Source organism: Muscardinus avellanarius (genome assembly GCF_963383645.1).
Source record: "Muscardinus avellanarius genome assembly, chromosome: 19".
Lineage (NCBI taxonomy): Eukaryota > Metazoa > Chordata > Mammalia > Rodentia > Gliridae > Muscardinus > Muscardinus avellanarius.
Window position 1 is genome coordinate 45,924,195 of NC_137805.1, and position 71,823 is coordinate 45,996,017.

The 71,823-nt window shown below is 43.2% G+C and overlaps 2 protein-coding genes across 4 annotated transcripts in view; one reads left to right on the forward strand and one right to left on the reverse strand.

Annotated features, from left to right (window-relative positions):
- Positions 1 to 20,246: 20,246 nt before the first annotated feature.
- Positions 20,247 to 47,269, forward strand: EIF2S2 (eukaryotic translation initiation factor 2 subunit beta; the record flags this gene model as incomplete). Of its 3 annotated transcripts, none has more annotated exons than XM_080716648.1 (9): positions 20,247 to 20,345; positions 27,485 to 27,662; positions 28,744 to 28,847; positions 34,220 to 34,355; positions 35,728 to 35,828; positions 36,586 to 36,734; positions 39,349 to 39,405; positions 46,464 to 46,549; positions 47,094 to 47,269. In XM_080716648.1, the coding sequence occupies exons 1-9, from the start codon at positions 20,331 to 20,333 to the stop codon at positions 47,267 to 47,269; spliced, it is 1,002 nt and encodes a 333-aa protein (XP_080572774.1). In that variant the 5' UTR covers positions 20,247 to 20,330. The 3 variants fall into 3 exon arrangements, with proteins under 3 accessions (XP_080572774.1, XP_080572775.1, XP_080572776.1); XM_080716649.1 differs by having other exon boundaries at positions 34,229 to 34,355; XM_080716650.1 differs by lacking the exon at positions 39,349 to 39,405.
- Positions 47,270 to 66,043: 18,774 nt separating this feature from the next.
- Positions 66,044 to 71,823, reverse strand: part of RALY (RALY heterogeneous nuclear ribonucleoprotein) — a gene marked incomplete at both ends in the record, with an annotated part of 8,284 nt that continues 2,504 nt past the window's right edge. The window contains 8 exon segments of the mRNA XM_080716062.1: positions 66,044 to 66,088; positions 67,487 to 67,619; positions 67,780 to 67,781; positions 67,784 to 67,878; positions 68,067 to 68,180; positions 68,846 to 69,012; positions 70,938 to 70,985; positions 71,159 to 71,231. Coding sequence (XP_080572188.1) covers positions 66,044 to 66,088; positions 67,487 to 67,619; positions 67,780 to 67,781; positions 67,784 to 67,878; positions 68,067 to 68,180; positions 68,846 to 69,012; positions 70,938 to 70,985; positions 71,159 to 71,231 — 677 coding nt within the window.

The window sequence follows — 71,823 nt, forward strand, 5'->3', positions numbered from 1 at the left end:
GCATGCACCACCATGCCCGAAAATTTCCTTAATTTTTAAGGTTGACTGATATTCCATTGTGTGTGTGTGTGTGTGTGTGTGTGTGTGTGCACTCACTTATATGTATACACACACATACATATTGCTAAGCTATTTGTTGTCTGGCAAATAAACACTTGGGTTGTTTCCATCTCTTGGCTATTTCAAATAATGTTGCTATGAACTTGGCAACAAATATCTTTAAGATCCTGCTTTCAAGCCAGGCGTGGTGGTGCATACCTGTAGTCACAATACTTGGGAGGCTAAAACAAGAGGATTGCAGGTTCGAGACTGCTTCAGTAATGTAGTGAGACTCTCAGCAACCTAAAAAGGCCCTGTTTCAAAATAAAAAAGGGCTGAGGGTATAGCTCAGAAGTAGAATGCCTCTGGGTTTAATCACTAGTACCACAAACAAAACCCTACTTTCTGCCTGGTGTGGTGGAATACACCTGTAATCCCAGTATTTGAGAGGCTGAGACATGAGGATGGCAGGTTACCAGCCAGTACACAATAATTTAACAAGGCCCTCAACAATTTGGTGAGACTCTGTTTCAAAATTAAAAAATAAAACAGAGCTGGGGGTATAGCACAGCAGTGAAAAACTCCCATGTTCAATCCCTAGTACTACAAACAAAACCAAACAAAACCCTGCTTTGTAGAATTGCTATAAATCTATTTAAAAATCTTCGAAGGACTGCCATGGTGTTTTTCATAGTGCCTGTAGCAATTTACATTCCTACCAACAGTGCACAAGGTTCCAGTTTCTCCTTAGCTTGTCATTTTCAGGTCTATGTCTTGTTGTTGTTGTTGTTGTTGTTGTTGTTGTTGTTGTTGTTGTTGTTTGCAGTCCCAGGGATTGAATCCAGGGGCATTCTACCTCAGAGCTACATCCCCAGCCCTATTTTTTATTCTTTATTTTTAAACAGGGTCTCACTAAGTTGCAAAGGCTTTGTAGTAGCCATTATAGAGAATATAAAGAGCTGGGCGTGGTGATATATGCTTGTAATCTCAGCATTTGCGAGGCTGAGACAGAAGGATCACGGTTTGAGGACAGCCTCAGCTACTTAGTGAGGAGGCCCTTTGCAACTCAAACCCCCAGCCCTTTTTATTTTTTATTTTGAAACAGGGTTTCACTGTGCTGTCCTTCAACCTGTGATCCTCCTGTCTCAGCCTCTCAAGTATGGACACTACGATATTCACCACTGTGCCAGGCCTCTGCCTCGACCTCCTCCTCCTTTACTTCTTCTCATCTCCTCCTCTTCATCCTCCCATTTCTTCCTTCTTGGGATGCTGAGGATTAAACCCAGGGGCATTCTACCTTCAAACTATACCTCTAGCACTATTTTGTTGTTTTTGTTATTTATTTTTTTATTTTATTTTGTGTGTGTGGAACTAGGGATTGAACCCAGGGGCATTCTACTTCAAAGCCCCAACCTCAGCCCTATTTTTTAGTCTTTATTTATTTATTTATTTATTTATTTACTGTGGTGTGGGGGTAGAATCCAGGGGCTTTTATACCTCCAGGCTATACTCTCAGACCTATTTTATACTTTATTTGGAAACAGGGTCTCACTAAGTTGCTGAGAGCCTCACTCAGTAGCTGAGGCTGGCTTCAAACCTGTGCGATCCTCCTGTCTCAACCTCCCAAGCGTGGGAATCACAGGCATGTGACACCACGCCCAGGTTTTTTTTTTTTTAAACAAGGTCTCGTTACAGCCAGGCGTGGTGGCGCACGCTTGTTATCCCAACACTTGGGAGGCTGAGACAGGAGGATCACACAGGTTCGAAGCCAGCCTCAGCTACTTAGTGAAGCTCTCAGCAACTTAGTGAGACCCTGTTTCCAAATAAAAATATAAAATAGGTCTGGGAGTATAGCCCAGACATAGAAGGCCTCTGGGTTCCACCCCCAGCACCACCAAAAAAAGAAAGAAAGAAAGAAAAGAAAAGAAAAGAAAGAAAAAACAAGGTCTTGTTAATTTGTTGAGGCTGGCCTCAACCCTGTGATCCTTCTGTCTCAGCCACCTAGGCCCTGGGATTACGGGAATGTGCCACCACACCTGGCTCCAGCTTCTTAAGAGTTTTAATCTTCTATTGAGATGCCAAAACACATAAGTGACCCTGGGTAACACTGCCAACAATTTACAGTATTAAGATTGTACTAGATTTAAGACACTGTATGAGGCACAGTTTTAACACATATTCTTTACTTTCAAAACTTTTATAATCTGCTGTGCATGGTGGCACATGCTTGTAATCCCAGTGCTTGGGAGGCTGAACAGGAGGATTGCACAGGTTCAAAGCCAGCTTCGACTTCTTAGTGAGGTTCTCAGCAACTTAGTGAGACCCTGTTTCCACATAAAATATAAAATAGGTCTGGGAGGCCGGGTGTGGTGGTGCACACTTGTAATCCCAGCATTTGGGAGGCTAAGACTGGGGGATCGTGGTTCACAGACAGCCTCAGCTACTTAGTGAAGCCCTCTGCAACTTAGTAAGACCCTGTTTCAAAATAAAGAATAAAAAACAGGGCAGGGGGTATAGCTTGGAGGTCGAATGCCCCAGGGTTCCATCCCCAGATCTTCAAAAAAAAAAAAAAAAAACAACAACAAAAAAAAAAACAGGTCTGGGAGTATAGCTCTGAGGTAAAAAAAAAAAAAAAAAGCCCCTGGCTTCCACCCCTAGTACAAAAAATAAATAAATAATATATATATATATATATATATATATATATATATATATATATATATATATATATATGTTCTGTCTTGGAAGAAAGGAAATACACACTTAAACACACAATAGCATAGTCTAGATGCTTATTCAATGATACTAATAAGTATTATTTGATAACAGAGTAGGATAAAATTATAGTAGGTTGGTTGATTACAGAAGACTGTAAAACCATAAAGAAGAATGAAATTATGTCATTTTCAGGAAAATGGATGGAACTAGAGAGCATCATGTTAAGTGAAAGAAGCCAAACTCAAAGTAAATGGTGAGGCGGGCGTGGTGGCGCACACTTGTAATCCCAGTACTTGGGAGGCTGAGACAGGAGGATCGCAGGTTCGCTGCCAGCCTCAGCTAGTTTGTGAGGCCCTCTGCAACTTAGTGAGACCCTCTTCCAAAATAAAGAATAAAAATAGGGCTGGGAGTGTAGCTCAGAAGTAGAATGCCCCTGAGTTCAATTCCCAGTAACACACACACACACACACACACACACACACACACACGAATCAGAAAGTCGGGGTCATATGTTTTATATGTAGCAAGGAGACCAGAATGAACAGGAAGAGGAGGAGATAGTGAGGGGGAGGTGCTGGGGAATGAAACAGACCAAATTATTTTATGTGCATATACAAATCTGTCGCAATGAAACCTACTATTCTGTATAATTATAATGTGGCAGTAATTTAAAAAAAAGAGAAAATGCAGCCAGGCATGGTAGACATGCCTGTAATTCCAGTACTTTGGAGGCTGAGGCAGAAAGATTGCAGGTTTGAAGCCAGCCCCAGCAACTTAGTGAGACTAAGCAACCTAGCAAGACCCTGTTTCAAAAGAAAAAATAAAAAGGGCTGGAGGTATAGCTCAGAGGTGGAATGACCCTGGGCTCAATCCCTAATACACATTCCCTCCAAAACGCCATAAAGAATAGCTGAGGCTGGCCGTGAACTGTGATCTTCCTGTCTCAGCCTACCAAGTAGTGGGATTAGAAGCGTGTGCCACCACACCTAGCCCTAAAAACATGCAAATGAGTTGGGCATGGTGGCGCATGCTTGTAATCCTAGTAGTTGGGAGACTGAGGCAGGAGGATACCAGGTTCATGGCCAACCTTCATAATTTAGTGAGGCCATTTCAAAATAAAAGAATAAAATAGAGCCGGATAGCTCAGAGGTAGAATGCTCCTGGGTTCCATCCCCAGAACCAACCAACCACACACACACACACACACACACACACACACACACACAATTAAATCATTAAATGGAGGGCTGAAATGACCTAATAGGAGAGAGAGGTAATTTTTTTTTATTTTACTACATTCCCCATCCTATTTTTAAATTTTTATTTGGAAACAGGATCTCACTAAGTTACAGAGGGCCTCACTAAGTTACTGGGCTGGCTGAGAACCTCTGATCCTCCTGTATCAGCCTCCCAAATACTGGGATTCAAAGTGTGTGCCACCACATCTGGCTTGTGTATTCTTTCTACAAGCATTTATCGAGCTCCTAGTAGGTACTAGGCATGGGATCGTAACATTACAGAGTTCTTTGAAGATAATGTTATGTGCATATGTGAATGTATCTCCATGAACCTCACTATTATGGACACATTGACAGAAACTGTTTAAAAGAGCAAAGGAGAATGTGGACCACGAATAGTGACAATCCAAGGTCCTGCAGAGATACAAGGTACACTGACTCATTCCTTTGAAATCCTGCTGATCTGTCGAGAATGTTATCGCCTTCTTTTGCAGTGAATCATAAAGGGAGTATGTGAAACACATTTCTTTCCCAACTATGTTCACACTCAATTATTCTGAACAGAATACAGCTGGGAAAGTTTCCTACCCTCCCTCGGGAAGGAGGCCATGGCAGGCCTGGTTCCCTGTGTGGGGCTCAAGGCATAGCAACAGAAGGCAGAGGGAGGATGAGAACAGGGGCTCTACTCTCACATCATGGAGGCCAGAAGCAAGCCAGCAAGCCAGCAAGCAAGGGGATTCAAAGACAAAAGCAGTGTCCAAGGCCACGCCCTCCTGTACCGCCCAGTAAGCCATCGCAATGGATGCACACTGATGAGATTACCACCCTCATGACTTAATTACACCAACTCTGAATCAACACATGGGCTCTTCAGGGGACTGTCTATATCTAAGCACAGCATAGTTGTTGGCATCTGTCACTGGGACTCCTTCTATGAGACTCCTCATCCTCCTGGACACTCAGCCATCCTGAGATGGTCTCTCCTATCCCTCCCACTGCCCTCTGAGTAGCCACATTCATTTGTCCCCTAACAGATCCCTCCTCTCCCATGTCTCTGGCTATCATCAGCATATGAGAGCTGGGTATTTCCTGCAAACAACTCAGTAGAATGGCAAACCTTATCCCTTTATTTTTCAGAAATTTCGTCCACACCCAGTTTTTATTTAGTATGGGGAATTGAACACAGAGATGTTCTACCACTGAGATACACCTCCAGCCCATTTTATTTTGAAACAAGGTCTCACTAAGTTGCTGAAGCTAGCCTCAAACCTGTGATCCTCCCTCAGCCTCCCAAGTACTAGTATTACAGGTGTGCACCATCATACCTGGCTCAACCTCCATTTTTGTTCAATGACTGTCCTCTCTACCCCTGGTTTGAAATCAACAGCTTCGACATTCCTTAAGTGCTGCCAATAACTCGTTATGAATTGTTCTACTAAAAATTTACTCCATTATCTGAAACTTACATTAAAGAATATGTTGTAGCGAGCATAATTGTCCACAGCCAATTATTAGTCTGTCAAGCCACACTTTATTACAGGTTTGAACCTGGACCCAAGCACCTCTGGCACAGCAGAAATGGCATGGACCCCGATTACCATTTGGGGGGGGATTTTTATACACTTGTACAACATCTTGCAAGTCATTCTATTACACCATTGATGACGCTTTTTGAATTTACAGCTTCCATCCAATAAGGTAACTTGTATAGACCGTTTTTTAAGATAGCAGGGTAGGGGTAGGGGGTATCTTATCTACTATTGTGTTGCAAAGTCATTCTTATTACATCAGCCCTGACTTTTAACATTTACAACTCTACATTAAAGCAGCTACACGAAGCACACAGATGTTCCCGAAGATAACAGGATCACATGAGAGAAGGTCACTTGAGAGAGAGTCACCTCAGATCACATGAGAGTCTCTTATCTAAGGTTGACTCGGGCAGATGCTCTCAGCTAGGTCGGATGACCTTAACTAGGGTGAATGTCCTTAGCTAGGGCAGATGCTCTTAGCTAGGGCGGATGACCTTAACTACCTTAACTAATAGGTAGACTTAAAGTTTTAAACTTATTTAGGACTATTTAACTTAAAAAATACTCTTGTAACTTTTTATTATTAATTACCATAAACTCATTATTTAAGATTTTAACTATTATTGACTTATAATTATTACACACAATATTACTGATCAACATTATTAGTTTAAGCAATTTCTTAGCAACTACACCACACTGCACTCTCATAGCACACTTGGTTATAAAACTTTTTTGTGTGTGTGGTACTGGGGTTCCTGTTTTCATATAAGATATAAAATAGGTCTGGGAGTGCACCCGGGGGTAGAAGTCCCTGGGTTCCATCCCCAGTACCACCACACACACAAAAAAAAAATCAATTTTCAATTTGGGGAAAAGGGTTGTTTCCTGGGGAAAGTCTGGTTTCTCCTAGGCGGGGCCTCTCGTTCAGAGAAGCCCAGGCAGTTGGCAGTTGGAGCGCGTCATCCTGCAGCTAAGTCTTCTCTGGGCAAAGTCCGGATCCTGGGTGCTGGTTCATCCACCTGGTGTTTATGGAACAACTTTATTCCTGAAGAGTCTGTTGCTCCCTTCAAAGCGACTCTGTTTTTGAAGTCTGGGCCACCTCTGGCCCCCTATCTCTGGAGCCACTCTGTTGGCTCTGGGGGCCAGGACACAGCAGCAGCAGGCTTGGATGAAGTGGATCACAGTCCTGGGATTACACGTGTTCACCATCTTGCCCAGCCCCATGCCTAGTGTTCTGAGGAACCTCCCTGTGGATTGTGGTTATCTCATTTACAATCCCACCCACAGTGTATAAGACTTTCCTACACTTTCCTACCTCCTTGCCAGCATCAATTGCCGTTTGTATTGATGATTGCCATTCTAACTGGTTTTATTTTTTTTAAATTGGTGCACTGTATTCATACATCATAATGGGATACAAATTTTAGTAGACATACATGCACACATCGCCCAGTCAGCCCCCACCCGATCCCCACCCCATTCTCTCCCCATCCCTCCCTCCCATGTTTGGCTTAGTGGTTGACATCTAGTATTATAGCAATTTATCCAAAATTAAAAATGATAATCTCACATAAGTTTCATTTGTCTGATACCAAGCTTTTGATGACTTAAAGATAACATTTCAATATTTCTTTTTACTTTCTTTCTTACCAGAGAATATTTTTTTCTATTTTTTTTAGGTGAAACTATCATATATTTATATATTTATTTTTCAGAAAAAAAACTCTATCCTAATATGGAATATGGACTCTAGATACCAAAAACGATCTTGAAAAAGAACAAAGCTAGAAGATATATATTTTCTGATTTCAAACCATATAAAGCTACAATAATTGAAACAGTGTAGTACTATTCTAAAGGCAGATATATAAACCATTGGAGTTAAATAAAAGCCTAGAGCTAAATTCTTCCCTATATTGTCAAGTTATTTTTGACAAGGTTTCCACGAACATTTGGTGGTAGAAATAATATTTTAACTAAATATTGCTGAAACATAATAATTACATGGAAAAGAATAAAGTTGGACCCTTACCTAATCCCATATACAAATATTAACTCAAAATAGATAAAAGACCTAAATATAAATCTTAAGACTATAAACTTTTAGGAGAAAATCTGGGTCATTAAACCTCACAACACTGAAATTGGCAGTGATTTCTTGGGTATGATTTCAATGGCACAGGCAACAGAAGAGTATACAAACTCCCTAAAAAATAAAAAAAAAATACTGTATATCCAAAGACAATGTTAACAGAGTTAACAGTTACTAATAGAATGGGATAAAATATTTCCAAATGCTATATCTGAAGGTATATTAATATTCCAACTAGAAATCCTAAAAATTAACAATAAAGGCAAACAATACCATTTAGAGATAGGTAAAAGACTAACATAAGTAATGAATCTCCACAGATAACCAATCTTAGTTGACTGTTGGATGGAAAATCTTGTTTCTCTGGTTCTGGTGTGTGTTACCTATTTCTTCTTTGTAGTTAATCTCTTTGAGTATTTTCTCTAGTGCTGGTTTTGAAGACAAAAATTCCTTCAGTTTCTGTTTGTCATGGAAGCTTCTTATTTCTCCATCTAATTTGATAGAAAGTTTTGCTGGGTAGGAAATTTTTGGCTGGAAGTTGTTTTCTTTCAGAGTTTGGAATATGTTACTCCAAGCCCTTCTGGCTCTCATGACTTGGTTTGGGAAGTCTGGAGTGATTCTAATTGGCTTGCCTCTGAATGTCACTTGGCCCTTTGTTTTTGTTGCCTTTAAGATTCTCTGCTTGGCTTCCACATTGGTCATTTTGACAATTATGTGGCGTGGGGATCCTCTTCTCTGATCCTGTCTAAAGGAAGTTCTATAAGTTTCCTGGACCTGTGTATCAACCTCTTGCTCTATGTTTGGAAATTTTTCTGCTATTACTTCCTTGAAGAGATTGTTGATCCCTTTGGTTTCACTTTCTTTTCCCTCCTCTATTCCAATTATTCTTAGGTTAGCTCTCTTAAAATGGGCCCATATTTCTTCAATATCAGATTCCTGCTGTCGGATATTTTTTCCTAGATTAGAAACTATGCGTTCATTTTTGGAATAATCATCTTCTAAGAGCGAGATTCTGTTCTCCATGTGTTCTAATCGGTTGTTTGTGCTTTGAATTGAGGCCTTTACTTCATTAATTGCATCCTTTATCTCTTTTTGGCTCTCTCTGAGTTCTTTTTGAAGCACCTCTATTATTTCTACAGTTATTTTCCTGATTTGATCTTCTAGAAATCTCTGATTTTCTGTTTTATCAGGTTCTGATGTTGTGGGGTTGTGGGCATTCATTGCTCCAGTATTATTCCTCTTTCCCATGATTTCGGAAGTTTGTGCCTTCTCTGGGTTCTTCCCTTGGGTCACTATGACTTCACTTAAGGTGTTCTGGATCTCGAGTCAGTAGTATCTCAGACCCCACTACTCCTTTACTGGGTTGTATCACAGAGTCTCCGACCCAGAGAGTCGATAGAGGCTGCTTTAGACTGTGGGGGGTGCCAGGTTGCACGTTCTCCTATGGTGTGATATCTCTGCCACCGCCCCTCCCCTACTGGGTCAAGTCCCAGGGAGTACAGTACTGGGATTTCTCCTCTGTGGCCCGCAATTTGACTCACTGTTCTTGAGTACGCAGATGTAGCTGTAATGGCCTCGCTGAATTCAGTGCTGCTGCCGCTGGTGGCAATATGGCACCGCTGCCACGCCCTCGGCCGTGAGGCTGGCATATTTCTTCTTGGTTTTGATTTCCACTCTGAATCCCTACGGCGTGTGCTGAGCTCAGCCACTGGTAGCTTTAGATTTTACCTGCAGCGAGAAATCCCGCCTGGCTGTTCCACAGCGGCTCACCTCGGCTTGCTGTAGCCGTCCAGTGAATTTGCCGCTACCGCCGGCAGTATGGCGCTGCTGCTACGTCCTCGGGTGTGAGGCCAGTTATCTCCTCTGTGGCTCTGAGCTCTGTTCTCAGTCCGCTTTCTCTCTGGAGCCTGGTGATTTTTTTGTTTCTCTGGTGATGGTGTTTTCTGGCTATGAAAGGCACTGATTTTGTGGTAATGGAGATTGGTTGTTAACGGGGCTCTTAAGCCCCACTTTTCTCGGTCGCCATCTTCCCAGAAGTTCTAACTGGTTTTAAATGAAATCTCAGTGTCATTTTGATGGACACTTTCCTAAATGTTAATGAGGTTAGACCTTTTTGTCATATATTTTTAGCCATTTGCTTTTCTTTTCAGAAGTGTCTGTTCAGTTCAGTTGCCCATTTGTTGATTGGGTCATTTGGATGTTAGTGTGTTTTGAGTTCTTTGTATATTCTAGACATCACTCCTCTGACAAGTAACTTGCAAAGATTTTCTAACATTCTGTAGATTGTCTTTTCAGACTCCTGTTTTCTTTGCTGCACAGAAGGTTTTTCATCCGACACCATCCTATTCATTGGTTCTTGGTTTTATTTCCTGAGCTCTGGGTCTACCTGAGGAAGTCTCTACCAGTGCCTATATACTGGAGATTGCTCCTATGTTTTCTTCTAGTAATCACAAAGCTTCTGGTGCAATTTCTTCATCTTTGTCCCATCTTGGCTTCTGTGCAGGGGGAGAGACAGGGCTCTAATTTTATTCCTCAGTACATGGAGATCCAGCTTTCCTAGCACTATGTCTTGAGAAGGTTGCCTGTTTCTCCAGTGTGTGGTTTTGGCACCTTTGTCAAAACCATCTGGCTAATAAAGAACAAAAACATGCCATTTGCAGGAAAATGAATGGAATAGGAGAACATTATGTTGGATGAGATTAGCCAGTCACAGAAAGTGAAGGGTCATGTTTTCTCTCATTTGTGAAAGCTAGGGAGAAATTGAGATATAAGAGGGAATCCAGATAGAGGAGAAACCCCAGTGGAGTGAGGGAGTAGGTTTACAGAGGGGGACAAGGGGAAGGAGACTCTATGAAGACCGCTTGTAATCCCCGCGCTTGGGAGGCTGAGACAGGAGGATTGCACGGGTTCAAAGCCAGCCACAGCTACTTAGTGAGGCTTTCAGCAACTTAGTGAGACCCTGTTTCCAAATAAAAATTATAAAAAAGGTCTGGGAGTATAGCCCAGAGGTAGAAAGCCTCTGGGTTCCACCCCCAGTACCACCAAAAAAAAAAAAAAAAAAAAAAACCTTCACTGATGCTATGTGCATATTTGAAATTATCCATGTCAATCTCAATATCATGTGCCGGGATGGGGAGGTAATAGGGCGGGACCCAGGGAAGAAACTCACAAAGCGCTGTGTGTATGTATGACTCCATCACTCAACTTTATTATGATGTGTGATTGCATTGCACCAAGAAATATTTATCAATCAACTGGCTATAAGTGTGAGGAAGTGTCTCTATATCTTCTATTCTACTCCATTGATCTATGTGTCTTTTTTATGCCAATACTGTGCTGTCTTTGTTATGGTAGCTCTGTAGTATACTTCATAATCCAGTATTGTGATGCCTCCTCCATGGTTCTTATTTCTCAAAGTTGCTTTGGTATTCTGAGTCTTTGTTTTTCTACTTGAATGTTAAGACCTTTTAGTAGCTCTGTGAAGAATGATATTGGTAATTTGGTAGGAGTTGTATTTAATCTGTAGACTGCTTTTGGTAGTATGGCCATTTTGACAATATTTATTCTACCTATTTAAGAATATGGGATGTTATCCCATCCTCTAAGGTCATCTGCAATTTCTGTCTTTGATGTTCTATAGTTTTTACTGTAGAGGATTTTTTTCCCCTCCTTGGTTAGACTTATTTTTCTCTTTGAGGCTATTGTGAACACAGTTGTTTTCTAAGTTTCTTTTTCAGTGAATTGGTAGTTGGTGTCTAGAAAAACTATCGATAGTAGAGAGGTGTAAAGGGAAATACACCAAGCACTCATGCATGTATATTTGCATTAACTTTGAATCTCATTGTGATGTATAATGACACTGCACTAATACAATTCAAAAGTAAAAGCAAAAGAGAAAAGAGAAACTTGTTGTTTTGAGTTGATTTTGTATCCAGCTCTGTACTGAATTTGCTCCTCAGTTCTAGGAGTCTTCTGGTGTTTCTTTGTTTGTGTTAATCCTCTAAGCACAGGATCAGGGAGTGGGCACTGTCAGTACTGCATGGTAGGCTCCAGAAGGTGCATGAGACCACCTTGAGCAGCCTATTGGTCCGGCCATTCCTTACAAGACGCCCTTTCATCACCAGGTGTGCTGTGGATGGCCTGGTCGGGGCCTGTGGGTGAACAGCTTTCCTTCTTTTTTGCAGTATGAAGAGCCTCCCCACCTTCCCCCTCACACCCAGACTGCAATGTCTGTAAGGAAGGCATGGTGGTCCTCATGTGGTCGTTGGGGTTGTCAGCACCAGCTCTGCATTGGTGGGAGTTCAGCCATCTTCATTGGTAAGAAGTATTATTCCATCCTTCCCTTCCTGCTGGGAGTAGGCCATGACTATGACCCAAAGCTCAGTCCTGGCAGAAGCAGCCAGGGCAGTGGCAAAGGCTATACCTTTTCACTATTACCTCTCTGTCCTTAGTATTAATTTAGTTTTGAGGGGTTGGGGTACTGGAGATTGAACCCAGGAGCATTCTACCTCTGAGCTCCACTCTAAACCCTTTTTATTTTTTAATTTTTAAAATTTTGAAACAGTCTTATTAAAGTGCAGAATGTCTCACTAAGCTGCTGAGGCTCGCCTGGGACTTGTGATTTTCCATCTCAATCTCCAAAGTGCTAGGATCACAGGTGTGTACCGCTATGCCCTACTAATATTAAGCTAATTTTTTAGAACTTCATATTCTTGACCCTGGTTGATTGTCTTCCTTTGTTCTTTGATCATAACTACAATGGTTTGGACTGTCTTGTGCTCCACAAGAAGGGTAACTTCCAAGAATAAGACGACAACCCTGTCAGCAGTGTTGTTTCCCTTAAAGAACAACTGTGCTAGGCTGGTGTATTCACCTCCAGTTTCTTTGTTCCTTAGGCTACAAATGCGTCTCAGGCTCATCCCTCAGGATTCACTGGAGCCTTTTATTTATCTTTTATTTTTATTTATCAGGGGCATTCTACCTCTGAGCTACACCCTAGGCCTATGTTATTTTTTACTTTGAAACAGGGTTTCACTAAGTTTCAGAAGATCTCAGTTAGTTATTGAGGCTGGCCATGACCCTGCTATCCTCAGTCTCAGCCTACCAAGTACTGGAATTACAAGTGTGCACCACCACAATGGAGGGTTAGTTTGTATTTATTTATTTGCTTATTTGTTTTATTGTGGTACTGAGGATAGAACTCTGGGGCCCTGAGCTTCTGAGTTACACCCTAGCCCTATTTTTTATATTTTTATTTTAAAATATAGTCTGGCTAGTTCCTGAGGACTGGCCTGGACCCTGTGATCCTCCAGTCTCATCCTCCCAAGTAATGGAATAACAGGCGTGCTCCATCACACCCAGCTCATTGTGGTCATTTTTGAAGGCAATTTTGCTCCTCATTTGCCATCACCAGCACCTTTATAATATGGTTCCCCCCTTGCCCAGACACCAGGACCCTAGGATGTTTCTGGCAGATGGGCCCACTGCAGGGCTCTCTTTTCTGAAGCCCAGAGGGGAGCAGCCCTGAGGCCATGGGGAGGGGGTGGTGCCGGGGTCCCTGCCTCCACCACCTCACTTGTCTCACCAGCCCCAGCTCTGCTGCCTTTGGCTGCAAAGAGACAGTGAACTCAGAAGGCTGGGTGATATTAAGGCCCATTTTATTAAGGCCACAGGTAAAGTCTAAGAAATTATAGATACTCTAGAATAAGTGTATTTCTCAATGACTAACATTTTTTTTTTGCATTCATGATTTCTCTATCTTGAATATTGCTGGATGAAAAAACATGGCCAAATCCTGGCTGATTCTTTTCTTTTCTGTGATCCAAGTATACCACTTCAATTCCATACTTTCAGACATACAGTAATAAAATTGATTTTAATTATGTTAATTTCAATTGTTTTTACCATGTATAATTAAATAAGGACTCCAACTATTTGCTATAAGAATCATGTTATAATTCTGGGCTATTAGAATTTCATTTTTTTATTCAACAAGTATTATCAAATATTGTTGCAGACTAATCTCAGTCGGGTCGTTATTGTCCGCTCCCGGTCAAATCCTCAGAAAGATGGGGCAAAAGGCAGGTGGAGTTCTGCAGAATCTTATCTGCAGCGATTCTTTCCCTTTAGGGACTAAATTTTCTTTAGGTCCCTAAATGACGACGCTTTGGAAAGAACCTGAGGTGGACAAAGGCTTCTTGAGCCAATGACACTTTATTATGAAAACCCCAAGAAATTTATACCCTTCCCCAGTAAAGTTAAAAGAAAAAGGAGGGTGAGTGTCTTTCAGCTGGCTGTTGGCCTTCGAAAAGACCAACTCCTGTTCCTCTCCAAGGTCTTGCAGATAAGCAGTTCCAGGTGGCAGCCTCCCAGAATAGTCAAGGCTTGGGAGCTTCTCGGGGAATCTTCTTTAACTTTTCCTGGAACTTTTCCATCTTTTTGGGCTCAGTTCATATAGCAAGTGTGGGGAAATGTGGTGATTCAGGTGGATGTGATGGAGTTTCTTCAGGTGTTGGTACCTTATCTTCTAAGTCTGAAAGCTTAAGCATACTCACAACACAGTTTGGCAGACAAAATATCACAAACAACACCACAAGGTTCTTAGTTTTAATTGTCAGATGTATTTCCTTAACTGCTGAGCACTCTTCTTTAGACAACAAGCCTATTAAAAGCCTACTCATCTTTAATAATCCACTTCCCTGTCACAAACTCTCTGCAGCCTGCTTCTAACTTTCTAATTCCTTCCTTTCCCAGTTGGGACTTTCTATGATAAGCTCTTCTTCATGCAAAAATGCTTTTCTTACTCTTACGGTATTTCCTTTCCTTCATACATATATATTTAGAATGTCTGTCCTTTATTTTGTCATATTCATTTCTAACTATGCGGTCAGTCAACAGTCTTTTTCTTTGGGTCTATTGTATTTGGGCAGCTAAGTTGTTTATCAACTAAATTGCTTTAAGGTCACACATAAGGTTTTTCTCTGTCTCTAGGCAGGATTTCAAGGGTAAACAGTTACTTTGAACTGAGCTACTTTGTCGGAGTTAATGGATAGTGATGAAGGTCGGAGGCCATTTGTGATTGCTGCAGCTGGGGTGCTTATCACAGTACCTGAATTCTGGCCAGTCTTTTCATTATTGTTGAGCAGAGCCAAGGACGTTTAGACAAATTATTAGAGAGTTTATTTCCACGGACTCAGTTTCTTTTTATAGTCCTGATTTCACATCACTGGAGCAATTCGTGTAGAAAGTTAAAAGGAATAATAGTGAAGGGTATCAAAAAGTGGGGGGTACTTTGGCCAGAGACGATTCCTCCTTCTCAGGGCTTTTTTGCCGATTAACTATGTGGAGTGGGGTCTCAACACATAGATGCCGAGGCAGCAGGATGTCTTGGCAAAATATTTATTAAGTGCCTGAGATGAGCCAGGTACTATATTAGGAACTGGAAATATTATAGTGAACAAGACAGATTTTGTATCTATCCTTGAAAAATTTATATACATTCTAGTAGAGAAGTGAGATTAAGAAAATCACAAGTAAACAGCAGATGAATAAATTAAACTAATTGTGGTAAGTGTAGTGAAGGGACAAGAGGAAAATGTTGCAGTATCCAATAAAGGGAGGATAATCACTTGGGCTAGTGGTAATGGAGATAGAAGTGGTTTGTATTTGAGATTTGTTTGTTTGTTTTGCAGTACTGAGGATTGGATCCAGGGGCATTCTACCTCTGGGCTACATCCCTAGCCCTATTTTATATTTTATTTTTATACAGCATCTCACTAAGTTACTGAGGGTCTTGCTAAGTTGTTGAAGCTGGCCTCAAATCTGCAATTCTCCTGTTTCAGCCTTCCAAGTACTGAGATTACAGGCATGCACAATCATGCCCAATTTGTGTGTGTGGTTTTTTTTTTTTTTTCTTTTTTGGTGGTACTGGGGTTCCTGGAAACCCTTCTGCCTCTGGGCTACACTCCCAGACCTATTTTATATTTTATTTGGAAACAGGGTCTCTTAAGCCAGCGTGGCTGGCTTCGAACCTGCGTGATCCTCCTGTCTCCGCCTCCCAAGCGCAGGGATTACAAGCGTGCACCACCACGCCCGGCTTAACCATGCCCAATTTGTATTTGAGATTTATTAATACCTAATAATGAATTGGATGACAAAGGTAAAGAAAATAAATGAACTGAGGATAACTCCTGGGTAAGCAACTGGGTAGAGAGCATTGTCCTTAACTGAGATGAGAAAGATTTACTATGGAAAATAACAGTTTCATTTTAGACATAAGAACTTTGAAATATGTGTAAGATAAACAGATGGAGAGACATTTGGGTATATGAAGCTACAACTCAGATTTGGGAATCATTGACATAATAATGCTATCAGATAGTACTTCCTGGTCAACTTGCTTAGAATTGGTGATTTTTAATTCTCTTTGGTGGCACATTTAAAGGTGATCTCTAGCCAGGCTGAGTGGTGCACACCTATATTTGAAAGGCTGAGACAGGAGGATTGTAGGTTTGAGGACAGCCTCCACAACTTAGCAAGACACTGTTTCAAAATAAAAAAATAAAAAGAGCTGGGATTCTACCTCCAAGCCATACCCTCAGCCCTTTTTATTTTTATTTTGAAATAGGTACTTTAGGGGAAGAGAGAAGGGGGAGGATCAATGAAGGAATTACTTCCATTGACATCATGTACATCTGTGAGAATACCAATACCAGGATATTCAATATCCTGTATGGGGAAAGGGGGAGTGGGAAGCGAGCTGGGGAAAGCCGCCAATTGTCACCATCACTACGAACTGCATTATGATGGGAGACTATAATGCACTAATAAAAGTAAAAAAAATAAACATTTTAGCAAAAGAAAAAATAAACAGTCTCCTAAGTTGCTGAGGGTCTAAGTTGCTATCTCAGCCTTCCAAGTACGAGAATTATAACCATGCACCACCATACCCAGCCCAAAGCCAATTCTTTTGTTTTTGTGGTACTAGGGCTTGAACCCAGGGGCATTCTACCTCCTTCGTCGTTTTTGTTAGTGTGAACTAACTTTTCTTTTATTTATTTTTTTTGTTTTTGTGGTAGAGGATGGAAACCCAGGGGCATTCTACCTCTGAGCTACAGCCCCACCCCTATTTTTTATTCTTTACTTTGAAACAGGGTCTCACTGAGTTGCTAAGAGCCTCACTAAGTAGCTGAGGCTGTCCTCGAACCGCGATCCTCCTTTCTCAGCCTCCCGAATGCTGGGATTACAAGCATGCACCTCACACCCGGCTCATGAACTAACTTTTCTAATGTGAACTAAATGACGTAAGAATGAATTCCTCTGAGTGCCCTTTTCTTCATCTCTATCACTTTCTGTCTTTGTGTTTCCCACTCCCCCTCTTTCTGTCTCCATTTTCCTACTTGAACAGGCTTAAAAAAAAAAAAAAACTAATCTGCACTGTCTCCTCTTTCCTCTCCAAGGCCTCTCCACTCAAAGTGATTTAGGAATTGTGATGCCCACGTTTGTTACATCTCAAAGACTCAGGAAGAGAGAGATGGTACATATAAATGGTTCTTAACCAGGGGTGATTTTGTCTCCCCAGGTGATAGCTGGCAAAATTTGGAGGCATTTTTGATTGTCATGACTAGAGAGAGGGAGTGCTATTGGCATCTATGAATAGAGATGAGGAATGGATCTAGACATTCTACAATGAGCCGGGTGTGGTGGCGCACGCTTGTAATCCCAGCATTTGGGAGGCTCAGACCGGAGGATCGTGGTTCGCGGACAGCCTCAGCTACTTAATGAGGCCCGCTGCAACTTGGTGAGACCCTGTTTCAAAATAAAGAATAAAAAACTGGGCAGGGGGTATAGCTGGGAGGTCAAATACCTCTGGGTTCCATCCCCAGCCCCGCAAAATAAATACATACATACATACATACATACATACATACATACATACATACGTAAGTAAAATAGAGCCGGGCGTGGTGGCGCACGCTTGTAATCCCCGTGCTTGGGAGGCGGAGACAGGAGAATCGCGCAGGCTCGAAGCCAGCCATGCTGGCTTAAGAGACCCTGTTTCCAAATAAAAAAATATAAAATAGGTCTGGGAGTGTAACCTGGAGGTAGAAGGGCTTCCAGGAACCCCAGTACCACACACACAAAAAGTAAAATAAATAAACATTCTACAATGCACAAGCCACCACTCCTCAAAACAAAATTGTCCAAAATGTCAAATGTTCTGTTGTGAAACCCTGGTATGCACAGATATCAGTAGCTGAAGATGACTCTGGTTTGGTGGCAGCAATTCAGGGTCCTTAGTAATTTCAGATTCTCTAGGTGATTAAAGGGCAGTCGTCAGTATCAAGTTTTCTGGGCTTAGATTCCCAGGTTTCTTGTTTTGCTGGTTATATATGATCAGATTCTCTAGGTGATTAAAGGGCAGTCGCCAGTATCAAGTTTTCTGGGCTTAGATTCCCAGGTTTCTTGTTTTGCTGGTTATATATGATTTTGGGCTATTTATTAAATGCTATAGAAGCTATTTATTCATCCAGAAAAAGGGTTTAAAGTATCTATCTTACCCAACTAGTAAGCTTGTTGGAAGCCAGGATCTGCTATGCTTATACTAGAAACTGGTAACCAGTAGGAAATACTAATTGTGGATTATATTATGCTGATTTTTTTTAGGCCCAAGGCAGAGAAAGTATCTTAAGAAATATGGAACACAATAAGTAGTAAAACAGCCCCTGGTAATGGGGAGCCAGACTGGCACTGGCACTTAGGATATTCTGACCTTTAGAGTTAAAAATTTTCACAGAACACTAACATCAGATAGGCTACCCTGTAGCCACAATGGATCAAAACAAATGAAGCCAGGCGTGGTGGCGCACGCTTGTAATCCCCGCGCTTGGGAGGCTGAGACGGGAGGATCGCATGGGTTCGAAGCCAGCCTCAGCTACTGAGTGAGGCTTTCCGCAACTTAGCGAGACCCTGTTTCCAAATAAAATAGTAAAAAAGGGCTGGGAGTATAGCCCAGAGGTAGAAAGCCTCTGGGTTCCACCCCCAGTACAACCAAAAAACAAAAAAACAAAAAAACAACAACAACAAAACATAAAACCAGTCTGTAATAATGTGTCTACAAACAAGCAAAAAAGAACATTGTCCCAACCACAAAAAAGACTCACTACTCCATCATGTCTATGAAGGACTATATTGCTTCTTCACCAAGCATAACTCACTAATCATAGCCTCACTTGGTCCTTTTCCTTTTTTATGAAAGAACTGCCAATATCCCAATCATAGAATTACTCTCACCTCCTGATATAGCATCCAATCAAGAAAGAAGCTCTGCTTCCTTGGACCCTCCCACAAATTATCTAAAAAGCCCAAACTGTAAATTCTTAAATTCTTTCCAACCCGTTCCTGAGATGTTCTGCTCTTCCCCATGATTTGCCTTCCTCTTTGCAGAGACAATAGACCCAATCTGTCCAAATACAGAGGTATTCTTGGTGGCCTTTGATTGGTCTTTGGCACTGACAATAGTGATACCTCCCTAAATGTTAGCTATTATGTCCCAAAGGGAACATAATATAATGCTTGATGCATCCAGTGCCTTCAAGTAGACTTCCTACACAAATACAGTCATGTGCCATCTATGAAGTTTTTGTCAATGATCGATCAAATACATGACGGTGGTTTTATAAGATTATATCACCTAGACAGAAGTGGCGGCGCTCACCTGTAATTCCAGTACTTAGGAGGCGGGGACAGAAGGATCGCAGGCTGGAGGCTAGCCTCAGCAATTCAGCAAGAACCTCAGTACTTAGATCAAAATAAAAAATAAAATAAAATAGGGCTTAGAGCATAGCTCAGAGAAAGTCCCTGGGTTCAGCCCCGTATCACTCCCCAATATATATAGATTCTCGCCTATGGGCATTGTAGCCATTTTAGTTTGTGTGGAATGATGTTCAACATTGAGGTAACGGCCTCGTCACATACTTAACAATATCCGTCACTAAGCGAGGCACGACTCTATTTTGCGGCTTCCTGACAGACTTTGCCAAGCTATCTCCCTCCTCGGCGAACCCCTTCTTACCTCAGTCTACCCCTGGGAAGACGGGGAGAACACTTGGTTTCCGACCTCCCAAGTAGGAAGCTAACACGCTAAATTTCTCACTAAGTAAAACCCTTTTAGTGAGGTCCTGCTCCAACTTAGAATTCCTCCTACACTACATCACCCAGAGACGCACGGGAAACAGCAGCACGGGTTCTAATTACTGATCGTCTAACCCACTAGCCTAACCTAGGATGAATGGCCCCAGATTCACTCTCCAGGCAGCCCTGCCAGCAAGGGCCACACAAACCTCCGAAAGGCAAGAGCCACTGCGGGTACAGAAGCCGGGTTCCCTCGGACGCCGCAGGGCGGCGGCCACGCACGCGCGCCTCTTCCGGGAGAACTACGAGTCCCGGCATGCCCCGCGCCGCGGCGTCGCCTGGTAACTCGCGCCACTCGGAGCGCGCACGGTTGGCGCTCGGGCGCGCGTGCGCCGCGGCAGCTCTGCGCAGGCGCATTTCCAGCGCTCGGAGGAGGGCGGGGTGTCGCTCCCTTTCGCTGATGCAAGAGCCTAGTGCAGTGCTAGGAGAGGTGTCGGCCGGAGCCGCGCTGCCGCCGGGACCAGGGGCTGACCCGTCTGACTTCGCGTTGGTGCCGAGCCCACTCGAGCCGCAGCCATGTCCGGGGACGAGGTGAGGACCTGAGCCCGGGCTCGGGCTGAGGACTGAGGCAGGAAGCCGAACCCACCCCTGCGTGGGAAACCAGGCCTGCGGCCTAGCGGCCGGCCGCCGCCATGTGGGGCAGCCAGGCCTAGGCAGCCCGAGCCCGCAAGGACTCCGGATCCGCGGCTTGGCCGCACCCCGCTCCCCGAGGGCTGTGGCCAGCGTGTGGGGAAAGAGCACTCGTCGAGTCGCTCGCCCTGAAGGGGCTTGAAGGCCGGGTTCATGCCCCGACCGAGTGGATGGGGGGCCGGCGACCCTTGCGTTCTTTTCGCGGGACACCGCAGCCCAGCTCGTCTCGCCGGCGCCCAGGGGGCTGCGAGGAGCCTCTCTCGGCTCTGGGGGAGCGCTCTGGTTAAAAACTTTGTAGGCTGGCTTTTCCGAACAGGTATCCTGCCCCTGTTTCAAGCATTATTTCTTAAAAAGGGGTGAGAGAATTAGGACTGGAGGAAAAGATCCTTCACGCTCAAAAAGTGGCCCAGTCTTCCTAGAGAGTTTCCAGGCAGGAGTCCTCGAGCTTCCTTAACCGGGGCTCACGGCGACCGGAACGCCAGGTCCAGACTGGGAAGCTGACTGAATCTTTTTCTACGGTCTAGCTTGGATCTCAACAAAGTTCTTCAATCCCCCCTTTTCAGGTTTATCCTAGTTTATGTGAAACCAAATGACTTAAATTGATGTTAAGTACTCAGTAGGTATTGCCTAACACGAAGTAGAGCCTCCCTCCGCCTCCTGCCTCCCCCCCCCAAAAAAAAAAAAACTCTTCTGAAGAATTTGTAACTCTTTGGGCCTCTAGGACTTTGGAGAGGATGAAGAGGAAGAATTTGAGGTTCTCTGGAGAGTTGGCTTTTGAGTAGGCCCTGGCTTATGCTTAGAATTTTCTCAGGCGTGGAAAGGCTTGAAATAGAGTGAGGAAAGTGGTCGAGAAAGGCAAGTGCTCACTGAAAGTGGGTTATTCCCCAACTTGGCCGGAATAGAGAGTGAAGACTTGAAAAGTAGGTACTGGCTACTTTCGGAGGACTTTGAAGACCAAGTAAAGAAGTTTGGGATTTATTTTGAAGGGGACACCAATCATTTGATTCTCACAGTGACCCTATGAAAGAGGTCCTGTTGATGCCCATTTTACAGATGAGAAAACGAAGGCTTACCGAGTTGTATAATGCCCATGATCGAGTTCTAAGTGGCTGAACCAGTAGTAGAATTCCATATCTTTGTAGTATTGTTTCCATTCATGAGACAGGAGGCCTGACTATCTTAGAGAAACTGAGTCTGGAGGAGATTGATGTTTCTTTCTTGGAGGTCATTGTAGACTTTGCTCAAAGCTACCGTATTAAGTTGTGAGAGTTTTTCATGCCTGTTTTCTACTCGTTCTCCAAAATTTTCATGACTTTTAGCAAGTAATTAGCAAGTATAGCACTGTGTGTGTGTGTGTGTGTAGGGGGGGTGTGCTGAAGATTGAACCCAGAGGCATTCTATACCCCAAGCCCTATTTTATTTTATTTTTTTTATTTTGAAATCAAGTCTCACTGAGTTGATGAGACTGGCTTGAGATCCTCCTGTCTGAGTTTCCCAAATACTTGGATTACAAATGTACACCACCACACTTGGCTAAAACAGTACTTATCTAGAGCAAGATACTGTGGGATATTCTGTGTATAGGTTTTGTGGTAAGTGATCACAGTGTAGTAAGGGATATAATTGTTAAGGTAGAAATGAGACCGTGGTAAGAGATACAGCCATAAACTGGGCTTGGTGGTGCATGCCTGTGATCCTGGAACTTAGGAGGCTGAGACGGGAGGATCACAGGTGTGAGGCCAGCTTCAGCAATTTAGTGAGGCCCTCAGCAAGTAAGTGAGGCTCTGTTTCAAAATAAAACAAATAGGACTGGTGCTGTAGCTCATAGGTAGAACATCCCTGGATTCAATCCACAGGAAACCCCCCCCACCAGTACACACACAAAGACATAGCTATAATGCAAGATAGAACTGCTAGTTGCCACAAGAAATAGAAATAAGGCCATCAACAGCAATTTAGGGGCCAGAGTGACCATTTTTAGTAATGAGATCAAGTTTTGAAAGAAGTGGACTGTGAGTACATTCCTAAAGATGAACAGGATTTTGTGAAGTAGAGATGGCAAAACCAGCATTCCAGTAGTGGGCTTTGGAGGTAAGTATTATGCAGTTTGACACTGTGCTTACCAATGCAACTTCATTTTACAGACAGGAAAGTAGGGTTTAGGGAAGTCACACTGCTTTAAATCATGCAGTGGGTTGGTAGGACGCTTGGTCTTTGGTTTTACTGTCAGTTGGAAGTTACTGGTAGAGGGAGGTAGTAAGACAGTTTATGTAGTGCTATTGACTAGATATTTTATGGTCTTGCGTGTGCACATGCATGTATGTTACTGGGAATTGAGCCCATGAGTGTTTTACCTCCACGACAAACCCCAAGCCCTTTTTATTTTTTCTTTTGAAAAAGGGTCTTCCTAGGCAGATATGAGTCTCACTATTTGCTGAGGCTGTCCTAGAACCTGCAATCCTGCCCCAGCCTCTGAAGTACTGGGATTACAGACATGCAGTGCTCCACCACCCCCAGCTAGGTAATTATTCTTAGTCAAATCCCTTTTGAATACAGACTTGTGAGGACCACATAAAACCTGTATAATTTATAAACTACAAGGCCCAGAGTGGAAATTTTTCTGGTTGTTAGCCAGGATAGGATTGAAGAGCCTACTATTAAGTAGTTTCTTTCTTTTTTTTTTTTTTTTCTTTAAACAGCTTGTTTACATGTAATTGGCATAAACTGCCCACCTTTTTAAACCTCGTAAATTAAGCCAGAAACTCACTGAAACCTCACCCTTTTTAACCTAGTGGAACTGTAACCTCTAAAAAGCAATATTACAAGCTGGGCATGGTGGTGTACACCTTGTACTAGCAGTACATGGAAGACTGAGACAGGAAGATCTCAGGTTTGCGGCCAGCCTCAGCTACTTAGGCCCAGGGCAACTCGGTGACACCCTGTTTCAAAATAAAGAGTAAAAAATAGGGCTGGACCCTGGTATGGTGGCACACGCTACCTCAGCATTCGGGAGGCTGAGACAGGAGGATCGTGGTTCGTGGACAGCCTCAGCTACAATTAGTAAGGCCCATTGCAACTCAGTGAGACCCTGTTTCAAAATTAAGAATAAAAATTAGGACTGAGGGTGTAGCTTAGAGGTAGAATGCCCCTGGATTCCATCCCCACTACCGTGCGTGCAAAAAAAAAAAAAAGTAGGGCTGAGGGTGTAACTCAGGTAGAGTGTAACTGGGTTTGATCCCTAGTACTGCAAAATATAAAAATATAGAGAGCAGTATTCTAGAAAATAGGTGCTCATTGGAAGGGGGGGGGAACAATCCTATAATCTGAAGGCATTCAAAAATTTTTAGACCATTTAAATTTATTTTGAAATTAGGTCTTACTAAGTTCACTGCGAACCTGTGATCCTCCTGTTTCAGCCTCCCAAGTACTGGGATTACAGGTGCGCCCCACCTTGGGAGGCTTCTCTTGGACCCTTTCACGGGACTGTGTTTGTCCTTTACTGCCTGTTGGAGGAAGGGGGAAACATCAATAGCTCAGAGTTGCTCTGGAGGAGGGACAAGAACATTGGACAAATGCTTTTCCTAATTCTAACACCAGCTGTTTTTTCTCTTTTAAAATATAACACTATCAGTATCTAAGACTTGCTCGTTTACTACTAGGCCTCTTTCACAAAGTATCAGAACATCAGGTTTTCACAATATAAAGTGTTTTTCCAAAATAATTTTTTTTAAAAGCTTCTGATTAAAAATTGAATGTGTGAACCAGGTATGGTGGTGCACACATGTAATCCCAGTATTTGGGAGGATTGCAGGTTCACTACCAGCCTCAGCAACTTGTAAGGCCCTCAGCACCTTAGTGAGACCATTTCCAAATAAAGAATAGTTAAAAAAAAAAAATCGGACTGGAGGTGGAGCTCAGAGGTAGAATGCCTGTGGGTTCAATCCCCATCGAAGCCTTGCTTCTTTGTGCGTCCTTTTGTGGCTTCTGAGTGTACTGTGGTCAAAAGTCGATTTCCTAGGTAAGGAGTGATGGAAGGAGGAGGCAATTTGATGAAGCACTTTAGTCAGTGGTCAGGTTCATTTTAGGTGGTATTCTGAGCCGGGCGTGGTGGTGCACGCTTGTAATCCCAACATTTGGGAGGCTGAGACCAGAGGATCATGGTTCGCGGACAGCCTCAGCTACTTAGTGAGGCCATCTGCAACTCAGTGAGACCTGGTTTCAAAATAAAGAAAAATAGGGCAGGGGGTATAACTCAGAGGTCGAATGCCCCTGGGTTCCATCCCAAGACCCGCAAAAAAAAAAAAAAAAAAACCAAACATTTTAGGTGGTATTCTTTTTCCTTGTTTCCTCTAACCCAACATGAGACGTTGAAAATGGAAACTTTATGCTTTTGAAGGCTTTGTTGTGGACTTTTTAAAAAAAAAGCTCAAGTGGTTCTGTAGTTTTCCATAGGTTGTATAATCAGGAACTACTTATTTCTCAAACCCAAACTCTGTCTCATAAATGAAATATTTGGGATGTAGTCAGTTGATAATTTGAAAGTGGGGTATGAAAGTTTCCAGACTCCATGATTTTAGTCAGAACTGACATGGCCTCCTGCTTTGGGGAGTTTCACACTGGGTGCTGCTTCTGGGTCCCTTGTAAAAACTACTTTGCAGGGTTGTGTAAATAAAGTGGAGCATGGAGTATGTTCAGTACTTAAGTATTAAATATAAAGTATTCAAAGATAGTATTTGAGAGATGTTAATGACTTCAGCATGTTTATTGCCTTTTTGTAAATCTGTTTTCCTGTAAATAAGAGCTTATCAGGAGTAAGAAGACAATTATGAAGCTGCCCTGTGATTTCAGGATCCCTCCCATCTTGGGTCTGATTTGCTAAATAAAGTCACTCAGGGAATCTGAAACTTGAAAAATGCAATAAATGGACTGTAATCCCTGCCAGAACCAAATATACAGTGCCTTGAATGCAGTCTGCTTTTGCCAAGTCTCCCTATTTCAAGAATGAGGATAGCCGGGCGTGGTGGCGCACGCTTGTAATCCCAGCATTCGGGAGGCTGAGACCTGGAGGATCGCGGTTCGCGGACAGCCTCAGCTACTTAGTGAGGCCCTCTGCAACTCAGTGAGACCCGGTTTCAAAATAAAGAATAAAAAAATAGGGCAGGGGGTGTAGCTCGGAGGTCAAATGCCCCTGGGTTCCACCCCCAGACCCGCAAAAAAAAAAAAAAAAAAAAAGAATGAGGATGAACTGTAGCTACTTCCCTGTAACAGATTGCAGTACTCTATGAAGGGTGACCCAAGGCCGAGGAGGTCAGTAGTGGGGAACTCCTTCCTTCTCACTCTTCTATCCGAAAGGGATGCTACTTTAAGTTTCCCAGTTAATGTTCTTCACACTGACTACATTTCAGAATTATTCATTTACAAAATTAGGTCCTTATTAAGGTAAGAGAAAGCAACTGAATTTGAGGCTGTATGAAAATTTCCAGAATGCCTTACAAGTACTTTACTAGTTGAGGATAATAACTACCTTATTGCATACTGTAGTTGTTGGGTTTTTTGTTTATTTGTTTGTTTGTTTTTGTTTGTTTGTTTGTTTTGGTGGTGGTGGTGGTACTGGGGATTGAACCCGGGGCCTTCTACCTCCGGGCTACACTCCCAGACCTATTTGATATTTTATTTGGAAACAGGGTCTCTTTGAGGCTGGCTTTGAACTTGCGCCATCCTCCTGTCTCAGCTTCCCAAGCACGGGGATTACAAGCGTGCGCCACCATGCCTGGCATTGTAGTTGTTCTTAATCTTAGTTTCCTTAATGTACTTGAGACATAAAGAAATTTATGTAAAACATTAAAAAAAAAACTTCACTCTTTCTGGAAAATTAGATCGCCCAAATTAAGGAAATTTTCATGATAGGAATCAGATAACCTTACTCTGTGAACTGTAAAGCATTATATAAATTATAATTGGAAAGATTTTATATTTGCTCATTTGATCCTCCTAATAACCTTGTCAGTTTGGCTTTATTTCTGCTTATCTCCGTTATACAAAGCCTTGGTATGAACTAGATTCAGGATTTGAATTCAATCATTTTTGCTCCAGACCTGTGCTTTGGATCATTATATAGATCAATGGGCAAGAGGCCAAATTTAAGAATAATAGAATGTGGGCAAAGGCTGGTGAGGAGCTCAGAGAAAAAAATACCTGGGATTTGAATCTGTTTGACTTAAAACTTTGTTCTTTCTGTTCTATTAAGTATCTACCTTGTATGTTTAAACTGTTATGTCTATAATAACTATACTTTTTTACTTACTTTTTTTTTTTTTTTGTGGTACTGGGGGTGGAACCCATGGGCTTTCTACCTCCAAGCTACATCCCAGACCTATTTATATTTTATTTGGAAACAGGGTCTCAATAAGTTGCTGAGAGCCTCACTACGTAGCTAAGGCTGGATTCAAACTGTGCGATCCTCCTGTCTCAGCCTCCCAAGTACTGGGATTGCAAGCGTGCGCCACCACGTCAGGCTTTTCACTTACTCTGTGGTGAACATTTAGGCAAATATAACCTGAGAACTTTCCACATTCCACAAACAGAAAGCAGAGTAAAAAGGCCGGCCTGTAATTCCAGTACTTGAGAGGCTCAGACAGGAGAAATACAGGTTCGAAGCCAGGTTCAGCAAAGCAGCCAGCAACTTAGTGACATCCTCTTTCAAAATAAAATATAACACATTTATAATCCCAGTACTTTGGAGGCTGAGACAGTAGGATTGCAGGTTCGTGGCCAGCCTCAGCTACTTAGGCCCTCTGCAATTTAGTGAAACTCTATTTCAAAATAAAGAATAAAAAATAGGGCAGGGGGTGTAACTCAGAGTTAGAATGCCCTTGGGTTCGAGCTCCAGTAATGCAAAAAAAAAGAAGAAGAAGAAGAAAGAAAAAATAAATAAAAGCATGTGTCATCACGCCTACCTACTCTTTAGAGTATGCCTTTTAAGGGTGTCGTTTTGGAATGTGAGCTTGATTAAAAATGATCTTGGTGTCTTATTTTATTAGATGATTTTTGATCCTACTATGAGTAAGAAGAAAAAGAAGAAGAAGAAGCCATTTATGCTAGATGAGGAAGGGGATGCTCAGACAGAAGAAACCCAGCCCTCAGAAACAAAAGAAGTAGAGCCAGAACTGACTGAGGACAAAGATGTGGAAGCCGATGAGGAGGACAGTAGGAAAAAAGGTAAGTGGCTGGTGTCCCTATTAGTGCCGTGCTGGAGGCTTTGGGTCATTCAGCGGTTTGCAGTTTGTACCTGTAGTGATCTCCGGTTAAGGCCATCAGCAGTCTGTGGGCACTGGACCTTACTAGATTCCTGGTGGATTTATTGCAGTGAGAGTCCCATGAATTCACAAGTTGCAAAGATGACAAAACCTCTTCATTACAGCCCTGGTTTTCCAGTCTAACTTGTCAGGTCTCTTCTCCAACTTTAGTTGTGGTTATATTTGAGTGTAAACAGAAAAAAAGAGGATCAAGATAGATTTTTTTTTTTTTTTGTCTTAGCAAGTCTGAAAATGTATGAGATTAATATTACAGCCTAAAACATGTGGGGTTAGGCCTTTCATTCATGTTAGTGCTCTAACTTAGATATAATTCAACAAGTAGAAATAAATGGTTCAAAGTGAGGTGTGGCAGCGGTTACTTGTAATCCCAGTACTTGGCAGGCTGTGACAGGAGGATCTCAGGTTCATGGCCAGCCTTAGCACTTGTGAGGCCTTCCACAATTCGTGAAACCCTTTTTCAAAATAAAGAATAAGGTGGATGTGGTGGCGCACACTTATAATCCCAGCATTCAGGAGGCTGAGACCGGAGGGTCTTGGTGTGCAGACAGTCTCAGCTACTTTGTGAATCTTTCTGCAACTTAGTGAGACCCTGTTTCAAAATAAAGAATAAAAAATAGGGCAGGGAGTGTGTATCTCAGAGGTAGAATGCCCCCAGTTCCACCCCCAATACTGCAAAGAAAGAAACAAACAATAAAATAGGGCTGAGGGTGTAGCTTGGAGGTAGAACGCTCCTGGGTTCCATCCCCAGTAAAACAACAACAAAATAAGTTAAAAAATTGAAAAAATTAAAAATAGTCCCTTAGCTAGATTTTTCTAGAAAGCTGAGTTGGCTTGTCATTGTATTTTTCAGAACTGTACTTTTGTGGTTGTGGAAGGGCTGCTGTGCTAATTAATGCCTCTTTTCTGGCGAATGTGTTGCCTTAACTCATGATTTATCTTCTGCCAGTTGTTAATCATTGATAATCTTCAATCTCTGTTTTTAGATGCTTCTGATGATCTAGATGACTTGAACTTCTTTAATCAAAAGAAAAAGAAGAAAAAAACAAAAAAGATATTTGATATCGATGAAGCTGAAGAAGGTGTAAAGGTAGTATTGCTTTCTTGTTGAAGGTAAAATCTGATCTCTTGAAAGGTTGATAATGGCTCTTTTCCCCCCTTTGTTTCATCTTTTAGTAGCTTTGCTTTTGTTGTTAAGCACTTAATCACCACCATTAATAAGGTCATTTTCTTGGGAGTATTTTTGTTTTGTTTTAGTTTTTTTTGTTTTTGTTTTTTCAGTACTGGGGATGGAACCCAGGAGCATTCTACCTCCAAGCTACACCCCCAGCTCTACTTTTTATTTATTTATTTATTTATTTTATTTTTTTGTGGTACTGAGGGTGGAACCCAGGGGCTTTCTACCTCCAGGCTATACTCCCAGACATATTTTTATATTTTATTTGGAAACAGGGTCTCACTAAGTTGCTGAGAGCCTCACTAAGTAGCTGAGGCTGGCTTCGAACCCATATGATCCTCCTGTCTCAGCCTCCCAAGTGCTGGGATTACAAGCGTGCGCCACCACGCCCTGCTTATTCTTTAGTTTGAAACAAGGTCTCACTGAGTTGTAAAGCGCCTCACTAAGTAGCTGAGGCTGTCTGGGAACCATGATCCTCCTGTCTCAGCCTCCCAAATGCTGGGGTTACAAGCATGTGCCACCATGCCTGGCTCAGTATCTGTCTATCTTAAAGATAGAGTTTAAGGAACATAAATTAAATTTTTAAATATTGAATTGTGTGCCATTAAGAAGATCACAAAATGCCTCTTGACTTCACCATACTGGAATTGTTTGGCTGAGGAAAGATTTCTGTAAGTGATAAATCTTGTGGAACAACTATTCTTATAGTTTCTTCTATTAAACTTAAGCAGCAAAGAATAAACCCTAGCCTGTGATGGTGGTAGCTTATGACACTGTAGCCTGTAGACAAAGTAGAACACTCAGACTAGTTCTTTGGGGTTCTCTGATCTTGTGGGGACTTGATACTCTGTGATTTTATTTTTACTAGATTGATTTCCAGTATAAATATATTTTAAGATTCTTTTGAACAGGTTGCAGGGTAGGTAGATGAGTAGGAGGTTAATGGGTGGAAGAAGAGGATGCTGCGGCCCTGTTCTTCCTCCCTGGAGCTACCCCTTTACAGACCCAGTGGAGGAGCCACTTCAATAGAGCCATAGTTGTTTATGAAACCCAGTGTGTGTGCACACAACACACACACACATACAAACATTTTGTGCCCTCTTTCTGAAATTTTTAGTGGTTTATTTGCTCAAACCCAAATAAATAAGAGAAATCCCACATATAGTAGGAAATTTACTCAGTAATCCACTGGACTTTGGGAACAGTGCCTTAATTTTTATGACAGTTAAGCAAATGTGTTTTGGTTATTAAATGCATCAGGCTTTGTGTGTTAGTTACTACTGAAATAAGATTTTTCCTGTTTTCAGAGATATTTAGTTCAGGGATTATTTAGAAAACCTTATAGAACAAGATGATTTTACTTGAATTTGTGTTCTCTCTGGAAATTCTTTTCCTGTTCCTGTAGGGTAATTGAAAAGGAGACATGCTCAGCTTATGCTGAGCAAATTGAGATTAAGTATCCTAGAGAACAAAAAAACATCAGAGATATGCCACAGAGTTGGTTGAGTCTCCCAGTTGCTTTTATTCTAAAGAACCACTTTTGAGCTCCACTTTCATTAATTGCTTGGATTTTTTTTTTTTTCTTTCTATTTAAGTCATAACCTAAGAGGATGTTGTAGGTATCCTAGTCAGCAGGCAAGGAAGGTATGGACATAAGCTTAAAGCAGAAGTGTTTTTGAGGTTAGGGACTGTCCCGGTTTTCTGATTATTGCAGGGCTTTGCTGTTCTCACTGTCCTTTGCTAAGTCTGCTCTCCAGTGTGGTGTCGATCTTACTGGATAAAATAAGCGGAATAAGGCCATGTGTGGTGGTGCACACTTGTAATTTCAGTACTTGGGAGGCTGATACAAGGAGGGTCACACAGGTTCGAATCCATCCTTAGCTACTTAGTGAGGCTCTCTACAACATAGTGAGACCCTGTTTGCAAATAAAATATAAAAATAGGTCTGGGAATGTAGCCCAGAGGTAGAAGGCCCCTGGGTTTCATCCCCAGTACATTGATAACAATAACAATAATAATAATAACAACAACAACAATTGGAATATAGCAGTAGAACTAAGCTGGCTGGTGTGTGTTGATTTATATTTAGCATTTCTAAGTTTCTCATTTACTGTCATCTTGGAGACTAGATCAATATATGATTTTCTGTTTTTATGGTATCTAGCTACTAATACCATGGTCCAGTTCATGTAGCACAAAGACTACACAGGTACTTTTGGGATCCCAATTCAGAGTTTTGTTTACATCTTTATCTGTTACAACTTCTGATAATTTCTGAAATTACTGCAGCCATCATCAGACTAGTTCAGAATATAGGTACACAAAAACAAATTAATTGTGGGTAATGTTGACAGTATACTTGGATAGGGAGCTGGATAAATTGGTGAAAAAAGGGAAAATTGAAAGACTGGAAACCAGTCATGTGTGGTCGCGCACACTTGTAATCCCAGCATTTGGGAGGCTGAGACAAGGAGGATGGTGATTCGAGGACAGCCTCAGCTACTTAGCCCTTTGCAACTCAGTGAGACCCTGTTTCAAAATAAAGAATAAAAAAACAGGGCTGAGGGTGTAGTTCAGAGGTAGAATGCCCCTGGGTTCCATTCCTAGTGCCCCCTCCCAAAAAAAAGGCTGGGAACTGAGAAAGGCCCTTTCTGTTCTTCTGGGGAGTTGATTCATCTGCTGATAGCAACTAATCTTGGGGCCAAGCAGTAGCCCTTTTGTCATGTGACCCTAATTCCCCATGGACTCTGCCTTTCCTTCTTCATGATGTCATTTATTAAAATGATGCCCAAAGACCTCTCTACAGCTTGTTGCCAAGCTGCTGTGGTATAAAAATAAATATTTGTTCTTTGTCCCTGGTTCTTAGCATGCTGTTCCTAAAATTCATGTAATCCTCAAAGTAGTAAATGTCTTATGCTGATTAGAAGATAAGGCCTCAGGAAGGGGGATGGTCACCAAGAAGACCAGGGGCTTTCAGACCCTGCACAAGAATGGAAGGTCTGGAGATTTTGAGTGGCCAGTGACCAAGCTTCTGAGGAGTGTGTGTCTTGGCAGATGAAACCCCTGAATGCCAGTGTTGAGGTGTCCCGGTTGGCGGCCTCACTGAGGTACTGGGTGGCATGCCTGAGGAGGAGTGCACACCATTTGACGTCCTCGCACTCCCTGCCTCACACACTGTGTCCCAGCATCGCTTCCATTTGGCTGCTGTTTTAGTTGTATACTTTATATAAACTGATATTAGTAAGTAAAGTACTTTCCTGAAGTATGTGAGTTGTTGTAGCAAATTATTAAATTCAGAAGGTTGTGGGAACCTCCAAATTTGTAGTCAAATCAAACAAAAGTGAGAGTAACTTGGGAACCTGATACTGGCTTTTTTTTTTTTTTTTTTTTTTTTTTTGGTGGTACTGGGATTCTTGGAAGCCCTTCTACCTCCGGGCTACACTCCCAAACCTATTTTTACATTTTTATTTGGAAACAGGGTCTCCTAAGCCAGTGCACACCGCTGGCTTTGAACCCGCGCGATCCTCCTGCTCTGCCTCCCAAGCGCGGGGATTACAAGTGTGCGTCACCATGCCCAGTGATACTGGCATTTTAAAGTGAAAGCATCATTGAGGATGCTGAGTCAGGAGGATCGATGTTCAAGGGCAGCCCCAGCTGCTTAATGAGACGCTGTTTCAAAATAAAGAATAAAAACTAGGGCTGGGGGTGTAGCTCGGAAGTAGAATGCCCCTGAGTTTCACTCCCAGTACCATAAAAAATAATAAGTAAATAAATAAAGGGAGAGCCTTAATTTGTGGAAGTGGACTCCCTCCTGCCCCCAGCACTGAGGATTGAACTCAGGGACATTCTCCCCAGGATCTACACCCAGTCTTATTTTTTTTTTAATTTTCATTTTGAAACAGGGCCTCACTAGGTTTATGAGAGAGTCACTGGAAACTGGAACCTGTAATACTCCTGTCTCAGCCTCCCAAGTACTGGGATTACAGGTGTGTGCCACCATGCTCAGATGGAACTGAGTCTTTAAACCTATGGAGTCTGACAACTCCAGGGAATATCAGAATTGAATTTGAGAACCCCAGCATGGTAGCGCACACCTATAACCAGTACTTGGGAGGCTGAGACAGAAGAATCACAGATTTGAGACCAGCCTTGTCAACTTTTGTGAGACTCTCGGCAACCTAGTTAGACCCTTTATCAAACCAAAATTAAAGGGCTGGGGGTGCTGGGTATGGTGGCACACTCTTGTAATTCCCGCATTTTGGAGGCTGAGACAGGAGGATCACTCAGGTTCGAAGCCAGCCTCACATACTTAGTGAGACTCTCAGCAACTTAGTGAGACCCTGTTTCCAAATAAAGTATAAAATAGGTCTGGGAGTATAGCCTGGAGGTAGAAAAGCCCTGGGTTCCACCCCCAGTACCATTTATAAAGGGGGGGGGGGCTGGGGGTATAGCTCAGAAATAGAATGCCCCTGGGTTCAATCCCCGGTATCTAACATACACACACACACACACACACACACACACACACACACACACTCTCTCTCTCTCTCTCTCTCTCTCTCTCTCTCTCTCTCTCTCTGAATTGGAGGACATCTAGTTGGTATTGGAGAATTGTGTGGAAAAACATAAATTTGGTGTCCGCAGGAGAAAACATTTCCATGGATTGTCATATTCACTTAGAAATTTATTTAAAAATAAACCAAGTCCTGTTCCTGCTGAAGATTGTCAGAAGATTGAAGAACCGTTTCCCAACTGATACTTACAGTAAACTGGTTTGGAAACGTAGATTAATAATTAAGATTCCAACCCTGAAGATTAAAAAAGAAGGGGGAAAAGTGCCATTAAAGAATCTCGAGGAATTTACAGTTTGAAGGAGTCTGAGATAGTTTGGTCTGCCCATGAGAGGCATTTCTTATTTGAAGCTTTAGCTTTGAATATTTGATTTTTTTCCCTCTAAAATGTTTGCCTGTGTCATTTAAAAAAAAAAAAAAAAAAGCAGCCAGGCATAGTGACACACGCTTGTAATCCCAGTACTTGGGAGACTGAGTCAGGAGAATCTCAGGTTCGAGGCCAGCTTCAGCTACTTAGTGAGGCCCTCCGCAATTTAGTGAGACCCTGTTTCAAAATAAATAATAAAAATAAAATAGGGATGGGGGTGTAGCTCAGAGGTAGAAGGTCCGTGGGTCCTATCCCCAGTACTATAATGATGATGATGATGATGATGATGATGATGATGATGATGATGATGATAGTATTGAATGTTGAGACTTATCTCAATTTCTTAGGATCTTAAGATTGAAAGTGACGCTCAAGAACCAGCTGAACCAGAAGATGACCTTGATATTATGCTTGGCAATAAAAAGAAGAAAAGGAGGAATGTCAAGTTCCCAGATGAGGATGAAATACTAGAGAAAGATGAAGGTAATTTGGGGGACTCTGTCTCATTTGTAGGTTACTTGAACCTTTGGTCTGAGTCTCCTTGAGCGGTAGTAGGGAGGTGTTTTTAACTTTTTTTTTTTTATCCTTACTCCGCTGCATGATAAAGCTGAAAGGAAATAGTATCTGACTTAATAAAGGCAGTCAAAGGAGAATTTGGCAATTGCCAATACATGAGAAACATACTGACTTAGACTTTGGGAAAAATAATGTAACTGAATTTTAAATTTTTTGTTTAAAATATATTTTATTTCATTTTATTTTTATTTTTTTGGTGGTACTGGGGGTGGAACCCAGAGGCTTTCTACCTCCGGGCTATACTCCCTATTTTATATTTTATTTGGAAACAGGGTCTCACTAAGTTGCTGAGAGCTTCATAAGGTAGCTGCGGTGGCTTCGAACCTGTGCAATCCTCCTGTCTCAGCCTCCCAAGCACAGGGATTACAAGCGTGCGCCACCACGCCCGGCTTAAAGTATATTTTATTAGTTTCTAAATGCTATAAGATTTTAAGAAAAGCCAGGCGTGGTGGCACATGTTTATAATCCCAGCATTTGGGAGGCTTACAGGAGGATCGCAGTTCATGGCCAACCTCAGTTACTTAGTGAGGCCCTTTGCAACTCAGACCCTGTTTCAAAATAAAGAATAAAAAGATAGGGATGAGCCGGGCGTGGTGGCTCACACTTATAATCCCAGCATTTGGGAGGCTGAGACAGGAGGATCGCAGTTCGCAGACAGCCTCAGCTACTTAGCGAGACTCTTGGCAATTCAGTGAGACCCTGTTTTAAAAAGACTAAAAAAAAATAGGGCTGGGGGTCTAGCTCAGAGGTAGAATGCCCCTGGGTTCTAGCCCCAGTACCGCAAAAAAGTGGGGGAGTGGGAATGTACCTCAGAATGGACCCCTTTCAGTCCCTAGTACCCCTCACACACAGAAAGGAATATTTCAGTGTGTTTGTGTTATTAATGTCTCTATTAAGGATATTTTAAGTGAAAGTCATAACATTCCTATCTTTTTAGAAAAGGGAGCTGGGCGTGGTGGCACACACTTGTAATCCCAGTATTTGGGAGGCTGAGGCGAGGATAGAGGTTTGCAGGCAGTCTCAGCTACTTAGTGAGGCCCTGTTTCAAAATAAAGAATAAAAAACAGGGCAGGGAATGGGCTTGGAGGTCAAATGCCCCTGCGTTCCATCTCCAGACCTGCAAAAAAAAAGCAAAGGGGTTGTTTTGAGCTTAGATCTCTATGCTTTAGGCTGTTGTGAATGCCATTGGGAAAGGGTAGATTTTGAAGTTTTAGTATTCCTCCTCCTTTTGTTATTGTAGCAGAACCCACTTCTCATTCTTAGTCTTTGTTATCTGTAGCTTTAGAAGATGAAGATAGCAAAAAAGATGATGGAATCTCATTCAGTAACCAGACAGGCCCTGCTTGGGCAGGCTCAGAAAGAGACTACACTTACGAGGAGGTAAGATAAATTCTGTTATGAGAGAAGTTAAGCTGTTCTCTAGAACTTGAAGAAAAGCAAAATTAATGTTCCCTTAATTGCAGGAGCCATTGAGATAGTAATTGATGGCAGAACATGCAGAGAGGTCACACAGCCAGTGCATAGCATTTTCTGATGCCCACCTGCTCAGATTGTGGCAATCTATGTAAATTCACTGTTCCTTTGGAATTTGAGAACATCTGAGGGTATGGAGTCCTCTGGGAGTCAGGGCAGTGGTGATGGAATGACTGGTTTGGGGTCAGGTCTGTAGTTTGTTTATTTGGGCTTTCCTGAATCTTTTCCATGTATCACATACTTTTCCTGTAAAACAGCAGGATTAGCTGGGCATGGTGGTGCGTGCCTGTAATCCTAGTACTTGGGAGGCTGAGACAGGAGGATTGCACATTCAGGGTGAGATCTTTTATCAAAATGAGAAAGTAAAAAAGAAATGGGAGTGTAGCTCTGAGGAAAAATGCCTCTGGGTTCAAACCCTAGTGCCCCTCAGAAAAACAGAATTATTGGGGACTCATTCACTAATTTAACTTAGAACAAAGGATTTCTACATATCTGTAATGGGACAGATCCTGGTTGGTGATGAGTTCCTGCCCTCAAGAAGCTCCTAGTGCCTGTAGTATGCATGTGTATATTTAGTAGTAAAAAGTAAAATATACTGTCAAATGGAAACTTTATACTCTTGCTATTCCTAAGAATGTGTTTGAATACCACTTTATCCCTGTAGCTACTGAATCGCGTATTCAACATCATGAGGGAAAAGAATCCAGATATGGTTGCTGGAGAGAAAAGAAAATTTGTCATGAAACCTCCGCAGGTTGTCCGAGTAGGAACCAAGAAAACTTCTTTTGTCAACTTTACAGATATCTGTAAACTGTAAGTTGGTTAATGGAGAGCCTCCATTCTGAATGCCAGATTCTCAGTGAAGTTTCAGGGATATTAAACATGCTTTTTGTGGGCTTTGTTGCAGGTAGAAGAATGCACAGGTGTGGGAGTTGGTTGGGCTGAGGGAGGCCACAGCTCAGGTCTTTCAGTTGCTGTGGTCCACAGGTCCATGGGCTCCTTTTGTCACGGCATCCAGCAATGTGAGAATGGACTCATACTGACCTGAGAGTGGATTCTAACCAGATGGTGCGAAGAGTGTGGGGGTGTCTCGGGAGACCAGGGGGATAGAAAGGCTCTTCAGTCAGCGGGATGGGGGTGGCCCCCAAGCCAGTGGTGATCTCTGGGATATGACCTAATTTGATATGCCTCTTCCTTGAATTGTTGCCAGAAACCAGCTGATAAGATTTCTGCTTCCTTAATTCTGTGCCAGCCTCTGGTCACTGGACCTGCCTTTTTTCAGCTGCTCAGCAGTGACCTTTGCTATGACCTTTTCTAGCAGATTCTCTTGATAGACTGACCATCTATTACTATTTTTCAACTTCATAAGTGATACATGCTTGTTGCAGAAAAGAGACAAGCCTTTGTTTTCAAATACTTAGAGGCATTATTTCTTTAACTTTTTGCTAATAACAGCAGTAGTATATGCTCAAAAAATAGTCATTTTGAAGAGAATGAAAAAATATCCAGAAATCTACTGTTTTTTTGTTTTTGTTTTTGTTTTGTGGTACTCTAAGCTATACCCCTAGCCCTGCTTTTTATTCTTTATTTTGAAACAGGGTCTCACTGAGTTGCCTAGGGCCTCACCAAGTAGCTGAGGCTGTCTGCAAACTGTGATCCTACTGTCTCAGCCTCACAAATGCTGGGATTACAGGCGTGTGCCACTACACCCGGCTAGATTTTTTAAATTTATTCATTCATTTATTTTTTTGGTGACATTCTACTTCCGAGTACACCCCCAGCCCTATTTTAGTTTTTATTTGAAACAGTCTCACTAGCTGAGGGCCTTTCTAGGTTGCTAAGACTGGCCTTGAACCAGTGATCCTCCTATCTCAGCCTCCCAAGTACTGGATTGCAGGCACAAGTCACTGTGTCTGGGCTTTTTTCTTTTTCTTTTCTTTTCTTTTTTTTTTTTTTTTTTTTTTTTTTTTTGTTATGGTGCTGATGCTGGTACTGTGGATGGAACCAAGGGGCATCTCTGAGCTACATCCCCAGCCCAATTTTTTTTTTTTTTTTTTTTTTTTTTTTTTTATATTTTGGGGGGTGGTGGTACTGGGAATGGAACCCTTCTACCTCCGGGCTACCAGACCGCTCACGTGTGTGTGTGTGTGTGTGTGTGTGTGTGTGTGTGTGTGTGTGTGTGTGTGTGTTTAAACAGGGTCTCTTAAGCCAGCACACCTGGCTTCAAACCTGTCTATCCTCCTGTCTCCACCTCCCAAGCACGGAGATTACAAGCGTGTGCCACCACGCCCGGCTACTTTTTATTCTTTATATGGAAATAGGGTCTCTCTAAGTTGCAGAGGGCCTCCCTAAGGAGCTGAGACTGGCCATGAACCTGGATCCTCCTATCTCAGTAACATAAGTACTGGGATTACAAGTGTGTGCCACTATACCCAGCTTCCTTTTTTTTTTTTTTTAATCAGTTTTTTATTTTATTTTGAAACCAGTGTCTTGCCTGGGTTGGCCTTAAACTTAATCTTCTCAGTCTCACAAGTACTAGGATTGTAGGTATGCACTGATTAAAATGTATAAAATTTAAAAATGAAAAAGAAATGACATTGCTTTGTATTTTGTTTTACATAAGAAATGTTTTATTTTTAAAAGCAGAATAGTAAACCATTGGTCGAATATATCGTAATTTATTTGACTACTCCCCAGTTGGTGAATAGTTAAGCTGTTTTATTTTTGTGCTCTTGTGCTACCATGGAAAATACACATGCACACAACTTTTTTTTTTTTTTAAGAGTAATTTGAAACAGGAAACAACGGATTAGCATAATAAACATATCCATCACCTAGGTTTGGTGTGTAATGACTTTTTGGGGACACTGGGGATTAAACCTAGGTGCATTCTACCTCCCAGTAACACCACTAGCCTCTCTTTGGGGAGGGACAGGGTTCTATCTCTTGAGTCTCCTTTCTCCTTCCTTCTCAGAGGGTAGTCTCCTTAGTAGGATTTACCTTTTCTTCCCATTTAGATAGTTACTTAGTATTTAGATATCTACTCATTTTGCATGTTTTCATAAATAGTATATAATACTGTTTTAAAAGCATTTAAGGTATCATGTATCTTTGTTTCAAAGTTTAAATGAGCTGTGCACTGAAATTTCCCTTAAAGATGGTTAGAAGTTGGGCATGGTGGCTCATGCTTGTAATCACAGCATTTGGGAGGCTGAGACAGGAGTATCCCGGTTCGCAGACAGCCTCAGTAACTTAGGCTCTTTGCAACTCAGTGAGACCCTGTTTCAAAATTTAAAAAATGGGGCTGGGGGTGTAGCTTGGAGGTAGAATGCACCTGGGTTTCATCCCCAATACTGCAAATAATAATTAATAATAGTTTGGTTAGATTCCCATGAAAGATAAACCTTATGTTTGATTTTCTTTTTAGATTACATCGTCAGCCCAAACATCTCCTTGCATTTTTATTGGCAGAATTGGGTACAAGGTAAGAGACTGTAGGAACATTTTATATATAGGGAGTAAAACTAGACATCTCACAAAAACCTCTCTTAACTTGAAAAGTGTGTATAGCATGCTCAGAAAAAGATGTTTGCCGGGCGTGGTGGCTCACGCTTGTAATCCCCGCACTTGGGAGGCTGAGACAGGAGGATCACACAGGTTCGAAGCCAGCCTCAGCTACTTAATGAGGCTCTCAGCAACTTGGTGAGACCCTGTTTCCAAATAAAATATAAAAAAGGTCTGGGAGTGTAGTCCAGAGGTAGAAAGCCTCTGGGTTCCACCCCCAGTTTAAAAAAAAAAAAAAAAAAAAAAAGATGTTTACCTGATGATTAAAGTTTGTAGTGAAGTGAAATCACTTCATTCCTATGCGAGAGCATGGCCAGCCTCAGCAATTTCGTGAGACCTGTTTCAAAATAAAAGCAAAAAGGGCTGGGGGTGTGGAAAGCTCCTGAGTTCAATCCCCAGTACCAATATATGTAACTAAATAAGGAGACTTCAGTCAGAATGATGGCAACTAACACAAAACAAAAAAATACCTTCAGAGTTGTCGTTTTCTATGCAGAGTCTCACTAAGTAGCGGGGGCTGGCTGCAACCTGTGATCCTCCTGTCTCAGCCTCCCAAATACTGGAATTAAAAGAGCACACCACCACACCTGGCTTCATTGTGGTTTTTAAATATAAATCTATGCTAGCCATTATTTTATTTTACTTTATTTTATTTGTAGTACTGGGGATTGAACCCAGGAGCATTCTACTTCCAAGCTACATCCCCAGCCCTATTATCCTTATTTAGAAACGGTACAAGCCGGGCGTGGTGGCGCACGCTTGTAATCCCCGCGCTTGGGAGGCAGAGACAGGAGGATCGCGCAGGTTCGAAGCCAGCCAGGCACGCTGGCTTAGGAGACCCTGTTTCCAAATAAAAATGTAAAAATAGGTCTGGGAGTGTAGCCCGGAGGTAGAAGGGCTTCCAGGAACCCCAGTACCACCATAAATAAATAAATAAATAAATAAATAAATAAATAAATAAATAAATAAATAAATAAATACGGTACAAAAGGTTGATGAGAGTCTTACTACTTGCTTAGGCTGTTGAACCTGTGATTCTCCTGTCTTAGCCTGCCAAGTACTAGGATTATAGGAGTGCACCACCATACCCAGCATCATTTATTTTTAAGCATAAACTAATGGGAACAAAAGTTAACAATGTTTATTTCTACTTCAAATAATCTATAGTTTTGTAGAGGTGAGATAAATTATAACAAGTTATGACCAGTGAATATGGGTTAAATATTTTAGGGTTGTTGAGATTTTTTTTTTTTTTTTTTTTTTCTTGCGGGTTTGGGGATGAAACCCAGGAGCATTCAACCTCTGAGCTACACCCCCTGCCCTGTTTTTTATTCTTTATTTTGAAACAGGGTCTCCCTAAGTTGCAGAGGGCCTCACTAAGTAGCTGAGGCTGTCCGCGAACCGCGATCCTCCCATCTCAGCCTCCCAAATGCTGGGATTACAAGCGTGCGCCACCACGCCAGGCTTTATTCTTTATATTTTGAAACAGGATTTCTTTTGTGAATGAAAAAAAAAATGCCTACATTAGAATTGCCATAGCCTGGAAGTTAGGAATTACAGTCCATGGGAGGATGATATTAAATCTTTGTAGTTTGAGTATAATCGGAGGAGAGGTTTTTGTAAGAGTCAGTTTTATGATGAGATATAGAACAAATACTTTTAAACATGATTGAGTAAAAATGCTTGGTGGTTAGAATTTTTATTTTCTGATGAGGTCTCACTGTGTTGTCCAAGCTAAACCCCAAACTCTTAAGCTCAAGTATTCCTCCTGCCTCATGTTCCAGAATAATTGGGATTATGGGTGTGCACTAAGATACCTGACTTAGAATATATATATTTATAACTCATATATTCCCTATTATATTTATAACTCACTTGCTATGCATTCAGTACAAGTTTTTCTTCTGTTGGATGAATGGGCTATCAAAATTAAGGATTCATTTTAGACTTCATTGTAAATCTGATTGTCACAGGGGATGTAATTGGTTGAAATTAAGAGTTGATTTAGGAAGAAATGAATAGGTCATCAGGCATCAACTACTTTTTTTCTTTTTGTGGTACTGGGGACCGAACCCAGGGGCATTCTACCTCCAAGCTATACCCTCAGCCTTTTTTTTAGGTATGAGGATGGAACCAACCCAGGGACATTTGGCCTCTGAGCCACACCTCCTGCCCAATTTTTATTCTTTTTTTGGGGGGGGGTACTGGGGTTCCTGGGAGCCCTTCTACCTCCGGGCTACACTCCCAAACCTATTTTATATTTTTTATTTATTTGGAAACAGGGTCTCTTAAGCCAGCATGGCTGACTATGAACCTGCATGATCCTCCTGTCGTCTCCGCCTCCCACGCATGGTTATTCTTTATTTTGAAACAGGGTCTCACTAAGTTGCAGAGGGCCTTACTAAGTAGCTGAGGCCGACCATGAACCACGATCCTCCAATTTTAGCCTCCCCAATGCTGGGATTACAAGCATGCGCCACCACGCCCGGCTTTATTTATTTTGAAATAAGAGTCTCACTGAGTTGCAAAGAACCTTTCTAAGTAGCTGAGGCTGGCCGCGAACCTCCATCTTCTGTTTCAGCCTCCCAAATGCTGGGAATACAAATGTGCCACCATATTCAGTCTTTTGTGTGTGTGTGTGTGTGTGTGTGTGTGTGTGTGTGTGTGGTATTAGGTATGGAACGCAGGGGCATCTACCTCCGTGCTACACCCCCAGCCCTATTTTTATTCTTTATTTTGAAACAGGGTCTCACTGAGTTACAAAGGGCCTCACTAAGTAGCTAAAGCTGTCCTTGAACCGCGATCCTCCTGTCTCAGCCTCCCAAATGCTGGGATTACCACCGTGACAGTGTGCCACCACACCCGGCTTCAGATTTTATTTTAATTAAGTAGTTGATGCCTAGCCAGCATTAAGTTGTGTGTGTGTGTGTGTATCGTGTGTGTGCATTTATTTATTTATTGTACTGGAGATTGAGCTTGGGGGTATTCTACCTCTGAGCTACACCCCCAAGCCCTTTTTTTTTAATTTTTTAACATTTATTTTAAATTTATTTTTATTGGTGCATTGTAATCATACATCACATTGGAATATAAGACTTGAGAGGATATACAAGCACACATCATCCAATTAGCCCTCATCCAGTCCCCATCCCATTCCCTCCCCCTCCCTCCCATGCTTGTTTGGTGATTAACTTTGATACATATGTTTATGTACCTCCTGCTTTTTAAAGAGGCTCCATCCTCCCCTATTCCATACCCTCTGATTGGTCACCTTAATTGCTTCACTATAGGGCCCTTTCTATAGCTCGACCACTTCCTGTTGCCCCTTTCCTCCTAGTTATTGCTGATTAGGGGAAGCATCTGGTTTTAATTTTCTGCGCTATTTCTCTGTGCATGCTGCGCTGCAAATACCGATCCCACTCTTGACGGCCCCAGTTGTGGCCTGGATTGAACAGACCTCGCTGGCTCAAGCAGCAGCCTTGCCTCATGGGAGGCCCTGGTTCTGGCCTCGCTGGCCCCGACACTGGTCTAACCCCTCAGCTGCCACAAGGAAGGCCGATGGTGGGGCCTCCGAGGCCAGGATCAGAGCCTGCTGAGGGGTTAGGCCAGTGCTGGGGCCACTGGCCGGCATTGGATCCTTCCGTGAGGCAAGGCCGCTACTGAGGCCTCCGAGGCCTGGATCCGAGCCTGCCGAGGGGTAAGGCCGGTGCTGGGGCCTCTGAGGCCGGGATCGGAGCCCTTTTTTTTATTTCTTGTTTTGACAGTAAGTTGCTGAGAGTCTCACTGTATTGTTGAAGTGTTGGGAGCATTGTTAGTCATCTACTTTGAGGTCACCTCAGTCCAGCTTGAGAGGGGCACAAATTGCCCACCCAAGTGGGCATTGCACACAGACAAGTTTCCAAGGACCAAATGGGACCAATAACCAGGGACCATAACTGCTGAGCAAAGACCCCGACAGTTTCCTTGTTTACCCTTCCCTGATTCATCTGTGACTACCTTGGTATTATTCTCTGACTCACCCCATGATTGCTTTGCTATTTCCTGTGATTAATGATTTCTTTCAGTGTTTTGGTTATAACCCTCAATAAAAGCAAGATGCTGGTGGAAGGCCGGCAGGAGTGGAGTCCTCCCTCTCCTCCCAAGTCTCTTCAGCTGCCACGCTGACTCATTTGTCATCCACTTGAGACTCGTTCCCGTGGTGTCTTCAAACCTTAAATCCTCTCTTCTCTGCCTCCCAAATACTAGAATTACAGGCATGTGCCACCATGCCTGGCAATTTTTATATTTTACTTTTAACATATATTATATATATACTTATTTTATTTTTTTGAGTGTGGTACTAGGGATTGAACCCAGGGGCATTGGCATTCTACCTTTGAGCTATACCCCAGCCCTGTTTTTCCTTGTATGTTGGTGGTACTAAGGATTCTACCCCAGAGTAGAAACCTTAATGCTACACACCTGGCCCAATTTTTTATTTGTTTGGAAACAAGATCTTGGTAGGTTGCTAAGAGCCTTGCTGAGTTGCTGAGGCTGGCTTCAAACCTGTGAGACTCACCTCCCAAGTACTGGGTTTACAGATAAATGGCACCATGCCCAGCTTTGTGAGGGGGAGGGGGATAAGGATCGAACCCAGGAGCATTCTACCACTGAGCCATGCCACCATCCCCTTTTTTTGTGGTACTGGGGATGGACCCATAGAGCCCATTCTACCTTCGAGCTACATCCCCAGCTCTGATGTTTATTCTTTCTTTTGAAACAGGGTCTCACTGAGTTGCAAAGGCCTCACTAAGTAGCTGAGGCTGTCTGGGAACTGTGATCCTCCTGCCTCAGCCTCCCGAATGCTAGGATTACAAGTGTGCGCCACCACGCCTGACTCTTTTTTTAAAGCAGAGTCTCACTAAGTTGCTGAGTCTTGCTTTCCATCTATGATCTTCCTGGCTCAGCTTCCTAAGTACTGGGATTACAGGCGTGTGCCACCATGCATGTCATTTTATTTTTTGATAAATTTTTAACCCGTTATGATTTTCTAGAGTATTTAAATAATATGTGAATCACCATCCAATATTTACCTTAAATATTTATTTAATCTGGACACAGAATTAGAAGTATGAAACAAATGTTGGAAGTACTCAAACTGGAATGGCAGTATTCTTTGTTGTTGTTGTTGTTGTTGTTGTTGTTGTTTTTGTGATACTGGGGCCTGGAAACCCTTCTACCTCCGGGCTACACTCCCAGACCTATTTTTATACTTTTTTATTTGGAAACAGGGTCTCTTAAGCCAGCAGGGCTGGCTTCGAACCTGCATGATCCTCCTGTCTCCGCCTCCCAAGCGCGGGGATTACAAGCATGCGCCACCACGCCTGGCTTAGAATGGCAGTATTCTAATTTCAGTTAATTGACTCATGTTAATTTCTTATTAGATTAGATTTTCAAATAATAGTTACTTTTAATTTTTCTCTATTCTGGTGGAAATGCTAAATCATGGTTTTGCTATCAGCTCTCAACCACTTAATTGTGCTTAGAGGTAATGTCAAAAAATGTTAAGCATGTCCTTAAAATATTTCTAATTATCTTATTACCATGGTAATTCAAGTGAAATAGAAGTATTTAGCTGCAGTCTTGAATTATAAAGTTGAGATGTATATATCAGGATCTCAGCTTGATGTAAAGTAAATGAGCAATTAGCAAGTTTTTCTTTTAATAATTGGTTTAAGCCATAAATCCATACAAACATCACTTCAATATTAACTTCATCTTTGTCCATTCGGCAATAAGAAAATGATAGGAGATAGCTGAGGATTGTTTCTAGGTCCTTTGCTGGATTTTGTCTTTCCCATCCATAGCAATTATTTAAAAACATTCAGGATATTCAGGTTTACATATTAGCTCTCTATATTATAAGAAGCTGCTAAACCTCACAGTTCAAGTGTATTCTGTAGATCAGTAACATACTGGCTTATAATTGAAATTTACTATGAAGCAAAAATGATCAAAGAAAAATATTACAGTGTTGTTTACCTTTATAGAGGCAGTTGCTTACATTACTCTGCTTTTAATATTTGTACTTGGATAAAATGCTTACGTATGTATAGAAATGTCAGTGCAAGATGCTGCTAACCCAGGCATGAAGTATTAGAATTATGAATTATTTTGTGAAGATAAATACCTTTTTTTTTTTTTTTTTTTTCTGTGCCAGGGCTTGAATCTAGCTAGGGCCATGTGCACATAGTAGGCAGATACTCTACCATTGAGCTATATCCTCATCCCTGAAATATTCAGGAGATTTTATATATATACATAAAATATTTTTTATTTTTATAGATTTAATTTTATATATATATTTTTTTTTTTTTTTTCAGTTCTGGGGATGAATTCCAGGGGCATTGCACCTGAATGCTGGGATTACATGCGTGCACCACCACGCCTAACTATAAATTTTATTTTATTATTATTATTATTATTATTTGGTGGTACTCGGGGGGTGGAACCCAGAGGCTTTCTACCTCTGGGCTATACTCCCAGACCTTTTTTATATTTTATTTGAAAACAGGGTCTCACTAAGTAGATGAGGCTGGCTTCGAACCTGTGCGATCCTCGTGTCTCAGCCTCTCAAGCGCGGGGATTACAAGCGTGCGCCACCACGCCTGGCTATCTAACTATATATTTTAAATTCATCAAATATACAGATGCTAGAGCTCGGCGTGGTGGCGCACGCTTGTAATCCAAGCATTTGGGAGGCTGAGACTGGAGAATCATGGTTCACGGACAGCCTCAGCTACTTAGTGAGGCCCTCTGCAACTCAGTGAGACCCTGTTTCAAAATAAAGAATAAAAAATAGGGCAGGGGGTATAGCTCAGAGGTCGAATGCCCCTGGGTTTCATCCCCAGTCCCGCAAAAAAATAAAAATAAAAAAATAAAGATGTTAGAACTTGTTTCTTTCAGGAAAATAACAGAGATATTTTGTTTTCTTTATAGTGGTTCTATAGATGGTAATAACCAACTTGTAATCAAAGGAAGATTCCAACAGAAACAGATAGAAAATGTCTTGAGAAGATATATCAGTAAGTTTACAATTTAATTTTTATCACTGAAATGTTCACTTCAGGCTGCAGTGTTTGGGAGAAAGCCATTTGTATGTAATGAACCTGGAAAATCTGGGGGAAACGGTAGCAAAGGGGACAGAACCAAGAATAAGCTGTTGCTGGGATGAGAGATAGCACAGTGGTAGAGCGCTTGCCTTATACACAATGTCCTGGGTTCAATCCCCAGTACCAAAGATGAAAGAAAACATCTAGCCAGGCACAGTGGTACACACCCGTAATCCTAGTGTTTGGGAGGCTGAGACACTTTCAAGGAGGGGAAAAATTTCCCAGGGTTCAGTCCCCAGCACCAAAAATAACCTCTGTGTTCTGGGACATTAGAAGAGACAGCTTGTGTTTTCTTACCCCTAGAATAGCCAAGTTTAGCTAAGCTTCTGGTCTGAGTGCTCAGATAAACTGTCATCTGAACCTCATCTTAAGAGTTTATATAGATGTATTTCAGAGAACAGAAACCTCTATTTCAATGTGGCTATTAGGTAATGTTAATGTATTATTTTTCTTGCAGAGGAATATGTCACTTGTCATACATGTCGATCACCAGACACAATCCTGCAGAAGGACACCCGACTCTATTTCTTACAGTGTGAAACTTGTCATTCTCGATGCTCTGTTGCCAGTATCAAAACCGGCTTCCAGGCTGTCACCGGCAAGCGAGCACAGCTCCGTGCCAAAGCTAACTAATTTGCTAATCACTACTGATTTTGCAAAGTGTGTTGTGGAGACTTGGCTGGACAGGTTTACCATCAGAGTGGATATGCCACTGTATTAAACACAGGATAGAAAAGCTGCCAAGTCTTTGGTGAGTGGCTGGTTGATAGGAATCCTTGCAAGATGCCGATGCTCAGCTGTTGACATGTGCTCATTGCCTACTTTAACGACTGTCAGAGAAACGAGGGGTGAGGAGGTGCTTTTTTAAAATCGTTCATAGACTTCTGTAAAACGCAAGATAAATTAAAGTTATTATAACAGTGATTCTTTCAATTTGGTTTGTCCTTCGGTTTTCTTTTCTATTAAAAAGTGTGCTTGGAAGCCGGGCGCAGTGGCGCACACTTGTAATCCCAGCATTCAGGAGGCTGAGACGGGGCTCGCGGTTCAGACAGCCTCAGCTACTTAGTGAGGCCCTCTGCAATTCAGTGAGACCCTGGTTCAAAATAAAGAATAAAAATAGGGCTGGGGGTGTAGCTCGGAGGTAGAATGCCCCTGGGTTCCATCCCAGTACTGCAAAACAAAATATGCTTGAATTCAGAAGCAAACACACACACCAGTATTTATATATGTATCTACACCCATGGAGGGTGCTTGGAATATGAGATCTGGGACAACTGCCTGTTCTCAGTATCCAGGGAATAGCTAAAGATTTGAATTCTTTTCCTTATGTGAGGATTGTTTCTGCTACCTCACTGTCGAGTCTTCCAGCTTACCACATGAGGAAATACAAGGTGCTAGGAACCCTTCCTCATAACTGTCTTCCTTATTGGCTGTGCCTTGCACCTGGCACACTAATGCTAGTTGGGTTTCTATGTTGGTGAGGAAATGGTGTGTGTGTGTGAAGTACAGGGAATTTTCTGAGTTCAAATGTGATGCTAGAGGATGCTTCTCTTCCCTATTACATCCCACTTTGTTTTCTGGGTCTGAAAAAGGCCCACCACAAAAGCTTTCCTATTTTCTGTACTAAAGTAAATTTGAATGTGACAAGAAACCAAGAGATGCTATTATGTGGTGTTTCTGGTGCCTCCATGTCTGCCTCCTGAGGACTCGGCTGGAGCAGTGTTCTCTCCTGGCACACAAGGGCGGCTGCTGGGATCCCTGCTGTGATCTGCCTTGCTCGTGGATACTGAGATTGAGGCGTACACAGTGCTCCTCGCCTTGTTGCCAGGCTGTTCATACTCAGTGGCCGGGGAGCAGTCCACTTGGCCCTGAATGTCTTGGCCATGTTGTTTTTAATCACCGGCCCTTAGAGTATGGGCCAAGTGTTGTCAAGTACCTTGGCCGTGGAGTGGTGGGGGGAGCCATCAATCCAGCAGGCCCTCCTGTAGGGATCACACACTGGCTGAGCTGCCACCACTACTTGATAAACCCAAGTGTTGTTTATGACCCCATTTTCTTTTGTATCTATGCCCACTTAATTCCCAGTGTTGGATATTACTACGTGAATAAAGCAAGGATCAGTGCCTCTTGTGTAATTAATGTTATTTTCCTTTGGTGTGTATCTGTGTTTTATTCATTTCTTTACTTACTTGGACCCTGTGGGGGAAGGCATGGGCCTTTAGCTTGGTGACAGGTTAGCAGTTATGTTGATTTCAACCTTAATTTTTAAATTCATTCTCAAAGCAGACTCAGCACTGATCCTGCCCCTTTAAGGTATTTCGGTTGATATACTATGTGGTTAAAATTGGATCTACTGTATACTGAAAATGGTAGGTTGCCCTAGATTACCCAAACATCTCTACTACCTCTTACCACCCTTAAGTTCATTTCAAAGGAAGCTTGCCACAAAGTGCAATAAAGTCAATTTGAGTTTCTGGTGAACAGCCATGTTCTTTTTATTTTTGAGGTACTGGGGATGGAACTCTTGGGTATCCTATCTCCAAGCTATGCTCCCAGCTCTGTTTTTTGTTTGTTTGTTTTGTTTTGTTTTAAATTTTGAAATAGGGTCTCACTGAGTTGCAGAGGGCCTCGCTAAGTAGTAGCTGAGGCTGTCCAAACTGCAGTCCTCCCATCTTGGCCTCCCAAATGCTAGAATTACAAGTATGTGCCACGACTGGCTCAGCCATGTACTCTCTACTTGTGAGAAAGGGACCAAACAAAGTGACTGAGGAAAGAGAATGTTGAGAGCTTCCTAGTAATGTAAACAATAAAGGAGGTTTCATGGTAAACGTTTGAGGACAGGCTTCACAGCTGCCAAAGGAAAATAGCATGCCAGCATGGATGTCATAAACATGATCTACTCTTCAGAAAATCCTGTCACTCCACACTTACAGACGAGCTTAAAGCTTTTTCTAGGGTACCCACTGCGCCCACTGTACACAGCCCACTGTAGGTAAGATACTGTTTACCTCGAGCCCTCCATAAAGTTAAGCATTCACAGCAGTCTATTTACTCACATTATTCCCAGAGCTGAGAGGAAGCAGTGCCTAGAAAGAGGGGGGTGTTGTAAAACTAGTAAGTTCCTTTTTTAGAGTATAGAATATGTAGACGGCCATTCTCACTCCCCCTGCCAGATGTCTTAGAGGTTATGTTCTGCAGAAAAATTGCTGGGCTGAGATCCTGGAATTGCCGCTGTGGTGTAGTGGATGAGCCCCTGCTTTTGCCTGGGCGTCCCCGTCTAGCTCCTTTGCCCTGACAGTGCTAAGATTTCACATTTGAGCAGAACCTTAGCTTTTGTAATATATATTTATGATGCTAGAGATCTAACCCAGGGCCTTTCACACATGCTAGGCTAATCACTATTACTGAGTTATATTCCCAGCCCTGTACCGTATTTCTAGAATTTAGCTTTGTAACCTGTGTTTTCAGTTGAGAACAGGTGAAATAATGATTATAAATACTAGGTTTTGCCAGATATGATGACACACACCTGGAATCTCAGTATCTGGAAAAGAGACAGAAGAACCATGGGTTTGAAGTCAGACTTGGCAACTTAGCAAGACCCTGTTTTAAAGAAAAATAAAACTGGCTGTGGTGGTACATGCTTGTAATCCCAGTACTTAGGAGGCTGAAATAGGAGGATTGCTGATTCATAGCCAGCCTCAGCTACTTAGGCCCTCCACAACGCAATGAGATGCCGTTTCAAAATAAGGAATAAAAAATAGGGCTGGAGTTATAGCTTAGAGGTAGAATGACCCCGAGTTCAGTCCTTAGCACCAATTAATAACACATTAGATTTCTACAGTCCTACCACTGTACAAGGTTTCTGTGTCAAGACCCCTTCCCTCTGAGTTAGTATAATCTTCAGGGGTGGGTGGGTGTGTGGGTGTGTTTCTGGGGATTGAACCCAGGGACATTCTAACTGAGCTATGCCCCCAGCCCTATTTTTTATCCTTTATTTTGAAATAGTGTCTCACTAAGTTGTTGAGGCTGGCAGTGAACTGTGATCCTCCTGTCTCAGACTCTCAAGTACCAGGATTACAAGTGTGCACCACCAAGCCTGGCTTAAGTCTTCATAATTTTAGGAGTGCATGAGAGTACACCTTTTGCCAGTTTGTTAAGTCTAAGTACCCTAATGATAGTGCTTCTCATCTCCTAGCTCAGACCATGTGTTTTATCTGTTCTTATCAATTTAATATTTAATGATGGGTGCTTGCTAACTTTTTTGGGGGGCACTGGGGAATTGAACCCAGGGTCATTCTACCTCCAAGCTACACTACCAGTATTTTGGTTTTTTTTTTATTTTTGAAACGGTCTCAGTAAACCGCTAAGGCTGGCCTCAGGTGTGCACCACCACACACAGCTGTGTGCTAATTCCAGACAATGCTGAGTATGGGCTTGGAACAGTCCAGAATGGCAGCTAGTCCTCTTCTGTCGTTATCCTATATTCTCATCTACAAAGTGGGGAAATGCCTGTCTCAGAGGTAATGGTGAGACACTGTGTAAAGTGCTTAATTAAACCAGGCCTGCCTGACACAGATTTATTTTCCTCTGTTGAAGTTTACTTTAGCTAAATTCCCAGGGTGAAATTCTAGGGTCAGTGGGTTGGTAGTACTTATAATAATGTCCCATTTCCCAAAGGGTAGAACCAGTTGGTCCTGTCAGGTGTTTGCTTAAAAACACTAAATTCTCCGTAGGGATGGAGGTGGGCTTAGTGGCATGCTCTTAAAATATTCTTAGGATGCTTGCCTGTCTCAGTGGTGTGCATGCAAACTGTCACCCTTGGCCACAGAGACACCAAACTCTTCCAAGTATTTGCAACAGAGGCATAGACAGGAGCTTTGTCACATTAATAGTGGTATTGAGGAAAGGACTCTATTGGGGCCTTGGTAATTGCCATGATTTCTGCCCTTTTTTATTTATTTATTTATTTATTTATTTATTTATTTATTTATTTATTTTGTGGTATTGGGGATGGAACCCAGGGGCATTCTACCTCCAAGCTATACCCCAGTCCTATTTTTTATTCTTTATTTTGAAAAAGGATCTCACTGAATTCCAAAGGGCCTAAGTAGTAGCTGAGGCTGTCCTCAAACCGTGATCTTCCTGTCTCAGCCTCCCCAATGGTGCAAGCATGCGCAACCGCACTGATTTCTACCTTTTCAAACATTCCCTGGATCACTGTCCCTTCATTTGACATTGGCTTCTTTTACTGGAGGCTCATCTCTCCTAAGGGATAAATAGCAATAGATACTTTTCTTATTAAATGATTTTTTTTGGTACTGAGAATTGAACCCAGAGGCTTTCTACCTCTCTGTATCCCCAGCCCTATTTTCTACTTTGAAACAATGCCTCACTGAGTAGCTGAGGTTAGCCAAGAACCTGTGACCCTCCTGTCTCAGCCTCCCAAGTACTGAGATTACAAGCATGTGCCGCCACACCTGGCTTAAATGACATTTTTGTGGTACTAGGGTTCCTGGAAGCCCTTCTACCTCCGGGCTACACTCCCAGACCTATTTTATATTTTTTATTTGGAAACAGGGTCTCTTAAGCCAGAGCGGCTGGCTTCGAACCTGCAGCTTCGAACCAGTGTGGTCCTGTCTCTGCTTCCCAAGCGCGGGGATCACAAGCATGTGCCACCATGCCCGGCTTAAATGACATTTTAATGGGCATCTTTAATAATTATATTCACCAGCTATAGATATTCATGCGCTTTTAAATGTGCCGGAAGTCAAATCAAAGCCAAAATATCTAAAGGGAAGCTAGCCAAACCTAATTAGACCACAGGTGATAACAGATTATGTAACTTATCCTGAGAATGAAGACTCCATTTCTTTAGTCCTGAGTATACCAGCGCACTATGACAGATGCCTCATGTGTGACCCAGAAACAGAGCCATTCTTACATAAGTGGCCGGCACCACCAGAAGTAGCAGGCCCTGCTCCAGGCTTTGTTAACTCACTTCACAGCAGCCCTTTGAAGTAGCTGTATGAGGATCCCCATTTTTCAGAGGTAATGAGAGACAGGTTAAGCAACTCACCCACAGTCACAGCTGGTAAATAAATGGTGAAGCAAGGACGTGCTCCAAGCATTGGGGCTTAAGAGCATGCTCTTAACCACTCTGCAGTGTTCGAAAGTGTTGTCGAGCGCCTGTAGCAAAAAGCAGCAGTCCCTGTCCTCCAGCAGTTTACAATCTAAATAGTCTGTAAGAGCTGTAATAAACTGGATGTGGTTGAGGAAACCTGTAATCCCAGTGCTGGGGAGGCTGAGACAGGACGACGGCAGGGAAGAGATCAGCCTTGACAATTAGTGAGATTCTCAGTAACCTAGCAAAACTTTCAAAAACAAAAAAGAGCCAAGCATGGAGGTGCACGCGTGTAATCCCAGTACCTGAGAGGCTGAGAAAGGAGAATCGAGGTTCACAGCCAGCCTCAGCTACTTACTGAGGCCATCCGCAACTTAGTTAGACCTTGTTTCAAAATAATTAAAAAATAGGGCTGAGGGTATAACTTGGAGGTAGAATACCCCTAGGTTCCATCCCTAGTACCACCAAAAAAAAAAAAAAAAAAAGTCGAGTGTGCTGGTGCATGCTTGTAATCCCAGCATTTGGGAGGCTGAGACAGGAAGATCGCAGGTTTGAGGCCAACCTCAGCTACTTAGTGAGATCCCCCAGAGTTTGGTAAGACCCTGTTTCAAAATAAATAATAAAAAAAAATTAGGCTGGGGGTGTAGCTCAGAGGTAGAATGCCTCTGGGTTCAATCCCTAGTACCTCAAAAAATAAATAGCCAGGCGTGGTAGCACACGCTTGTAATCCCCGTGCTTGGGAGGCTAAGACAGGAGGATCGCTCAGGTTCGAAGCCAGGCTCTCTGGCTTAAGAGACCCTGTTTTCAAATAAAATATAAAATAGGTCTGGCAGTGTAGCCCGGAGGTAGAAGGCCCCTGGGTTCCATCCCCAGTACCACCAAAAAAAAAAAAAAAAAAGAATGAAAAAGGGCTGGAGGCTGGTGTGGTGGCGCATGCTTGTAATCCCAGTACTTGGGAGGCTGAGACTGGAGCATCGCAGGTTCACAATTGAGCCTCAGCAACTTTATGAGGTTGTCTAGAACTTTGTGAAACCCTGTTTCAAAATGGAAAAAAAAAAAAAAAAAAAAAAAAAAAAGCCTGGTGAAGCACATTTGTAATCCAGCATTTGGAAAGTTGACACAAGAGGATTGCAGTTTGTGGACAGCCTCAGCTACTCAGGCTTTCTGCAACTTAGTGAGACCCTGTTTCAAAATAAAGACAGGCATGGTGGCACACACTTGTAATCCTAGCATTTGGGAGGCTGAGACAGGAGGATTGCGGTTTTTGGACAGCCTCAGCTATTTAGTGAGGCCCTGTGCAACTCAGTGAGACCCTGTTTCAAAATAAAGAAAAAAATAGGGCAGGGGTGTAGTTTGGAGGTAGATGCCCCTGGGTTCCATTCCCTGTATCGAAAAAAAAAATGAAAAAATAGGACTGGGGTGTAGAATATCTCTGGGTTCCATCCCCAATATGACAAAGAAAGAAAGAAAGAAAGAGAAAGAGAAAGAGAAAAAGAGAAAGAAAGAAAGAAAAAAAGAAAGAGAGAAAGAGAGAAGCAAAGCAAGCGCTGGAGCTTCCACCTCCATGTAGCTCAAAGGCAATGTTGCTGCATTGAATCCCTGGCATCACCAAACACAAGTTACAACAGAGGTAGCAGATGGGAAGGCCAGCTCTAACTTGGGCAGGAACGTGTCTGAGCAGGCCACTTCTGAGCTGAACTGTGAAGCACAGGAGGGCTATCCCAGACGACAAGCATTTGCGGTAGATGGACAGAAGGCAGACATACAAGTCTTTCCACAATTAGTTTCATGAGGCTTGCGACGAGGAGGCAGATTTTGGGAGAGGTTGAGAGAAGGGGTCAGACCTGGAGGCGCTGTGCTATGCTAAAGGGTCTGGATTTTACTCAGGGGGCAACGGAGAACTCTGGTGGTAGAGGCTAAAGGCTGGGGAAGTAATCAGCAGGAAGACTAGGTTACTGCAAAAGTCCATGTTAGACTCCCCAAGATGGAGGTTCATGAAGAAAAAGATGGGCCGGAGAGGGCTCAGCTGAGGTGCTTATGGACATCTGAGTGCGGCGATCCTAACGGGCATCTGTATATACTCCCCTGGTGCCATATGGAAGAATGGAATTGAGGTAGAGATAGTGGAGTCTGAAGCCATGGGTCAGATCATTTAAAGAATGTGAATTCCAAGTGAAAAAGAGATGGAGAGGTGTAAGCACCAAAGTGAGTAGCAAGGGGCACTGCCACAGAAACCAAGAGCAGTACCCTAGCCACTTACAGAAGTGGAGGTCTACATCATGCCTCCACCTCCTTCATGTGATCGGAGCTTGGGCAAGTTATTCAACCCCAAATCTCCATTTCCCAATCTAACATAAGAGGAGTATTACAAACCACCCTGGGAGGATTGCTGTGAAGGGCAGATAGGAATGCACTCTAGGTACAGAACTTAGCAGAACATGCAGGAAATGCTCACACCCATACACCTTTCCTCTAGAGCCAAATGTAGAGGCAGAGGTCAATGAAGACCACAAATGTTGTCAGGCACTATGAACACCTGTAATCCCAATGAGGTCAGCTTCAGCAACCAAGAGACGCTGTTCCAAAGTAACTAAAAAATAGGGCTGAGGGTATAGCTTAGACGTAGAATGCACCTGGGTTCTATCCCTAGTACCACACACACATAAACTCACAGAAGTAGCCAGGTACAGTGGATGGTTGCACATGCGTGTAATCCCAGCATTTGGGAGGCTGAGACAAGAGGATTACAGTTTGCAGACAGCCTCAGCTCCTTAGTGAGGCCCTTTGCAACTCAATGAGACCCTGTTTCAAAATAAAGAATAAAAAATAGAGCTGAGGTGTAGCTCAGGCAGAATGCTCCTGGGTTCAATCCATGATGCCCCCACTCTATCACACTCCCCAAAGAAGAAAATGGTGGCCAGAACCTAGAAGCTTTCAGTAAGGATTCTTGCAGAATTTCAAATTTGGAGGGATATGTAAAGATGGAAAGAAAGAACCCAGACTGATACCCCTCTGTTGAAAAGGCTGTTTCCTGAGCAGGCGGAAGCTTCTCAGAAGAAAGAATATGTAGTTCTTGAAGAGCAATCAGCTCATCTGGGAGACTTCTCAGAAGTGGCCACCGTGGTGACCACCCTAGAGCAGCAGTTTAATGGTGAGCAGGCCCTTCCCAGGTAGAAGAGCAGGAGCCAGAGAAGCCAGTGCCAAACTGAGAGCAAGCTATGAGTGTCATCTCAGTGAGACCAGCCCAAGGGCCAACATCTGTATCACCCAACCCACTGGACTGAGGTAGGTACGTGTAATCTATAACTAACCCAAAGTCCTACTGTGGCAGTTATTTGTTAGAAATCTGAAATAAAGGGGGATAAGGCTGAAGTTAAGGCATGATAGACTATACCTAAAAAGCTAGGTTTCTTTTTTTTCTTTCTGTTGTTTTTTTTTTTGGGGGGGGGGTTACTGCTGGGGATTGAACCCAGGGGCATTCTACCTCTGAGCTACACTCCAGCCCAATTTTTTTATTCATTCCTTCATTCATTTGCGGTACTGAGGATGTAATCCAGTGGCATTCTGCCTCCAAGCTACACTACCATCCTTATTTTTTATTCTTTATTTTTTAAAACAGGGTTTCACTGAGTTGCAAAGGGCCTAAGTGGCTGAGGCTGTCTGTGAACTGTGATCCGCCTTTCTCAGCCTCCCAAATGCTGGGAATGCAAGCATGCGCCACCATGCCCAGCACCCCCCCTTAAAAAAAAAAAAAAAAAAAAAAAAACAGAGCCTCACTATATAGCTGAAGCTGACATCGAACCTGGATCCTCGTGTCTCAGCCTCCCAAGTACTGGGATTACAAGTGTGTACCACCAGATCTGGTTTAGTTAAAGTGTTTATAGAGGTCAAGTTCTCAGGTCAAGCAGAAATAGTAACTGCTCCCTTTGACCTATTTGCTAAAGGGTTACATACACCCTGAAGTCAGTAATCTAAGTAACAAGCTAAAAAACAAGACCACTTTGAAACTTTCAAATTTAGTGTTGTCTAGCTAACAATTGCTTAGGGCACTGGAACAAGTAAAGAACTGGCAGTCTGAAAAAGAAAACTATTTCAAAATTTACAAATGAAGAATCTTGGGCTAGAGGTATGGCGGTAGTATGTTTGACTAACGTGCTCAAGACCCTGGGTGCCATCCATTCCCTCAGCACTGGGAAAATAATCTTTTTTTAATTTTTACGGTTCTGGGGATAGAACCCAAGAGCATTCTAACTCTGAGCTATACCACCAGACCTATCAGCCCTATTTTTAAAAATTTTTAAAATTATTTTTTGGTGGTACTAGGGATGGGACCCAGGGGCATTCTACCTCCAAGTTATAACAGCAACCCTATTTTTTATTATTTTGAAACAGGTCTCACTGAGCTGTAAAGGGCCTCCCTAAGTAGCTGAGGTGGTCCTTGAACTACAATCCTTTTGTCTCAGCCTCCCAAATGCTGGGATTACATGCATGTGCCACCATTCTTGGCTTTGAAATAATTTTTTTTTTTTTTTTTTGTGGTGGTACTTGGGTTCCTGGCAACCCTTATAACTTTGGGCTACACTCCCAGACATTTTTTAAAAATATTTTTATTTGGAAACAGGGTCTCTTTTTAAAAAATTTTTTTTTATTGAACATAAATGGTATACATTTAAACTATACTTGGTGCCCTCTCCCCCCCCCCGCCCGTTTTCCCTTCTCCCCCTCCCACCAATGATTGTCCAGGGTAACCATACCATATTCATAATTTTACACATATTCAAATGTGGACCCTCATTAATCAAGTTCAGTCTTCCTCCTCCCCTATCTTTCCATTCAAGCTTTGCTGGTATTTCCCCTCCATTGCCTGGAGTACCACTGGTATCCTCTACCTTCTCTAGTTTGGGCGTATTAGAGGAAACATATGTACCTTCTCCTTCTGTGTCTGGCTGATCTCACTTAACATAATACTCTCCAGGACTTTCCATCTTCTTGCAAATGATATGATTTTGTTCTTCTTTATGGCTGAGTAGAATTCCATTGTATTTCCCAGAGTTTTGCAATCCATTCATCTGTTGGAGACCTGGGTTGGTTTCATATTTTGGCTATTACAAATTGTGCTGCTATGAACATAGGTATGCATATGTTGCTATAGTTCTCTGGATTCAACCCTTTTGGAAAAATACCCAAGAATGGTAGAGCTGGATCGTATGGTGGATCTATTCCTAGCTTTCTTAGGAATCTCCACACAGATGTCCATAGTGGCTAAACTAGTTTGTACTCCCACCAATAGTGTAAAAGAGTTCCTCTTTCCCCACATCCTCGCCAGCACTTATTTGATTTCTTTATACTTGCCACTCTGACTGGGGTTAGATGGAATCTCAGTGTAGTTTTGATTTGCATCTCCCTGATGGCCAATGATTAACATCTTTTCATGTATCTATTGGCCCTTTGTATCTCTTCTTTTGTGAAGTGTCTATTTAGTTCATTTGCCCATTTCTTGATTGGGTTGTTTGTTTTGCTAGTGTAGAGTCTCTTGAGCTCTTTGTATATTCTGGATATTAGCCCCCCATCAGAGTGGTGGCTGGTAAAGATCTTTTCCCATTCTGTAGGCTTCCTCTTTAGGTTAATGATAGTTTCCTCTGATGAGAAGAAACTTTTTAGTTTGATGCTATCCCACTTGTTAATTCTTGCTTTAATTTCCTGAGCTTTGGAGGTTTTGTTGAGAAAGTTACTGCCTGTGCCAATATGTTGTAGTGTTGAACCTATGCTCTCCTCTACTAACTTCACAGTCTCAGGTCTAATTTCTAAGTCTTTGATCCATCTTGAGTCGATTCCTGTGCATGGTGAGATATGTGGGTTTAGATTCATCTTTTTACAAATGGTTAGCCAGTTCTCCCAGCACCATTTGTTGAAAAGGCTGTCTTTTCTCCAGTGAATGAGTTTGGCCCCTTTGTCAAATATTGACTAAAGATGTGTGGGTTTGTTTCTGTATCTTCTATTCTAATCCACTGGTCAGTATATCTGTTATTGTGCCAGTACCATGCTGTTTTTACTACTATTGCTCTATAGTATAATTTGAAGTCTGGGATCGTGATGCCTCCTGCATGTTTCTTATTGCTGAGAATTGACTATTCTGGGTCTTTTCTTTCTCCATATAATGTTCATGATTGATTTTTCTAGGTCTCTGAAGAATGTCGCTGGTATTTTAATGGGAATTGCATTGAATCTATATATCACTTTTGGCAGAATGGCCATTTTGATGATATTTATTCTGCCTATCCATGAGCACGGGAGATCCTTCCATCTTCCAAGGTCTTCAATTTCTTTCTTTAATGTTTTATAGTTTTTTGTTGTAGAGGTCTTTTACATCTTGGGTTAGGTTTATTCCTAGATATTTTATTGGTTTTGAGATTATAGTGAATGGAATTGTTTTTTTGGGGGGGAAACAGGGTCTCTTAAGCCAGCAAGGCTGGCTTCGAACTTGCATGATCCTCCTGTCTCTGCCTCCCAAGCGCGGGGATTACAAGCCTGTGCTACCAACACACCTGGCAGAAAATAATTTTTAACTGGGCATGACACCTATAATCACAGGATTTGGGAGACTGAAGAGGATCACAGTTCAAGGTCAGCCTCAGCAACTTAGTGAGACCCTGTTTCAAAACAAACAAACAAACAAACAAACAAACAAAAAAACTCTGGGCGCTGGGTCTATCTAGTAGCACACTCCTGTAATACTAATACCTGGGAGGCTGAGACAGGGGATTCACGGCTTTAAGAATAGCCTCATTTAGTGAGACTTAGTAGGGTGTGGTGGCCCACACCTATAATCTCAGTACTTGAGAGACTTGACACTGGAGGATTTCAGAATCTCAGCAAAGTAGTGAGATTCTCATCAACCTAGCAAGACTCTGTTTCAAAATAAAAACAGAATAGTTAGCTGGGCATGGTGGCGACTTGCCTATAATCCCAACATTTGGGAAGCTGAGATGGGGAATTGTGGTTCGCAGACAGCCTCAGCTACTTAGTGAGGCCCTTTGCAACTCAGTGAGATCCTGCTTCAAAATTAAAAAAAAACCAAAAAAAAACAAAAAAAAACTGGGGGTGTGGCTTGGAGGTAGAATGCCCCTGGGTTCCATATTGAGTACCACAAAAATAAATAAATAAATAAATAAATAAATAAATAAATAAATAAATAAAATGGAGCTCAGGGTGTAGTTCAGAGGTAAAATGCCCCTGGGCTCAAATCCCTAGTACTATACACACAAAAGTTGCAAGACTCTCAGTCACCTAGCAAGACCCTGTTTCAAAACAAAACATTAAAAGGGCTGAGGATTTATCTCAGAGGTAGAATGCCCCTGAGTTCAATCCCCAATATCACAGTAAAGAATAAACACAATCAAGGGAGGGTGATTCGATGAAGCACACTCTTCAACTGCATTGTGTACAGGGAAGGGGAGGGAGTGAAGAGGGAGCGCACTAAATGCTGTGTGCATGTATATCTATTTCACTATAAATATCATGATCTATGATTACAAAAATAAAAGCTTCAAAAAAAGAAAGAAATATAGCTGGGTGTAGTAGTGCATGCTTGTAATCCCAGTACTTACGAGGCTGAGACAGAAGGATTTGCACAGTTCAAAGCCAGCTTCAGCTACTGAGTGAGACCCTGTTTCCAAATACAATATGAAATAGGTCTGGGGGTGTAGCGCAGAGGTAGAAAGCCCTTGGGTTGCATTCCCAGTCAGTCTCAGTCAGTGTGTCTGTCTCTGTCTGTCTGTCTGTCTGTCTGTCTGTCTCTCTCTCTCACACACACACACACACACACACACACACACACACACACACACACACGAAAATAGATAAATCCAGGCATGGTGGCACACACAATTGTTAATTCCAGTAGTTGAGAGGCTGAGACCAGAGGATCGAAGTTTGCAGACGACCTCAGCTACTTATTGAGGCCCTCCCCAACTAAGTGAAACTTTGTTTTAAAAATTTCATGCTTGTAATCCCAGCATCTGGAAGGCTGAGAGAGAAGAATCATGGCTCTTGGACAGCCTCAGCTACCTAGTGAGGCCATTTACAATCCAGTGAGAACTTGTTTCAAAATAAAGAATAAAAAATAGGGCTGGGGATGTAGCTCAGAGGTAGAATGCTCCTGGGTTCCATAACAAGCTAGCAAGATCCTGTTTTAAAATAAAACAAACAAACAAAAAAGGGCTGGATTAGATTCTGGATCCTTGTACTTTTCTCTACTATCTGGCTACAATTCTCCAACTAAGAACAAAAAAACTGCTCAGTTCCTGAAACCCTATACTGAAGTGGAACAACAATGTAAATTTCAATGGATGAGTCTTATGCCTGATGTGCGGCACTTTGGGTAAACCAACTGGCACTGGGTGACCCTGGAGATGATGTTCACGTGGAATTCAAGTGTCTAGTGGGCCATATAGTTCTCTCAAATGCCCGATGCTGCCCAGAGATATTCAAACTACAAACTAGGATAAAAATACAATGACTTCACATCGTGAGCGACTTCTCCCAAGACTGGTGGAACAAGATTCCCTTAAGATTCCTATTCCTAATTTTTTCTTCATTGTTTACTACTTCTTTCATTTGGTAGAATGACACTATCTATAATTAGAATTTCATAATATCAGTAGTTTCCAGATAACCCCATGAAGTGTTAGATTTGTCATATCAAATCCAGATGTTTACAGAACCTAAGAGATCCTTTAGTCTAACTATGAGCCAGGCAACTTTTTGTTGTTGGCACTAGGAATTGAATCCAGGGGTATTCTACCTCTGAGCTACACCACCAGCCTTTTTATTTTTAATTTTGAAATAAGGTCTAAGTTACCATGCAGTGGCCTCAAACCTTTGATCCTCCTGTCTCAGCCTCCCAAGTACTGGGAGTATAGGTGTGTACCACCACATCTGACTTTGGACCAGGTAACTTTGCAAACATTTGTTCAAAATTGTACTAGTGGTCTCTTTTATAGAAAAAGAGCTTTAATTGAACTCAATCATTTTTTTTTTTGGGGGGGGGGTTCTAGGAATTGAACCAAGGCACTTGAGCATGCTATGCAGGTGTTCTACCACTGAGCTCCTGCCCTACTTCTAAACCATTCCTGGGATGCTAGATGACAGAATTGCTACCTACCAACTGAACAGGGAAGAATATGTGTAGCTATTGACACTTCTTATTCCACACAGATAAATATATTGGGTACTACGGAGGCTCACAATAATTAATGAATAGTCTACTTGGTTAAAATGGCAGATTACTTATCTGGCTCTTTCATCTATTAATGTTTTTGTTGTTGTTGCTTTTTGCGGTACTGGAGATGGACCCAGGGGCATTCTACCTCTGAGCTACACTCCCAGCCCCATTTTTTATTTTTGAAAATGGGTCCTACTGATTTGCAAAGGACCTCACTAAGTAGCTGAGGCTGTCCGCAAACTGATCCTCCAGTCTAAGTCTCCCAAATGCTGGGATTATAAGCGTGCCCTACCATGCCCAGCTTCTATTAAGTTTTAGTTGGTTTGGTTCATAGGGACCCTCGCTAAGACGCATACATTCCAAACTCTTGGTATTACCCTCACACTATGTTAGTGGTTATCCTGGTGCATTGTATCTGCTCAAGAATTTTAAATGTTTGTACACAGTCATCTATTGAATGGAAAACGGTCTCTCTGGTTAGAATGCCAGAAATTCAAATTCGAATCGTGAAGACGTTATAACCTATGATGATGTCCTGGGATCAGAAGCCCAAAATGAGTAACCAAGAGGAACCTGAGTGCCATAAGTTTTTGCCATACTTTCACCTACATGGAAGCCTGACTAAAGGGGCAACTTTGAAATGACTAGTCCACATTTTAGTCTTTGTTTTTTGTTTCATTCACAGACCTTTTCTATCCATATAACCAACTTTTGCTCAACCCATACAGTTTCTTGGAATAAACTGTTGTCTGGTTTAAGAATTAAAAAAAAATTAAGTCAGTTGAGATTGCTGAAGCCATGCATGGTGGTGCATTTAGGAGGCTGAGACAGGAGGATCGCGATTCACAGACAGCCTCAGCTACTACTTAGTGAGGCCCTTTGCAACTCAGTGAGACCGTTTCAAAATAAAGAATAAAAAATAGGGCTGGGGGGTGTAGCTCAGAGGTAGAATGCCCTGGGTTCCATCCCAGTAACACACACACACACACACACACACACACACACACACACACACACACACACACACGATTGCTGAAAATGGCTGGGCATGGTGGCACACTCTTGTAATCCTAGGACTTGAGGACACTGAGACAGGAGGATTGCAGGTTCAAGGAGAGCCTCAGCAAGCAGTGAGAATCTCATCAACCTAGTGAGAATGTTTCTAAATAAAAAATAAAACCAGAGCTGGGTGTGGTGGTGCACGCTTGTAATCCCAACATTCGGGAGGTGGAGATCAGAGGATTCCGGTTCACGGACAGTCTCAGCTACTTAGTGAGGCCCTTCGCAATTAAGCAAGTTCCTGTTTCAAGAAATAAAAAGAGCCGGTCGTTGTGGTGCATGCTTGTAATCCCCGTGCTTGGGAGGCAGAGACAGGAGGATTGCGCAGGTTAGAAGCCAGCCGCGCTGGATTAAGAGACCCTGTTTCCACATAAAAAAGTATAAAATAGGTCTAGGAGTGTAGCCTGGAGGTAGAAGGGCTTCCAGGAACCCTAGTACCACCAAAAAAAGAAAAGAATCCCCAGTATCAAACACACACACACACACACACAAAGACTAGTCAAAAAAAATAAAATAAAAAAGAAGCATAATACTGTGGGTGGCTGGTAGGAAATAGTATAGGGAATAAGCCAGAGATTGGAAGGCTGGTGAGATGGCAAAATCCAAGTGAAAAATCATGATGTCCTATGGCAGGATAGAAAAAGCAGAGAAGTGGTGGATTCTGGAGTCATCTTAGGGCTGATAAGGACCAAACTTAGAAGCTAAAGAAGGCATGAAGCCATGATCTACTAATGGGTGGCAAGTGGGTCATAATTGCTTGGCACTTGATCTAGCAAAGAAACTCATGGGCACTAGCACATCCATTCCTCTCCAGAAGGCCATTTTTACCCCCATTTCCACTGAGGACACCAAGACCCAAATGGACCAGTATTAGATACCCTAAACAATGTTTCTTAGAGGGAAAAGTGAATAAGGTAAGGGCAGAAGGGATTTAGCAAACATATGGAGATCCCACCGGTCTGTAATGCATTCAGCCTACTCAAGCCTGAGTTTTTCTATGCGCAAAGCATGTCCTCTACCATCTCTATACCTCCCTTAACTAGTTCCTTCTTTCTCCTGTGGGACCCTTAAACCACCCTCTCAGGATCCTAAGCTAGCCTTAATGGCTGGTTCCATAGTTGTTTGTCTTGGCTTTCCTTCCTCAGTATTATTATTCCTCAGTATTTCCTTCCTAAGTTATCTGGTGGGCAAAAGGGCCAGGATTTATGAAAAAACACAAACCATCCCATCTCAGAGCAGGTTTGGATCCAATCTCTTTATTGTCAGGGTCCCCTCCTTGTACCACCCACCCCTCTGAACCTATAGAAAAACCCCAAGCCTGGGAGTGTCCTGGGGAGGGAAGGCTGAGTGTGGAGAAACCCCTGTCCCGACCTGCCCTTTGGTCTGGGCAGTGCAGGCCAGGAGAATGCATGGGGAAGGGGTATGCCAGTAACTCCACCTGTAGAGGATTTAGCACTGGCTGGGATGCATGAGTGAGTGCCTGCTGCCAGCTTTCCTCTGGTACCCACTATGAGTTGGCCTCCAGGGGGTGGGTGGCCAGTTTGAGGCCTGGGACATTGATGTCTTCCTCTTGCTGGTGGCCACTGCTCCTGTCAGGTTGAGAAAGAGACAAAGAAGAGACTAAGGTTTAGAGAAAAGAACCCTAGGACTTTTGGGGTTTCTTTTTGGTACTGGGGATTGAGCTCAGGGGCATTCTATCTCCATGCTACACCCCATTCCTTTTTATTTTGAAACAGAATCTTGCTATGCTGCTAAGGCAGATCTTCTTGTCTCAGTCTCCTAAGTACTGGGATTACAAAGGTGTGCCTCGCTGACCCTGGTGTTCTTGATCACACCGATAAGAAAGGGTGGAATGATGCTTGCAGAAGGGATATGCCTGCACTTTGCTTCTGGCCTCATAATTTTCTAATTTTCTGGCCATGTAACTTTGGGCAAATTTCACCCCCTCCCTGAGCCCACATTTCTTCACCTGAGCCCCTCTTTATACCTAACTTGTGAACTAGCTTCACAAGGTAAACCTTAGCCTCCAGGTAAAACAAGTCATAAATTCCAACAGGAGATTGCACACGAGGAATTTTCTAAACTTAACTGTTCTGGAATCCCTGGCTGGGGAAGATCTTACATTATGAATGCACCATATATCAAGCCATCTCCCTGGAAGCTTTGGTGTTTGTGATTTCCATCCACCCAACCCTGTCTGTGAACATGGCCTGAAGGAAATGGGTCAGAGAGCAGGCAGAGCTGAGTGTGACCTGGCTTTCCTCTAGGTCAGGGCAGAGTACGGTGGTAGACAGTGGCCAGAAAGTAGGCATCGAAGCTCCACCGATTACTATCATGGAATCTTGTGAGATGTGGTTATCTTCCTATACCCTCCAGTAACTCAGTCTCCATATCTGTTATACTAGTACAACCTCAACCCTGCAAGGCTGAAGATGAAATCAGATACGCAGGGAATTTCCTGCCCACAGTAGGATCAAGTCCAGGTCCTAAAGCCTAGCATACATGCTTAGCAGTCATGCCCTCTGACAATGTGCATCTCCCTATGTGCAGAGCTGGACTACAGGAAGCTGCTGGCTTCCCAACACTCTAAGGACTGTCATAGCACTGTGCCTCCACTACAGCCATTCCCTCAGTGTAAAATGTTTCCCTTGTAATGAACAGGTTCAGCAACACATGGTTTCTTCCTCTACCGGGGCTTCCCTCTGATCACCCTGCTTACACTGGGTGGCAATGGTTTGTATCTTCCTCCAGCAGACTAGGAATTCCTCAAGGGTACTGAGGAATGACTTAATGTGCTGAGGAAACCCTGGGTGGGCCTGACAATGCAAAGCACCAAGAGTCTGCTTCCTCAGTCCACCAAGCCCCACCACATAGCGAGGTGGCCAGATGGCTGGACGTGTAGGGTCCTTCATTCACGGGCACAGTGGTACCCTATAGGGTTCGGCTGCTTCAGGTAAAAGGCATGCTCCCACTCCACTCCCCTGCCCATCCCCATACCTGCTTACTGCAAGGCCCCATCCTCCGCATCTGTGTCCTGGCTGTGCTCCTGAGAGGGGAAAAAACACATAGAGACCATATATTATGCACTGCGAGCTCTGTGTTCTGCCCAGAGACACTGTCTAGAAAGGTCCTGGGGCCCAGAGTATATCTGGAAGACAATGCAGAAAGGAGGAAGGAAAGCCAAGACGAACAACTATGGAACCAGCCAGTAAGGCTAGCTTAGGATCTTGAGAGGGTGGTTTGAGGGCTCCACAGGAGAAAGAAGGAACCAGTTAAGAACAGGTATAGAGGTGGTAGAGGGCATGCTTTTGCACATAGAAAAACTCAGACTTGAGTAGGCTGAATGCATTATAGACTGGTGGGAATCTCCATTCATTGGGAGTACTTTTTTCATTAGGACCTTTGTGGAAAGTACTAAGCCCAAGAGAGTAAGTATCAGGCTAGGTTCAAAGAAAGAGACAAGCTGGTCATGCGAAGAAACGTGTGTGTGTGTGGGTGTGGTACTGGGGATAAAATCCAGAGGTATTCTATCTCTGAGCTACACCCCCAGCCCTATTCTTTATTTTGAAACAGGGTCTGAGTTGTAAAGGGCCTCACTAAGTACCTGAGGCTGTCCATGACTCATGGCCCTCCTGTCTCAGCCCCCTAAATGCTGAGATTACAAGCATACACCACCATGCCTGGCCTGAGGAGGAACTTTTGACTGTCATGGTCAGGAGTCAATTTGTCTTCATGCAAAAGCCCAGTAGAAATAAAAAGGAGATGTTGCAGACCTAGTGAAAAAGTTTGGGCTCCAAGGCTGGCTTGACCCTTGCTATCTATAAGGCCTCAAGGAAGCTGATGACCTCTGAACTTCAGTTTCCTCATGGGATAAAATGTGGAAAAGTTAACACTGTACAGTATAGGGCTGTGGTTAAGTTAAAAAGGATGAGCCACAGAGTGTGGTGTTTACTGAATTTTTATTATGTAAATGAGCAGTAAGTATTCAACCTAAGCTCCTTGTCAAATGGCTCCCAGCTTTGTCCTCAGTACTTCAGTATAAATAAGAATTTACTCCTGTATGAGATGGCCTGCTGCATGCTGGAACAGCAATGGCTTTCAGAAAGTCCTCATGTGAAACTGACACCCATTTCCAGTGACCCCCAAGCAACCCCAGTCATGCTCTCTGCACTCTGCAGACCAGGCCTTCTTCCCTCTAGCCAGATTTCCCCTTTCTCTAACCATGAGGAGAATGGAGGCCAGAATGGGCCATGGCTTAGCTGAGGTCTGCTCTAGTCCTCAATGAAACTTCTAACTGGCAGGTGAAATTAAAAAACCACCCCTGGTTCATTCTCCCCTCCTGCCCTCAGGCCCAGAACACCCCTGGGAAAGAGAGAAGAGAGAAATCACAAAAGGGCCAGCCAGCAAACAAGTCCCTCCAAGCCACACCCTGGCCAGGCCTCACCAGTTCTTCCTCGCTATGCGTCAGCAGCCCCTCCTCATCACCGTCATCTCGAGTCTGGACTTCTCCTTGGGGAGTGCCTGCCTCAGAAGCTGTGTCCTCTTGGGGGGCTAGTGGCCGGCTACCACTGCCGCCACTGTTGCCACCAGTGCCGCCGCCGGTGTTGCCACCAGTGCCGCCACCGGTGTTGCCACCAGTGCCGCCGCCGGTGTTGCCACCAGTGCCGCCGCCGGTGTTGCCACCAGTGCCGCCGCCGGTGTTGCCACCAGTGCTGCTGCTGCTGCCACCAGCAACACTGCCGCCGCCGCCGCCGCCACCTCCAACACTGCTGCTGCCACTGCCACCGCCAACACTGCCGCTGCCACCGCCACCACTGTCACCCTTCTTCTTGCCATCTTAAGGGATGAGGGTGGAGGAAAAGGACTAATATTCAGCCTGGAGCAGCTGCCTCAGCGCAGCAGTCCAGGTAGACTGGGACCTGAAGGGCTCTGGAACTGGAGCTCACCCTAGCATCTCCGCCCTCCACCCCCAGGGTGCACCGTCCTCCCCATGCTCTGTCCTGTGTAAGGACCCTCAGACTGACCTTGGTTGGCCTTTTGCTCCTCAGCGATCTGCTCCAAGCGGCCCAACAGGGCATCAATGTTGGACTTGATCTGTGTCAGCTCTGTCTTGATGGCCTGCAGCTCACTACTCTTTACTGGGAGTGGAGGGGGAAATAGGGCTGTCATGTGGGGGCTTGGCCCTAACAAAGCCTCATTCCCATTCTGTCAACTAGGAAGGTAGTTTTTTTCTTCTTCTCTGAGCCAGGGAAAGGGTTCTTCCTGAGGCTGCCCAAAGACCACCCCTAGTGAAGAGCCACGCTTCTGAGCCTGGCTCCCTTCCCCCCCCAGACCTCTCAGCCTAAAAGGGACTGGGAATGAACAAAAACGCAGGTCTACAGTATACTCCTGAGCAAGAACAAGTGTCCCTGCTCAAATTATAGGGCGGAGTCATCTTTCAAAGTATGAAAGGAGAGACTTCTGCAGTCAGATTTCCTGGGTGCTTGAGAGCAGAATGTGAGTATCAGAGAATATGGAGCGATGGTCCTGTATATACCCGCCCTTGTCCTTACTGGAGGAAAGATAATGCTACCTCCTCACTGGGTGCTACTTCACAGCACCAAACTGTGTCTAACCCGAGTCCCTTCTCAAATGTCAGCCTTTTTCTCTTAGAAATGCATGAAAATACTCACTTGGTTGTGTTAAAGCAGCAGAACTGTGGGAGATTTGTTCCTTTATCTATTATTCCAACGTAAAAAAATGTAATTCTATTATTTTGCTAATGATAAAAATTAAATTATCTAGAAAGATGGGAGTCACTCACACTTGATCTTGGCTGGACCAGTGGTGATAGCTGTGGAGCGGGGAAAGAGCTTGACAGGTATGGTAGTTTTGACACGACGGACCAAAGGGACTGTGACCCGGGGTCGCTTCACAGGGACTGCCCTGGGCACTGGCACAGGCGACAGGCGGCCACGGTAGTCGAAGAGCCTAAGAGGGCAAATAGGACAGGGGCTGCAGCATAGCCTATGGCCATGAGAGGGCACTGCAGCACTAGTCCTACAAACCTGTGCCTGCTCCAAGAAGCCCTGCAGTGAAAAGGAACTTTCTAGGCCCTGATGATTGCTGGGATCCTCCCTCTATCCTCACTACCCTTTCCTGCCAGCCAGGTCAGGTAAGGGCTAAAGAGGCAGCTGGTGGTAATGTCATACCCCACTCAACAGAGGAACAAACAGACCAACCCCACAAAGAAGACTTGTCTTCCCTAGATAACTCTGACACCCAGGCCTGATTTCACAATGTGGCTTTTGCTCAGTTAACTGCCACCCCCACCTCTGGTCAGAATTTAAGAATCTTAAGGCAGCGCAAAATCCCCAGCTGGGAATAGAGGTATGGAAGCAGGGGCCCAATCCCCAAGCCTGCCTGAACTTGTTTTCCCATCTGCCTAAAGAAGATGACTATCTGTGTCTGCTGAGAGAGTAGAGAATGAGAGAGCTTGGTTAAAAAGCACACATAAAAAGATTTGACAGACAAAAAGTCAGGGCACAGAACCTCAACTCAGGAGCTCATAGCCTCAGAGCTCATGGCCTTGCTCTGGGCCTCCTCAATACCCTTCTCACTCCACATTAGAGTTAGAGGCTAGGAGCTTCAGCAGTACAGTAAGTTGGGCAGCTCAACCGGATGCCAGGGCCCCCAGACTGCTGTCCCTGCAATACTATCATCTGGTCCTGCTTTTCCTATTTCTAGACAAAAAACTCCATAGGCTGAGTACGGGTCTTTTTTTACAATCCCTGATACCACCATTTTGCAGGGAACTATGGCCTCAATCAGGTACTACTTTCCTGACGACAGCCATGTGGCTTACTATCACTGGGCAATCCCTTAGTGCCTCCTGGTTTAGGGAGTCCCTGCCCTGGGGGTGTTGATACTGGAGATGAAGAGTCTCTGGGAATGTTCCAATTGCAGACCCTGCATTTCTACCCCAAGGGGAGGGGGCGGCTCTGGCCTTGGTCAGAATCACTGAACCACAGAATCCCAGAGCTAGAAGAGCCCTGAGAGATCACTTGGCACAAGCCCATTTCAGACTGGAGAGGAGATTTGCCCCAAATCCTGTTATCTCTGAGGTGGCAGAGCTAGGAATAGCACCTAAGTCTTCTGACTCCCAGGTAATGGCACTTCACACCACACTACAGTGTCTCCTGTAGCCACTCACAGGTGAAAACAGGGCTCAGAAAGGTTCTGTTTTTCCTGGACTATCTGCAGTGGGCAAGCAGGAGGGAGAGAGGAAGGGAGGGAAGCAGGGACGACAAGTTTGGGCCAGTCTTCACCATGACTTCTACTCAAAAGTATGGCTGATGCCACTGAAATGGGAGTTCATAGCATCAAGGGTGGGATCTAGGTGGACTTGGAGAGAATGGGCTATGGCCCAGCAGGTACTTATTCAGACCTCCAAATGGCTCTTACACTCTTGGCTTTAAATACAAGGCCAAGGGGACTCAGGCAGCTCTGGGCTTCCTTCTGGCTGGTTGAGCACCTCACAAAGGTAAGGAGACGAAAAAGCAGAAGTATGAGCACTCCAACTCTCTGCAACTATACCATGTTTTGCATGTTAACTGACTACATTTATATGTTATATGTCCCTTAGGCTACACTAGTCACACTGCAGGATTAGAGGAGGAAAGGCAGAGTGAGACAGTGTGGTGTGATGGTGGGAGGTCTTGGTCTGGGCATGTGCAGAACTGGACCCTAGTCCCAGCTCAGCCACTGGTTTGTTGGGGGACAATCTTGGGTAAATGCCTGTCCAGACTTCTGGGCTTCGGTTTGCAACTGGAGGACTGAGTGGGCTGCACCAGCAATCTCTCAGGACCCTTCCAGCTTGGCTGTTTCATGCCTGGGCACGCCCCTCCCCCGCTCACCTGTTGTAGAAGTCGTCCCAGTAGTAATCATAGTCAAAGCTGTAGCCACTGGGGAAACAAAGGGGAGAGGGCCAGAGCTTAGGGATGGCCACTCAGCCTACTCTCCACAGGCCCTCATTCCAAATGCCTCCCCAGGTTCTAGTCTCAGCACGCTATCACCACCAATTACTTCCTCTGTGGAAAGAGGAAGCCATCCCATCCAGATAGACAAAGTGCCCCACCTGTATATGGCAGATGCTGCTCTCTTTAGCCCCTTGGGTCTGTTGGGCTTGGGCTCTCCAGCCATGTTGATGTCTGTGTGGAAGGAGAAAGCAGAATACTGGTGTGACAATAGTGTGGCCACACACATATCACTTCATGCATATGCAGCTATTTCTGTGCCTGAATGATAGATGTGGGGTACTGAGAAAGCCAAAGATCTTCATATATTTCATTTTCAAACAGCCACATACTCAGATATCACACGAATATGCCTGTTGACATATTCATATACATCCAGACACATATAAGTATGTTCACAAATGAATCATTCACATACACACCAAAAACATCCTATACATGTATCCTCAAGTACATTCATGGAAACACATCAATAGATATGTTCACATATACCCATACATAGATTAAAAAAAAAAAAGACACACACACACACACACACACACACACACACACACACACCATCTGCATTCTTACGCACACTCAGACTTGACTCAGAACATCACATACACATAATTGCCCATAAGCCAAGGAGACAATGCACATGTTCACTGACATTTTACCAAATATCTTCAATGCCTAGTGCTTAGTACATGAGTTCTCAATAAATGTTTGGTGCCAGGTGTGGTGGCACATACTTGTAATCCCAGTACTTGGGAAGCTGAGAAAG